The following is a 72,089-nucleotide window of genomic DNA, read 5'->3' as shown; positions in this document are numbered from 1 at the left end:
AAGAATTCCTGGAAAGAAGCTGTATAGGCAAAGACTGACAGACTGATTAGGACTGCTGGTGGCAAGGTTGTAATGTTGTGGGTCCAGTAGCTAATTACTTTATCTCAGACACGATTTAGCAGCCTGAATAGCCATTGCTTGCCTGCCTCTGTGTCAAAGCTAACATCCTCTGTCTAATAGATTAAAAACCCAAACAAAAAAACACCTTTTGGAGTCTTTTAGGATCCCCTCTAGTTTCTGAAGGGTCCAGGAATATAGAAATATAAAATTCTAAGCCCAAACACATTTTGGAAAATAATATATATATATATTATATATATAATTATATACATTATATATAAATAATATATATACATATATGCATACATATACACATACACATATATAAAGCTGGCAGCCATTGTTAACCTTAAACAGCCTCTTTCTGCCTTAAGAGCAGGCGCTGTGTACAGAGGTAAACTTTTAACAGTTGTCTCCCATCTCCCAGCTTCCCAGCTAGTGTGATACAGTGGACAAAGGTTGGCTTCTATCTATTGCATCTATGGGACCCTCTGTGTTATATTCCCTTAATTTTTAACTGTCCTTCTATGTGACTCTACTCTCTGCCTTGCATTCTTTCAGGAACAGAGAAAAGTGGCTATGTCAGCCACAGGCTTTTGCAATCATCCTAACATCCTAATATCCTATAAGCAAAAGTTGCAGTAAATGATTTTGTTTTGCACCTTAGGGGCAGGAGTGCTTTATATCAGGGGGAAGATGCTCCCATTACAGGCTTGGTAGTTCAGACCCAGGTGGATCGATGCCCTGCTGGGAACCCTCCCAGCAAAGTACTAGAGGTGGAGGACCTCCCTGCCAGTGATACAGGAATTGTCCAAGACAAACAAATGCTCTTGGCTGTCTGGGCCCTTCAACTCTCTCTCTCACCACAGCACACACGCACACCTTTCCTTTTCTGCTTTCCTCTGGGGCTTCTAGCCCTTTCTCATTCTCCTCTTTTGCTTGTGTTTAAGATGCCTCCTCAGGGAACGCGGCAAGCCCACAACTGTACTACCCAGTATGGGATCCACTATCCACACACAACTATAAAGAAATTCGAATTAATTGAAGCAAAATGAAATTTAAAATCCAGTCCCTCCGTCTCACTAGACACTTCCCAAGTGTGCGTGAGTAGTAGCAGCAGTCCTATTGGAGTGTAGATAGGACAATCATGTCTGGCATGTCCTCACTGTACCAACTCCATTTGGGAAGGTCCCGCCACTCCTGATGGCTTCCTTCGTGACTCCTGTCCCCAAGTGGTGGATGGCGCTTGAGGCTGCCTGCCCCCTCCACACCTTCCCTCCCTCCCTGCTCTCTCCAGTTTATTGGGTAGCTTTCTGCTTGCTGTATTATTATGTAAACTCATTAAGGTGACCTTGCCACAGCGAGCACAAACTATATAATCATATTGGACAGTTTATCCAAGACAGTGATTCACAGAATCTTGTTTTCCAAGCATCAGAACACATCAAAATATTTTTAAACTCAACATATGAACACAACATTTAAAACAATTATACCACAGGCGTTTTTCTTTTTTAATCCACAGATTTCTGCCTTTTTGCCTTGTCTCATGCTAAAGTAACTTTAAAAATGAAGCAGTGCTCCTTTTTATTTAAAAAAGGCCTGAAAAAATATATTTTATATGCAGAATATCTTTGAAATGATACACAGGAAAGCCATAAAGACTGGCATTTGACTAGAAGGAATAGGCATTTGGAGTTTTTGTTGAGCAGCTTTTTAAAAATAATTTTATTCACTTTATATACCAACCACAGATCCCCCTCCCTACCCTCCTCCCTCTCTCTCCCACACCCTCCATCCACTCCCCAGAAAGAGTAAGGCCTGCAAAGTCTGACACATCAATTTGAGGCAGTACTAAACCCTTCCCCACTGCATAAAGGTTGAGCAAGGCATCCCACCATAGGGAATGGGCTCCAAAAAGCCAGCTCATGTACCAAGAATAGATCCTTGTCCCGTTGCCAGGGGCCCCACAAACAGATCAAGACACACAACTGTCACTCATATGCAGAGGGCTTAGTTCGGTCCCATGAAGGCTCCCCAGTTGCTGGTCCAGAGTCTGTGAGCACCCACAAGTTCAGGTCAGCTGTCTTTGTGGGTTTCCTTGTCATGATCTTGACCTCCCCTTACTCATGTAATCCCTCCTCCCTCACTTCAGCTGGACTTCAGGATGCATGTTCTTCCATCAGTAACTGGATGGAGGTTCTGTGATGATAATTAGGGTAATCACCAATCTGATTACAGGGGAAGGCCAGTTCAAGCACCCTCTCCACTATTGCTAGGAATCTTAGCTGGGGTCATCTTTGTGGATTCCTGGGAATCTCCCTAGCACCAGGTTTCTCACTAACCCCATAATGGCTCCCTCTATCAAGCTATCTCTTCCATCGCTCTCACTCTCCATCCCTCCTCCAATTCTCCCATCCCATTCCTTCATGTTCTCATCCCCAGTCCCCTCCACTCTACCCTCCCCATCCCCAATTTACCCAGAAGATCTCATCTATTTCCCCTTCCTAGGGGATCCATGTGTAGCTTTTAATAGTATTGGAGTTTGAACTGGATGTGTGTGTAACTTTTTAAATTGATAAATTATAAATTAAAACTTAAAGTAAATACATAAAAATCAAACTCACAACTCTGAAAGAATCAAACAAAAAATATTCTATGAAATTGGACTCTCAGGGGAAAAGAAGGTCTTTTTTGCACTTGTTTGTTTGTTTTGAAAAACAGGATATCATTTGTATTGCACAGTCTGGCATCCAGCTCTGGGGCTTAATAGAAGCACAGAGGAGCCTTCCTGGCTCAGGAGATGGTATGACTAAGGTGTACAAGGACACGTAGCTCTGTAGGAACTTCACTTATGTATCTGATGACTTTTGCCAATGATCCAAAATCCTGAGTAGCCCCAGCTGACTGTTTATAAAAGTTTTGTTGGGAGACAGCCTGCCTGTGAGCCCACCGATGGTCCCTGCCTCAGAAAGGACCTTGGAAGATGTCAGGAGCCCAGGGGATCTTCCTTTTGAAGGATACACTGAACCCCCTCTCTCTGAACAAGGGCTCAAGGAACAAAGCTTTTCCTCAGTGTTCCAGCTACGCTTCAACAATCTCCAGGGAAGACAAGAGGACAAACTGGAGTTCTACTTCAGAGTTCACCTCAGCCCAGAGGCACCTGACCCTTTGATTTATATACTCCTGAGAGTGTTCCTTAAAAAGCATTTGAAGGCCAGTTTTAAAACCATCATACCAGATTGGTACTAGTTGTACTGCTGGAGTGAGAAATAGAGAAACTGAGTCAGGTGGCAGTGAATGCATTTGGTGTGGTCCAGGGCTTACTGTTAGTGCTCCTGACTTCTCGTAAGACTACATGGCATAAAAACCATATAATCATATGTCCAGACCAAACTGTAGCATCTCTGTGTGGATTCATCTAAATAAAGTGCTGCCTGGACCATGCAGGGAGTTGGCTTGTGGTTCTTCCCACTGGACTTCAATGGTGCCAGTCTGGCCTTGGGCGGAATCGAGGTCCTCCCCAAAGAACAGAAGTTTACACTCAGTCTCCTTGGACCACATAGGACTCAGCTGTTAATGAAGGGCTCTCTGGAGCTCTATGTTGGGAAGGCAAACATCATTTCATCCTTGGCAGGATACCAGCCATTGTCCTTAATCCCTCGGAAAGCTGGCCATGGATGATGGAGCAGTCAGTACTGTTAGTACCCTAGGGGTTCTTGAAATATATGTAGCCCACCCCGACATACAGAGACATAAACTGCTGGAGCCTTTACCAGGTTCACCAACACAGTAGATACTCTGTCCACTGGGAGACCCCTATACACATACCCCATACATGTACCCCTCTAGCCTTGTAGAAGAATATGAACACCTCACAGTGTATGCTCTTGATTTTGGTGATGGGTTTGCCAATGATGTTCTGTAGGTGGTTTTAAAAGCCCATATGCTAAAATTGTAGATAGTAGCCGCAAGTGGCTGCTGAGCTCTTGAAATAGAGCTAATCCAAATTAACCTGTGCTGTAATTGTAAAATCTGCATCTAATTTTTAATACTTCCCATGAAAAATGTAGACTGGTTCATGATAATTTTTGTTCTAGTTGTATATTAAACATACAGTATGTAAGCATAATATAGATGTACTGGGTTAAGAGAAATGTATTATTAAAAATGAATTTCTCTAAAGTTGTGCATGATGACTCCAGAGTGTGCAACACTCTGGAGGCTGAGGCAGAGAGATCTCAAGTTTGAGGCCAGTTTGGGCTATAGAGTGAATCCCATTTCAACAAACACATCCCCTTCATCTTTCGTTTTATAAGAAGTGACTAGTACAACATTTAAGATGACTGCTGTGGTTTACTTAGATTTACATTGAAAAACGTTAGATGACAAGAAGACCCTGATTTCTGATTTATAATGCACGATGACATTAGTGGACCCAAGTCACGAGTAGACAGTAGGAAGGGTTGAGATATCGGCAGATCAGGAGAGTTTGTCCCACCCTGAGTGAATACACAATGACATATAATGGCTCTGCCGTCCTTTCAATCATCCTGACATAGCCAAGGCTGGCCTTAGACTCACAGTATAGCCTAGGATGACCTAGACTCCTGATCCTCCTGCCTGTATCTCTTAAGTGCTAGGATTAAGACATGTGCCACATGGCCCAATTTACACAGGGCTGGGCTGCAGGCCCAGGGCTCCACTCATGCTAAGCAAGCTCTCTAGCCACAGAGCTTCATGTCCCTCTTCATAGTTAAGTACATTTTTCTTCCACCTTTACTATTATGAATAAACCTCAATTATCGGATAGTCAATAAAGAAAGCAAATTGTAGACCGGCAATGATTCATCTCATATCATTGTAAAACTGCAAAGCTGAATATTAAACCTAGATGTGCATGGGATTGAGGAATAATATCTAGGGACAGTGGTTCCCTCTGGGCAGGGTATGCTGTTTGATACTTGTTTGTTCTATTGTGTCCCCTGGAAATGTTCCATAATAAAAGTGATTCAAGATTCATTGTTTCATACGCTGATTAGGTACTAAAACAGGAAGCATACATTTTTGGTGTGGGTATTTTATTTGCAAATTCCTAAACATGCTCAATTTATTTCTTTTAGAAAAATGTGCTTGGTGTTGGTGGGGAACACCTTTGATCCCAGCACTTAGGAGGCAGAGGCAGGCGGATCTCTGTGAGTTCCAGGCCAGCCTGGTCTACAGAGCTAGTTCTAGGACAGGAGCTAAAGCAATACAGAGAGACCCTGTCTCAAAAATCCAAAAAAAAAAAAAAAAAGTGGAGGTGGGAACTAAAGAAAGTAAGCTTTAGCCAGTGCCATTAAGCAATAAGAACCATTTTTTTTTTTTACTTTAAAAGCTCATACGTGGATTTACAGAGAGAGAGAGGGGGGGGAGAGAGAGGTAGAGAGAGAGTAACTCATGCCACCTTGCTTCACTTATCTACGCTTCGGAACAAGCCTCTTTGTCACACTTGGTGGCTTACTACACAATGATCTGTCACGTCTCCTAAGACAGTGGCTGCCTGAGTGGCTGCCCTGCTGATTCCACCTGGATGTACCCTGGGCTGCTTCCTCTGGAGCTCAGCTGAGATGGCAGTTCATGCTGAGTATCTGCTAGAACAACTTGGTTCCTGTCCAGGTGGCTTCTTTGCCTCCCAGGGGCATCCTTCAGTGGCAATCTACAGACAGCATTCCAGCTGAAGAAAGTCAGAGGCAGCTAAACTAAAAGAGCCCCTAATGCATGGGAGCTGGGTTCAGCTATATATTACTATGGGTCAAAGCAAGTCAACGCTAATACATATTCAAAGGGCAGGAGAACACTCTGCCTCTTGGTGGAATGAGCAGTTAAAAACAAACGAACAACAACAAAAGCACCAATGGTCATATATAACATATATATTAAAATAGCCACTTAACACTTCAAAATATATACAATACATAGCAAACTCAGAAAAGGTGCTCTCAACTTCCACAACTTCCCACAAATAATTGAAAAAAGTATCAGACAGACAAGATGGCTTAGTGTATAAAAACATTTGCATCCAAGCATAAGGACCAGAGTTTGAACCCCAGAACCCACAAGGTGGAGAGAGAGAGAACCAATCCCCACCCCCCAAGTTGTTCTCTGACCTCTGTACACATATGCTGCGGCATGCTCATGCCCTCACACTTATTGCAAATAAATAAATAAATGTAATTCTTAAGGAATGTGTCACTAAGATACATTGCAAAACGATTCTCTCCTCCAAAACACAGAATTTTAAATCCTATGTAAGCCTAGATAAGATTCCTTTTTTGTATGCAAAAAATAAATAAATAAATAAAATAAAACAGGGAGAAAAATTCTGTCAATTAGAAGAAATGATGAAAGGTGGCCTAGAAACTGAATCCCCATGAGGGAGCATCTAGTACCACTTAATGCTTAACACATAAGCCCTAGACAAAAAAAGATATGGGATTTTTGTAGTTGAAGCAGCAACTATTTCCAAACAAATTTTGAAATGGATATGGAATTTGTGTTTTAGGAAGGCAAGTTAAAGAGCACAGGGTAAAACTAAAAATAATAAAAATAACCGATGGGGTTATAGCAACGCAACAGATGGCAGTGTGCCTGCTGTTAATTGGATGTTATTGTCAATTCAGAAGAAGGGGGGGTGGTTTGAATAAGAACAGCTCCCATATGTTTGAATATTTGGTCACCAGGTTCTGGAACTGTTTGAAAGGATTAGAAGGTTTAGGAGGCGTGGCCTTGTTGGAGTAGCTATGATCTTGGAGGAAGCGTGTCACTGTGGGTGGGCTTTAAAAAGCCAAAAGGCCCACACCGGGCTCTGGCTCTCCCACTCTGCCTGCTGATGAAGATGCTCTCAGCTCTCAACAACTGCTACAGTACCTGCCACCATGCTCCCCACCATGGTGATAATGGACTGAACCTCTGAAACTGCAAGCCACCCAATTCAATGCTTTTGTTTTTTATGAGTTGCCTTGGTCAGGATGTCTCTTCACAGCAATAGGAGAGTGTCTAAGACAAGACAGGAGGGGACCATAGCTAGCATAGAAGACTATTGAGTTTAGAAACTACAGTCTATGGAAAAAAAAACTTCACTTCCAAGGGGAAACTTAGCATAATTTTTTAGAAAAAAAATTGTTCTGGAACACTGACTGTTTCAATCCTTCCACAGTCCATTCATGCTACTGTGACAGAACACCATATCCTGGGTGACAGAACACTCTGGGTACTGTAAAAGAATAGAAATTTATTTTTCTTACAGTTCATAAGGCTGGAAGTTCAAGATGGAGCCTTAAATAGTACATCCTCTGAGGAGGAAGAAAGTGGTGCCCTCGTGTAGTAGAGGAGGGGCCAAAAGGAACTCCCTGGGTCAGGGGCTTTTACATGGTGTCAACAAGGAAGAGGCTGTGTCTTCAAAGACTGACTAGAGCTGCAGTGATGTGGAGGCTGGGACCTTGCGGGTCTGAAAGCTAATCAACTTATCTCAGTCTAGACACCCCGTCGCTGTGTCTAATAAACAAAAACCTTTTGGAATGTACTAACTTAGCAGACCACTAGCTTCTACCAACCAAAAGCTAATAGCATCATCAGATAGCGTCTGAGAACTTCATGATTGCTTCCTCCATCTTGCTGTAACTGCCTTTCTGATGTTCCCACCAGTGGTATTTTTACTTGATTTATGACTTACTTTGTTCTGTTACTATAAAAACTTCATAAAATTACTTCCACGTTGGAACATGGAATTTGGGACGACCTAAATCTGTGTTCCTGGGCCATGGTCATTCAAATTTGGCTCTAGAGTAAGCCGTCTCTTATTTATTTTAAGGTGAGGACTGTTTTTTTGTGTGTGTGTTTTATTTGGTTTTGGTTTTGGTTTACTTGTTGGTTTGGGGTTTTTCTTGTTTTTGTTTTTGTTTTTTGGTTCTTTTGCTTTGCTTTGACAAATCACCTACTTCGACAAGGGTCCCCCAATCACTCAGGCCAGAGAGACCCTTCCTGACTCAGTTATTGCTTTAAAGTCTCCATTGATGCTCTCCAAGCAACACTTGGAATTTGAGGAACCACATACCAACCATGGCAATCACAGACCTGATCCTCACAGTCAATGAAACCCTGTTGAATTAAAGAAAACACATCCTAGACTTATTCTGTACTCTGGAGTCTTAGAAGAGATGGGTTGCTGGTAGAAGAGGATGAATGGAATAAAGATGTTGAATAAAATCACAGGCTTGGTGATCCAGGCTGAAAACAAGAGAAAGGGTTCAAGCCAGGGGGAATTTTTGTTTGTTTGTTTGTTTGTTTCTCTATGTAACTTTGGAGCTTTTCCTGGCACTCACTCTGTAGCCCAGGCTGGCCTCACAAAGATCCACCTGCCTCTGCCTCCCAGTGCTGGGATTAAAGGTGTGTGTTACCACCATCCAGCCAGGGGAAAATAATTTTTAAAGAGATGTTTAATGCTGAAGAATAAAGGAGAAAAGAGAATGATGGACCCAAAACTTCATCATCTTAGACCAACAGCCCTTCAGGCCTCTTTATGATGAGGCCTAAGGACCAGGAGCTGCTTTGGTGTCCTCACGAGCTATTTGACCTTGAATGAGCCAAGTGATCTCTTTGACCGTTGAGTTCTCAGTTGTGAAGTGGGAACATGAGTTAGTGAATGTAATCAGGGCTTGATGCCAAGATCAGAATTTGGCCTTGTGTTTAGGAGGCACAAGCTCCATTATCACATTTCTTATCTCCTCAAATTCCTGACATTTAAGCTGGGAAAGCATAGGCCCTGGCTCAGAGACAGCTGTCAGTCAGAGTGATGGCAGCTTTCCTTCTGGAAAAGATCCAGTTGGTCTGAGTGACAAACAGTAGCATGACTTTATTTTTTCAACATATTACTGCCTCGGAGGACAATAAATAAATAAATAAATAAATAAATAAATAAGCAAGCCGGTGGGTCTCTACCAACTCCAAGTGGCTCCTGCAGTATGCATCTCTGTTTCAGCTTTCTTAATGGGATTTTGCCCTCCTTTTAAAGATCCTTTAGATATCCATTTATATGAGTGCTCTTTGCCAGGTGATAAGAGAGTGGAAACAAAAATCCATTGAGTTTTATTTTTAAATGCAATGCGATCTTCAGCAGTATTTAGCTCACCTAAAAGATAATTGCCAACTACATCCTATAACCCAGGCAAATGCAAGTGCCGAGTCAAGATAAAGGAGAATAAAACACAGTCCTCACTCTTGAAGAGATATGGTCCAAAGGAGCTTAAAACTGGTATACAAGTGGTTATTTTGAAGGGGTAATGTCATAAGGGCCATAGGATAGTCAGGGACAAGGTAAGTCAGAGGGTCAGTATATTTTCAGATACTGGGTCTGCTAGCCAGGTAGTCCCTGTCCAACACACTGATGGGTCTTTTGGAAAATTGCTCTTCTAGTTTATCCCTTGCCAGAGCCCCATGGCTATTGAAGGAGGCAACAGCTGACACACAACACTTTTTCTTTCTCTGTGGTCAGGGCACCTGGTTCTGAACTCTCAGGGGGTACCCATGTGCCCTGGGCAGCTCCATCTGGGCAGATCTGAGGTCCTTTCAGACATCTGTAGCTCAATGACAAGTCTCCTGCTGCATGAACAACTGCTTTCCTATGGCATGCAGAGAAGAGAAAAGCCCTTATTCATGGAGTAGAAGCACCACAGTCTCCCGATCAGCAGGGCCATAGTGGGAAGGGCCTCACCCAAAACTTTAGGGATGGAGGGGTGAGGTTGGCCAGACTTGATTTCCCTAAAGGCATCTGTGGCCTCTACCTGGTTAGAGGTCTTGCATAGGGTGGCATCACTAAATTCAAGCAGCCACTGGTAAACTACTTCCTAATAACGCAGTGCTCTGCCCAGGCCACAGAGCCAGTGTCATTCTCTCTAAATGCTTTCAGGATGGGAATTGAGGACATGTGGAGAGTTCCCACTTTGGGTGCTGTCTCCAAGGAGGATGGTGTGAAATCATGTCTGTGGCAGCCCTTTGTAAACGTGCTACCCAAGGGCAAGGGTTGATGACTGTGATTTCCAACACCAACCACATCCCTTAGGCCTGGTTGGCATGGAAAGGCCCCGCAGAGAGAGTGTTTTGACAGGGACAGATTGCCTGGCTCATTGAGGTGGTTTGCAACCCTTCTTTACTTTTCAGACAAGGCTTGGTTAATTCACATCCTCACAAAACTGGGTCTGACATGGGCTGTGACCATGACGTCATTCAGATTCTGAGCTTGTCTACACACTGACCTGGTACACACCCTTAAGAGAATTTTGGCAGTACCAAAAAGTGGGAAACAACTGGTTTTGATCCTGAACTGTCAAACTTGCTCTCAAATCATAAGAACAATTACTAACTTGTCTTGTCTTGACATTTTAAAACGCTGTAGAGTCTGGCTGTTGTTGTGTTTCTTATTGACAGTATCACTCCAGGCAGTTTAGGACAAATGAAGGGAAAAGACCTGCTTTGAGAATTAGGGACAAGCTGAAGAAAACAAGGCAAAGAAAACCCTGTTAGCATGTATTAAGTGCTTGCCTCCACAGGAGCCCTAGGATTCACATTCTATCCTCACAGTAATGTAGGTAACATTTTAAAACAAGTGTTTCGGTTTGGGGGCTAACCAATACATTGTCTGAATTTTAATGGAAAGTAAACTAAACTTTATGTTCAGGTTTATTAGCATGATGGTTTTGGGGACACTTCTCCCCAAATAGGAAGTCTACAGATTGTGTGGTTTTCCTGATTCTTGTCTTTCTCTGGCTATTTCTCATTGGTTTTTCCCTTGGCGGACTCACCCTTAACATTTGCAGGGTTGAACTAAGAGTTGTTATTTTATTTGTGTGTAGCTGTGTTTGGGGAGAAGGGTACACATGTGTGTGTAAGTGTGTGTGATGAGGTCAGAGGTAAACCCCAGGCATCATATCTCAGGAGGTAAATACCTTGTTTTTTGAGGCAAGGTCTCTCACAGTCCTGTCTAGTGCCTCCCTACTGTTGAGATTGCAAGTGTATGCCACCATGCCTGCCTTTATTACATGGGTGCTGGGGGTTGAACTTGGTTCTCACACTTCCAAGTCAAGTGCCCTACTGAGATGTCTTTCCAGCCTCCTCCCCCGAGAGTTTAAATGGGGGTTCCTAAATCACAGCTGGTGCTGCCTCTGAGGTATCCCTGATTCTCGTCTTTACATCCATGCCTGCAGATAACCCTGTCCAAGCTTTATCCATGTGCTCTACCAGCAAAGGCCTGCCCCCTTGGGCGCCTCTTAGGCATACGAGTATGCACATCACATGTACTGCTTACCTTTTGGAGGATGGGCTTAGGGGAAAGTTAGTTAAATGCCCTGGAAGGGCACTTGGGATTGTTTCAGTGAAGAATTCCATGGACTCAAGTACCCAAAACCCAAACTGTCCTGGCTTCTCTTTCCTGCTGATTCTCACTTCAGGGGAGCAGCCCAGTCAGAGCAAGTCCTTATAAAAAAAAAAAAAAAAAAAAAAAGGAGGGCTCTGAGGAAAGCCATCAGCTTTCCTGGCCTGAGGAGATTCTGCCTTTTTATTTAGTGTTGATTGTCCATGCTAGCCCATGTAAACTAGGACACTAAAGGCAGAAGGCTTGGCTACCTGTGGCCTAGGAGACCAGTAAACATATCCATGAACCCAACAGAGGACCTTAGTAGGAAATTCAAAAAACCTGGGTGCCTTCTCCACCACAAAATTCTTCCTCGGATATTGTGGTGGTTCGAATGAGAACCATGGATTCATCTATTTGAATACTGAACAGTTGAACTGTTTAGGAAGGATTAGAAGACATGGCCATGTTGAGGAGGTATGTAGTCACTGGGGCTGGGCTTGAAGGTATCAAAAGCCTGTGATGTTGCCGGTGAGCTCTGCCTCCTACTCACTAACAAGGGTATAAGTTCTCAGCTTTCACCCCAGCACCACGCCTGCCTGCTGCCATGCTCCCCGCCATGATGGCCATGGACTCACTCACTGGAACTATAAGCATCCATTAAACACTTTCTTCTTTAGGTTGCTTAGTCCTGGTGTCCATTCACAGCAATAAAAAGGTAGCTGAGACAGACACCAAAATCTTATCTGTTCTACATTTGTTTAAAGGGCAAAAAAAAAACTGTCCTAAAACTGAAATGCCTCCATTTTTACTTCACAACAATCAGCTGAAAAAAAAAAATCTCAAAACAACTTGGAACGATTTCACAAATTGGCAAGAAGAAGGATTCTAATGGCTCAGGGGCTGGGGACTCTCCCAGGACAAATGATGCTGAGGTCCTATGCCGATGTGGAAAATCCCTTCCTCTGGGGATTCCTCTGAGGCAGGTGGAACGGTGTCTGCTATGAGCTGGTGCCTAGAGAGCCCTGACTGACAAGACCCAGCACATTCAGGGTGGTGTGGATGTAGATGAGGGTAAGGAGTGCAGACTTGATGCTTACATCACTTATTAACTCTCAGCCTCACTCTCCTCCTCTATGATTACAGTTACTGTCAAGTATCTATGGGGGAATGGGTTCCAGGCCTAACCCCCACAAGCACACCAATATCAGGTCCTTGATATAAAATGGAATAGTATTTTCATATGACTTTGGCAAACCCTCCTGTGTATTTAAAGCATCTCTGGATTGCTTAATGCCCTGTGCAATGTAAATGAGTGTTACTCTGCATAGTTAGGAGTTTTGTTAAGAAGTCTGTACATGTTCAGTGAAGATGTTCTTCCTTAAATGTCTTTGGTCTGTGAGTTCTTGAACTCCCACAAAACTAAGAACAGGCTAACTGAATGATATGTCCCCATGAGAATATTCCAAAACTTGCATGGAACCATGAGAACAAAGGTGTTTTCTGAGGACTGGTGGTGATGGAACACACCTTCAATCCCAGCACTCAGGAGGCAAAAGCAAGTGGATCAATGTGAGTTTGAGGCCAGCCTGGTCCTTACAGCTAGTTCCAGGGCTACACAGAGAAACCCTATGTCAGAAAGCCAAAAATAGATGGGTAGGTAGGTAGGTAGGTAGGTAGGTAGGTAGGGAGATAGATAGATAGATAGATAGATAGATAGATAGATAGATAGATAGATAGATAGGTAAGATGTTTTATACTCTAAAATGCTTTACAATATGAAGGAGGAAGAATCACTGGTCATCTTGAAATCTGATCAAATCACTTTTTGTTTGCTTGTTTGTTTGTTTTAGGTAGGGTCGTGGCTGGACAGGAAATTTACATAGACCAGGCTGGCCTTCAACTCACAGATATCTGCCTACCTCTGCCTCCTGAATGCTGGGATTAAAGGCATGTACTACTGTACCTTGACCCAATCTCTTTTTAAAAATAATTTTAAGGGGCTGGAGGATGGTTCATTGGGTAAAGTCAGCTGCCACCATGCCTGATGACCTGAGTTCAATCCCCAGGACCCACATGGTAGAAGAAAAGAATCTACAATCACACAAAGGGGGTGGGAGAGGGGAGAGAGGAACATATATTTGTGACAGTGGTGACAGTATCACCATTATGATGCTACAAGAATGATACCACCAGAAAAGTGGAAGAAATAAAGAGGAACCCTGCCCAGAAGCCTGTAAGGAAGCCCAGCCCAAACAACACTTTGATTTTGGACTTCTGGCCTCTAGAAAAATAATTTCTATTGTTTTAAGTTTCTTCATTGGTGACTGTATTAGCTACTTTTCTGCAACTATGCTAAACACCATGACCAAATTTAAGAAAGAAAAGGAGAGTATCCCATAATGGTAGGGACAGCATTGGTAACAGGCAGGCATGGTAACAGAAACACCTCTTAACCACACACAGGAAGCAGAGAGAGCAGGCAGGAAGTGGGGCAAAGCTATAAACCCTCAAAGTCCACCCCCCAGTGACATACTTCCTCCAGCAAGGCTGCACCCCCTAAAAGTTTCATAACCTCCCCAACACAGCACCAGCAACTGGGAATCAAGAGTGCAAATATGTGTGCCCAAGGGGAACATTTCTTTTTCAATCCTCACAGGGGTATACTTTGACTGCAGCTCTGGAAACCTAACACTTACATTCCTCTGGTCCAGCTGTACAAAGCATTTTTATATAACATATAAAACACATATACAAGTTATACATATATGTGCAAGTCCATAGTAAACTTCAGTAGTCAGTGGTTTTTAAAGCATAAACTATGTTTTGAAAAACTCTGTAAAGATGTTTGCTTCTGGTGGCTATGAGACAAAAGCACAAGAATTTTCTGATTTCTTTTTTACCCTTTGTACACTGAATGCTGGGAATTTGTCAGACTTCTTTTAAATACAGACAGGATTTTACTATGGGCTTAAGATGGCCTCCAATTTAAGATCGTCTTGCCTCAGTTTCCCAAGCGCTGAAGGGTTAGAGATACTCACCAATATCTGGCATTTTTTATTAACATTTTCAAAGGAGAATTTCAAATGTTATTTGTTATTTTGGTTTTTTTGAGACAGGGTCCTTCTTTGTAGCCCTTGCTGTCGTCTGTAGACCAAGCTGGCCTCAAACTCACAGACCTACCTGCCTCTGACTTCTGAGTGCTGGGATTAAAGGCACTAGCAAATTTCAAATATTATAATGACGGCAACTATATTAATTGTCTTGGTATCCCAACAAGAAAATCCTTATCTCAGTCTTCATATAGCAAAAAAGAGCTTTATTTTACCTCATGTTTGCAGAGGTCTAAGTCAGATTACACAGCACCATCGGTAAAAGTGACATCTTACCGAAACCATGTAGAAGTGAGTGGTTGCATCTTGAGCCAAGAGCATAGACCAGGGTTCCACAATCTCCTTTGAGAAGACATTCCTGAACATTAAGGACATCCCACTAAGGTCCTCTTCTTCAAGGTTCCTATAAGCTCCAGGGAACCAAATCTATACTAGGGATCACAAGGGGATATTTACCTAAGTTGTAGCAGGGTCTAGGAGGACCTTGGGCTCTACAAGTGGCAGGGTTCGGTAGAGGAACTTCTATAGACCTATACAAATGACCAGAGGTTTAGAAAGGGATGTGAATATTCCAGAAGATGCCAATCTGTCTCTGACCAAAGGCTAGCTCAGAAGAATTGGAAGTCAGGGAACACACGGGGATTTGGATCTAAGTGTGTCTAGCCTCTAACGCTTGTGTTCTCTAAGGGCCCACATTGCCTTGTGAAGTGGGTTTATTCCAGCGTTTCTAGAGAGGTCCACACATCTGCCAACCAAGAGGCTCATGGCTGTTCAAGACCATGTCATGCTCTTGGGTTGAGGATAGGAGAGCTGGGGCGGGGCGAGTCAGGGGGCGGGGGAGAAGGTGGGGAGGTGAACTCCCACCTAACCCATTTCTGTTCCCTGATTATAAAAGGGCCTCTTGTCTAGCTTGTCCCCTTTCCCTTCCACACAAATTGGTTTATCTCTGCCCAAATTCCTGGAAACTGGTGTTTAGAGGTGTTAGGTTTAGAACTATCATCTAAGCCAAACTGCCGCCATCTTCTGATTTCAGCTGTGTTTGCCTGGGAACGATCATTCCCACAGCTGTGCTTGTTGGCTTTTTAGTTTTTGTCATAGAAGGAGTGTGTGTGGGAGGAGGGGGGAGGGTGTCACAGGAGTGACCTTCCCTGAGCATCCAGCCAATCTTACAACCAGTTGTGTGCAATTCTGCCACGATCGTGTATGATCTCAGGGAGAGGTGAGAGTATATAAGCCAGAAAGGACTAGGGGAAGAGGCTCCATCTGGCAACCACGGAGGAAGCCGCTGTCTGCTGGGAGACAACCTTTTAATGCAGTCGCTTTGGAATCATCCGTGCTCTATAAGGAACCCTAAAAATCTCACTAGTTCCCCGGATGAGACTTTGATGGAATCAGACTTCGGTTTGTCATTGGGACTTTGCAAGGTATATCTTGCTTAGTCCTTCCCCACCCTCAGGGTGAAAATTCTCAAAACAGAGGTCCTGATTTGGTAGAGCAATTGCCAGTCTCCATTGTAAGCTGTTCTGAGCTGGACTCTGTAAGATCCCAAAGGGTTCTCTGCTTCTGAGATCTGTGCAACTTCAGAGCAAGAATGCCCTGTGGTAAAATGTGTGGATTGTTTATACAAAAAATAAAAACGAAGGTGGAGACTGTGGACCTGCAAATCCTTTGACTTAACCACGGCTGGTAACAGGAGAGCTTTGTGTTTACCAAACACTTCACCTTCCCTTGCCCCGGAGTTACTGAGTTAATCTTGCTCCTGTGCTTGGATCTATTATCTGATCCTCCTCTTGGAGAGCGAGCTCACCACCACTCACCCTATTCCCGCACTTCCTTTCCACTAACCCGTTTAGAGTGATTGTAGATCTTTGTTCTGTCAGTGCCTGGGGTAGATTTTTAAATTTCAAAGGATGGTTGTAGATTTTGTTGTAGACAATGAGGTCCTCCTAGTTTTTGCTTCATATATTTTGAAGGCCTGTTATGAGGTATGCAAATTACCAGGGTTATTATGTTATCCTCATGGCTAAATCCTTCCTTTGTCATGAAATTACCCTTAGTCCCTACATATAGTCTTTGCCTAAAATCCTCCCATATCCTATATCCCTACCACCCTACTTAATGTTCTCTCTCTCAGTATGTGTATACACATATATGTGTGTGTGTGTGTAAATATATATGTGTATATATATATACATATATATAATGTGTGTGTTTTATATATTCTTGTGTTTTTAGTATATGTGTTTTGAAAATATGTATTTAAAATATAGTTATACATGTATTTTTTAAACCTCAAGTCCAATTTGTGTTGGTCAATTACTACTCCAGGCACGCACGCCCTCTGATTGATATTCCAGATGTCACTCCATTGAGGAAACTGACTTTCCCTATTCCAGCTGCACTCAAATGCCTCCTCAGCTAGGAGTGCAACTTCATATCCACCTCCCCTCCTTCGTGTTGAGATTTTCTCTGGCTTAAGTTTGGGTAAATCTTGCACATGCTGTAACAAACTCTGAGTTCATATGTGCATTTGCCCCAATGTGTCTGGAAAACACTGTTTCCTGGAAATCATCCACCACTTCTCACTCTTTAAATCCTTCTACTCCCTCTTCTGCATAGATCCCCTGAACCATGTTTTTTAAAAAAAAAAAAAGAAAGAAAGAAAGAAAGAAAGAAAGAAAAGAAAAGAGTGTGATTTAGGGCTGAACATCTAGAAGTCTTGTAGTCTCTGCACACTAACCAGTGGTACTGACTGTGTTAATTACTAACTGTGTTATTGCAACAAGAAACTTCTGGGATAAGGGTTGAACAATGCATTCATCTATGAACATAGCAATGTGTCATTAAGACTCATCTTAATACTATGCCCATTTAGCAAAATAATAGTAGGTTTTCCCCTAGGAGCTATTTAGTTACAGGTTCTTGGCCTGATTGACAGGGACTTGGAGGTAGACACTTGACTTGCTAGGTGTGTACAAGTCCATGGATTTGATCCCCTCATCACCCCCACTAACAAACTAAAGCTATTTCACCATCTTTTAATGTGTTTTGCCTCTGTCCTAGCTAGTTTCTTATAAGCCTGACATAAGCTAGAATTTTCAAGAAAGAGGAACCTCAACTGAGAAAATGCCTCCATCAGACTAGCTTATAGGTAAGTCTGTGGGACATTTGCTTGCTTAATGATAGATGTGGGATGGCCCAACCACTGTGTGTCACATCACCTGGGCAGATGATCCTGGGAATGTAATAAAGATAGTTGGCTATGAACCTGAGGAGCAAGCTGGAAAGCTGTGCTCCTCCATAGCTTCTGCTTCAGCTCTTGCCTCCAATTTCCAGCCTTGACTTACTGCCCTGACTTCTCTTCATGATGATATCTCTCTTTTAAGATATAAGTTGAGAATCAGGCATTGGTAGTGCACACCTTTAGTCCCAGCACTCAGGAGGCAGAGGCAAGCAGATCTCTGTGAGTTCAAGACCAGCCTGGTCTGCAGAGCGAGTCCTAGGACAGGCTTCAAAGCTACACAGAGAAATCATATATATATATATATATATATATATATATATATATATATATATATATATATATATACACACACACACACACACACACACACACACACACACACACATATACACACACACCCTTTTCTCTCTGTGGTGGTTTGAACGAAAATGGCTCCCAAACAGAGTGGTACCACTAGAAAGTGTGACTTTATTGGAGTAGGTATGGCCTTGTTGGAGGAAATGTGCCACTGTGGGGGGTGGGCTTTGAGGCCTCCTTTGCACAAGCTATACTCAGTGTGGTAGACATTTTACTTCCTGTTGCCTGTGGATCAAGATTTAGAACTCTCAGTTCCTCTCCAGCACCATGCCTGCCTGAATGCCATCAGGTTTCCCACCGTAATGAAAATGGACTAAACCTCTGAACTGTAAGCTACCCCGATTTAATGTTTTCCTTAATAAAAGGTGCTGTGGTCATGGTGTCTCTTCTCAGCAAATGAAACCCTAAGACACTCTCCAAGTTGCTTTTGTTTGAGGTGTTTTATCACAGCAATGGAATGCAAACTGCGACAGCTTCCAATAAGAAGTCTTCCATCAGCTGGATGAAGGTGATGCACACCTGTAATCCCAGCACTTAGGAAGTAGGGAAGAAGGATCAGGAGTTCAAGACTAGCCTCAGCCACGTATATATTGACTTTGAAGTCGGCCTGGCCTACCTAAGACCCTATTGGAAGTAAGGGAGGGAGGGAGGGGAGGAGAGAGGGAGAAAGGGAGGGACAGAGGGAGAAGGTGGGGGAGAAAGAAGGCGGGCAGAAAGTAGAGACATTAGGAAGGGACGGATGGGGAAATGCCCCGCCCTCCTTGTCTTGTTTCTCTGAGTATAACGTGTCTTGCTGCTCTTGCTTTTCTCTCTTTGGCTTCACACAGTTTGACTGCGCTGTGCCTTGGTGCTGCTCACTTCATGTTTCTGTGTCTGAAAGTATTTTGATTTCTTAATTCCGTTGGCTTATAGTTTTGGCAGTTCTAGAGAGTTTGGACCATTATTTCCTCTGGTACTATTCTTGTCCCGTGGCGTGGGACCCCAGTCTCTAATCACATGTGCATCTGGCCACTGGCAGCTACCCTGTGCATCACTGTGCCCTTTTCATTTCTTTTGGTCTTTTTTCCCTTTTGATCGCTTCTAACACCATTGTTCATGCCTTCTGCATTGGATAATCTGTCATAAATCCTACCAGGTGTGTTTTTCATGTCAGACCTAGAGCTGTCCCCTCTAATGGTCCCTTTGGGTCTCTATGCAGACCTCACATTCCACTTCTCATGTTTAGTATCATTTGACGTCTTGACGTGTTACAACACTGTGTTCCTTTATACCATGCCGTCATTTCTATTATTTCTTAGTGTTGAATTATTTTTTTCTGCTCATTCCTGACTGTATTTTCCTTCTTTTTGAATGTCTGGTTCTTTTTGTCTGAATGCCAAACACTGTCAATTTTACCTTGTTGGATGTTGAAACTTTCTTATTCATAGAAATACTCTTTGTTCTATTAAAGGATGCACTTCAATTACCTGGGAAGCATTTGATCATTTCACAGCTTTTAAATTTTGTTAAGCCAGGGCTGCTTTTAACTTAGGGTTAATCCCCACAAGACAAAATGCTTCTTGATAGTTTTCTATGCTGCAGGTTTATATTCTGGCAATTGACAACTTTATTCTAGGCTATAAGCTCCGAACAGTGTTTCCTCAGATCCTTCTGGGTGGCTCCTAACCTCAAGGTGGTTCTTCACCTGCACAGACTGAGAAATATGCACACATCACCGGGAAGAAACTCTGCATACCTTCAGAGTCGTCTCTCTGAGCAGCTCTCACCTCTCTATCTCTCTACCCTAGGAGCAGCAGTCTCTTGGCCTCTCTGCTCATTCAGAGTGTCTTGACTTCTGCCTGGATTCTGCTACCAGGCATCACAGACTGACTAATTCTTCCAGCAACAGGAGGCTTGCTTTGTTTTTTTTCCCATTCATCTGTTGTTATCATTTTCAAAAACTTAGTCCAGTTTTTTACATTGCTTTGTGTGGGAAATCCTTATTGCTCCATCTTAAGAATTCTTTAGTTTGCTTTCTATGGGGCTGAGGAGGCAAGGGAGAAACCACCATATGTCACATGGGCCAGATCTGTCACTCTAGCTTCTCTGTGCTTCATGTCACCTCATCTTCCACACACCATGTAAGAGGGAGGGGATGGGGACGTAGCTGAGTGGGTGTCTGCCTTGCATGCATGAGGCCCTGAAGAGTTTCATCTCCAGAACTGGAAGAAGTGGGGAAGGGGGGAGAGAAAGACAGAGAGTACAGAAGGACATACCCTCAAAGAGTATGCTGGAGTAAACTTGCTGTGAATGAGCTGCCTCTCACATGGTACTTCCTTTGTTGTGGCTACTGTCTAGTGAAGTTCGCCAACAAGGAAACACTCTACCTAAGATACCATCTTAATGCATGACTAGCAGGTGACCCAAATGATTCTGGAACATGCCAGTCTCCATTAAGAGATAAGGAATGACCAACATCAATTCCCAACATGACATTCACAGAGAGCATGTATATTCATTCAGTAAATATTTATGGTGTGTCTATTGCCTCAACCCAGGAGTAAAAGGCCCAGACATTGCTCTCAAGGAACTCCCTGTGTCAAGATGACAGATAATTACAGAACGTGTGTGTGTGTGTGTAGTGTATGTGTGATGTGTGTGTGTGTGGTGTGTGTGTGTGTAGTATAGTGTGTGTGTGTGGTGTGTGTGTAGTATAGTGTGTGTGTGTGTGGTGTGTGTGTGGTGTGTGTGTGTAGTATAGTGTGTGTGTGTGTGTATATGTGGTGTATGTGTGGTGTGTGTGTGTGCGTGGTGTGTGTGTATATATGGTGTATGTGTGATGTGTGTGTGTGGTGTGTATGTGGTGTATGTGTGATGTGTGTGTGTAGTGTGTGTGTGTGTGTGTGGTGTATGTGTGATGTGTATGTGTGTGTAGTGTAGTGTGTGTGTGTGTGTGGTGCATGTGTGATGTGTGTGTGTGGTGTGTGTGTGTAGTGTAGTGTGTGTGTGTGTGTGTGTGTGTGTGTGTGTGTGTGTCAAAGGGGAATCAAAGAAGCTCCTTCCAGGGAGAGAAGCAATAATGGAAAAAGGAGGGATGTAGATTTTTGCCTTTCATTCTGTTTCCACATTGCTTACATTTTTAAAGGATGTATCTTATTATTGTTTATTATGTGTGTGCTTATGTATGGGTGTGTGCAAGTAGATATAGGTGCCTGAAGAGATCAGAAGAGGTGTCAGATCCCTGGAACTGGAGTTAGGGTAGTTGTGAGCCACCCTATATAGATTCTGGGACCCAAACTCAGGTTGTCTAAAAGCAGACAGTGCTTCTAGCCATCTCTCCAGTCCCTGTGTATTTTTTAAGCACACTGTGTTTTGTGTTATTATATAACAGACGGAAACGGGAAAAAGTCCCCATGGGCAGATTACAGGGGATTACTGGGAAGTAGTAAGCAGGTTTGCTTTAGTTCCTAAATTAAGGGGACTGCTATGCAGAGAACAGAAGACTTCATGTTGAGTTTTAGACTCCTCACTTCTTAGAAAGGCCACCTACCTTTTCTTTTAACTTGGACTTCTGCCAAATTGCTTATCTTTTCCTTATCATTCCCTATTTTTCTTCTATGCATCTCCTCCTGCCCCAAAAGAATTCCTTAGTGCTGTGATGAATAAAACCACCAAAAAGAAAGAAAGCAACTAACAGATTTATGTCATCAGGTTGACTCTTTAGAGTATATCTGTGCCCTAATTTGGCTTTAGAGAGAATATCTGTGCCCTAAATTTTCTCTGTAGAGTATATCTGTGCCCTAAGTTGGTTCTATAGACATTCTTTCAGGCTGTGAACCTTCTGAATGCTCATGCATGTTAAATGGCATCAGTCACTTTGAGGACTGATTGGAGAGCATCTGGTAAAACTAGAGACAGTTGTGCTCTGTAACCCAAGAACTTTGCTCTAAGTATTGGCTTTAAAAACCCAATATAAGGCTAAAAATACTTGACTTTGTGGGTAAGAGTGCTTGCTGTGCAAGCATGAGGATCTGAGTTCCAATCCCCAGCACCCATTTCAAAATCTGGGTGTAGCCTCACAGGGTGGAAACAAGAGGATTGTTGGAAGGCTGTCAGCCTACCTTCACATTCATTGAGAGACCTTGTCTCAAGGGAGTAAGGTGGAGAATGGTTAGATCAGAATAGTTGATCTCCTGTAGCCTCTAGGCTCACACATGCCACACACACACACACACACACACACACACACACAGAGAGAGAGAGAGAGAGAGAGAGAGAGAGAGAGAGAGACAGACAGACAGACAGACAGAGACAGAGTGGGAGAGAGAGACTGATACACAGAGAAAGAGAGGGAGGGAGAAAGAGACTAGTACACACAGAAAAAGAAGAAAAGAAACAAGCCACCCATGTACAAGGAAATTTCTATAAGATATTACACTCCATAGCCTTTAATCCCAACACTCAACAGACAGAGGCAGGCGGATCTCTGTGAGTTCCAGGCCAGGCTCCAAAGCTACACAGAGAAACCCTGTCTCAAAAAAAAAAAAATTACACACCAGGATATTTGTAGTACAGAAACTTGGCAACAGTCTGGATGCCCACTGATAGGTGAATGTATAAATAAATTGAAATATGTGAATATGTGTTGTCTTAGTTTGAGTCCCCTAAATGAACACTGAGATAAAGCTTTAAATGCAAGTGTCATACATGAGTGTCAGAAAATAGTGGCAGACGATGGAAGAAGCTGATATGTGTCCTGTGGAAGGCATGCTAGCTGGGCTTGCCTTCCCATCAGGCCTTGCTGCCCAGCTGCAGGGTGGGGTCCTTGAACAGTCTCCTTCAATGTCCAATGAAGAAAGAAAGGAGAAAAAGTAGCCCTGCCTAGGGCCACACCCAAAGTGGGCCAGGAACTAAGCATGATAAGGTGTAATGACTCATCCCCCACCCTCTAGGCTGGCTGAGGCTCCCTTGACTGCTTCAAGGATCCCTAACCAAACATCTGAAGCTTCCTCAGACCTGCAGTTTTGCTCTGCCTCTCCTTCTACCCAATCCTTTCTCATTCTTCCTCTGGCAAGTGGTTGTTCCTAATAAATACCTTCTACCCCAAACTTCTGCTCAGCATCTGCTTCTAGACAAGCTAGCCTGAGATGGTTGTAAATTGAGTTAGCACTGTGGGTGGCTGCCTGTAGCTTTGCCCCATGGGGAGGCTATAGGAAGAAATGCAATGCTGAGCCCATTATCCTTCCAGAGGAGAAGGCAGTTGGGGAATGTAGTTACCAGCTCCCATCAGCGGCGAGGGCCATTGAGGCCTTGCGCCTGCCTCATGTGGCCCTAGAGCTTCTCCAGCTGTCACCGTCAATGCCAGTTCCCAGCACCCAGGGTGGCTCATAGCTGCCTCTAACTCTAGTTCCAGAAGGATCTTTTGCCCTCTTCTTACCTCTTGGTCACGTGCATGAATGATATACCTACACACAGATACACATACAGATACATAATTAAAAACAATAAAAATGGCTTTGAAGCCAGCTTGGACTACAAAGCAAGACTGTCTAAAAAGAGAGTGTACTCCATCTTCAGTTCTCGTCCCCTCCATGTGCACTACTTCTCTGTTTCTGTTTCCATTCTCCCATTGTTCATGCATTTGATACTCTGCTTTTTTTTTATGTCTATGGGTGTTTTGTCCACATGTATGTATATGCATCATATATGTGCAGTCAAAAGAGGACTCCTAGAACTGGAGCTACAGACAGTTGTGAGCTGCCCTGTGGAAGCTGTGAATGGAACCCTGGTCCTCTGGAAGACCATCTAGTGCTCTTACCCACTGAGCCACCTCTCCAGCTCCTGATACCTTGTTTTTGACATGTACTCATGTGTATGTCCTATGTGTTTCCCATGTCTTCATAGTCCCCATAACCATCATTTTCATGGCCACATAATACTCTATACAGTTGTTCCCCAACCATTTCCTTCTTTGGGACATTTATGCTGCTTCTAAACTTTAGATATTCAAATAACTTTACAGTAAATATACTTGTGGAGTTTTTGTTTATGTTAAATACAACCTTAGCAGAAATTGCAGGGATACAATTACTCGGTTGAAGGGATGACTATCTCCACAGCCTTCACTGTGAACACAGAGCCCTCCCCCCATGCCTTGACTGGGGCAGTTTACTTAAAGCACCAAGGTCTCATGGATGCCTAGGAATCTTCATTTTTAAGTAAACTTATTTTTGGCTTATATTTGTTTTGCTAGGTTGCCCTGAGAGTAAAGAAGACTACTAAAAGCAGATTGGAAAATTCCAGTTCTTTTTTTTTTTCTTTTTGTCCCCCCCTAAGGCACATGAAGAATTTAGGAGCCAGGCTGGCCTGAGTTCCAGTCCCAGCTTGGGTACTGGTGAGATGCATAGCCTTAGGAACATGACTGGCTCTCACCAAGACTGCTTCCTCGCCCTCGGTGTGTCTTCCTCAAGGGTCTGTCCCAAGGATGAAGTGGGAACACTCAGACCCAGCACTGTGTGGGAAGTGCTCAGCAGACAGGGGCTTCGCATCCACAGACAGCACATGCTGGGTAGAACTCAGCTCTCGGCATGGATTGGAAGGAAGGAAGCTTCCCGAGGGCAAAGTAGACTCTGATGGAGGGCCAGGGGTGTGGACTTGTGGCTGGACTAAATGGCTGTACTGCTAGTGAAAATATTTAAAGAAGCCGGACATGGTGGCACACACTTTTAATCCCAGCACTCAGGTAAAGATGAGCAGATCTTTGTGAGTTTGAGACCAGCCTGGTCTGCCTAGTGAGCTCCAGGACAGGCAGGACTACATAATGAGACCCTGTCTCAAAAAAAAAAAAAAAAATCAAAGAAAAGGAAATCAAAGGAGAGAACGAATTGAAAGGTGTGAAAGGTTTCTGCTTTGCTTTAGGCGGGAAACCAATGCTTATCGAGGTCTCAGGTATTTCCCTGCTTTCCCTGCTTTCACTACCTAGAAAGAATGTTAGGAGATAGGATTAGAGTAGACCTACAGGAAGGGGACCTTAAAGTTTGTCTGAGTCACTGGTGTTTGGATCCCATACCTGCCACATACCTAGCTGGGGACTGTCGATGAGGGTCCTAATCTATAATATGGAGAATGGTTGTTACTCAGGGGAGGAGTAATTTGTGTGAGTACATCTGTGTCAAGGCAAGTACCTGATGTGGCAGTAGGTGGTCACAAGCACAGAAAGTGGTAGAATCAGGTCTCTTCCTTCTAATGCCCTCATTCCTTCTGTGGCATCACACTTTATCTCCATCCAAATGCTGCAATATGTGTGATAAAAAAAAAAGTAATTAGAAATACATTTACAGTGACTCAAGTAAAGGGTTCTCTGGGCTGTTTTTGGCAGCAGGGAGAGTTGGTTTTTCGAGACAGGGTTTCTCTGTGTGGCTTTGGAGCCTGTCCTGGAACTCGCCCTGTAGACCTCCTGAGTGCTGGGATCAAAGTTGTGCGTCACCACTGCCTGGCTCTTCTGGACTTTTTTGTGTTGTGTTCTAATGTATTATTGTTAAATTCACCACTTCAGGGACTTCTGGAAGCTTCCCCTTTTATTGAGGAGCAGCAAGCTCACAATAGATATCCTGGTGCCCTCATTTAGAGCTCTCCACTCCTTTAAAAAAAAAAAAAAACCCTATTACATTTATCCATTTATTTATTTTCATAGTGAGGAAATACACACTGTGGCATGTGTGTGGAGGTCAGAGAACAACTTAATGGAGTTGGTTCTGTCCTTTGACAAGGAGGGTCCTGAGGACTGAACTCACATCATCAAGCTTGGTGGCAGATAGCTTTCCCTACTGAGCCATCTTGATGATGCTTCTACTCCCCGCCTCATATCCTCCCTAGGATGCTTCACAAGATGAAGCAACTTCAGGAACAAGCAAAAGTTCCTTTTGGAGCTGCAGGGATATTCATGCCTCATTGAACCTGTTTGGTTACCAGATAAGGAAACTGAGGTCCAGCCAGGCAGGTGGGTCACAACTGTTCCAGCCGTCAATGTCTGAGACAAAATTACCAGGCACCCTCTTGTTTCAGGTAAACAGTGTTTGAGGTTTCATGTCAATGTGAGTGTCCTATATGAGAACATTTCTGGCTGTGCAGGTAAATTACCACCTTGCTAGAGTGATCCCTGCCCAGAGTGTGCTGCGGCCAAGCAGGTCAGCTCCCCACTGAAGTGAGATGGCCAAGGCCCTAGAGGCATGCGAAGGTCTGACCTGGGAGAAAACCATTCCTCTTGTCAGCATGGCAGGGACCTCACACATCAGTTTCTTTCTGGACCTGTCATAATACAGGGCCTGATTCCCAAATACCTCCTCCTGGCAATGGCCCTTAGGTAAGGGACCTGCCCTGCCATCCTGGTGGCTTCCAGCCTGGTAAAGAGAATAGGAGCACTACTAGTCTGTGCGCCAGAGCTGGTGCTTCACTGCTCCAAGCCAGTTTCCTTAGCTAGCATGTGTGCAGCTGTATTTCCACACCCAATCCCATGGCTTCCAAAATGCAGCTCTCTCCAGCCTCGGTCCCTTCCCAGAGCCTAGATTCATACATCCAGCCTTCTGCTGTACTCCTATTCATGAGGCCTGACCTCTGTTCTTAGTGCTGCCACTTGCTGTATGACATGGACAAGTTACTGACCTCAGGTACCTACTACACTATCAGGCACTTTGTGGCAATGCTTTTATAATCACAGTCATAATCATTCCTCGCTTTATACCTAGCAGCATGCCTCAAATAGAATTTCCATCCATGTACTCATGTCAAAGACTCAGAAACCCCAGCCCTCCTTTCCCACACTCCACACTTAAGCCCTCACTTAGTCCTGCCATCTTTACTAGCAAAATGCAACTAGAATCTGATCACAATTAACTACATACATGAATTCCATACAATGCTGGCAACTTTGGGTGTAGGGGTGTCAGACCCAGTCGGCTCCTTCATCAGAAAAATGTTCTTAAGTGCATAAAATAAAATATGGAGGACTGCCAATAAACTCTATCATAACATAAAAAGCAAATATATGATATATTGATGGATTGCTTCATGATTATAGCATCAAATGAAAAGATCTAGTGTAAGCCTAACAGTTACTGTAACTTTAAATGACACAGCACATTACAGCATTTCCAGACACCTGCAGACACAATGTGCAGTATGTACCATCGTGCCACCTGCCTGGCATGGTGCTATCCACGGCTGCCTGGGCCCTCATATATCAACTAATAACCAAGACCGTCCTTGGAGACATGCCCACAGAAAAGCAAAAAAGCAACTGTGACTGAATGGAGACTCTTGTTTCAGGTGAGCCTAGGCTGTCAAGTCAACGGTTAATGCTGACCCACATCTGTCACTGAAGGGAATCTAAATTAAGTTAGAGGGCTGGGACAGTTGCTCTATGGTACAATGCCTGCCTAAAGTTGAGATAATAAAATAGGGCAGTAAAACAAATATATGCACACATACATACATATGCACATGTTCATGCATACACACACATATACATGTGCGCACACACACATACAGGCATGCACACATATACACAGAAAAGTGCATATTAGAAGTTGAGGAACTCTCTGGATTCTGACTGAGAACTTTGGATTCTGAATCCACATAGCTGGTGCCTCTGGCCTGGTTTCTGTTGGAGCCCCCATGCACATCCTCAGGCCCCTAACCGACCTCCTTCAGGCCATTCCCTACACAGCTATCCCAGTGACTGCTTTTCTGTGTATGCCAGTCACTATTCAGCTTCAAGCCTTTGACAATACTCCACTAACACAGTGGAGCATAGTATCCTCCCCACAGCCCACGAGGCCCTGTATCATCTGGGATCTGTCTACTGCCTACCCTCCTTCCCTCCAGCTCCTCACTCATTGCATTCTGATCTATCCCATAGGGCCTTTGCCGAGTCCATATGGCTTTCTTCCCTCCTAGAGACTTCCCTCTATTCAAATGTCATAATCCGAATCCCCCTCCCCCACCCTTCTAACTGCCTTCCCTCAGTTGCTCTCTACCCTCAGGGCCACCTCTATGTCTCCCTAAAATGTGCCCTCTGTGCATCTGTGCCCATCCTATCTCTCCAGAATCCAAAGCCTATTTACCACTGTTGGAGGACAACACAGACGGGCCACTATACATAGTGGCTGAGCATACTTCATTGAGGTCTGGCTTGGTGATCCATGAGAGCTCTGGTGAGGGAGAGGGAAGAGCTGATGTGTCATGTCAGCAGGGCCTGCCAACTCAAATTTATCCTCTGCTGTGCCTGCTCCAGAAACTCTGGGCCCCTCATCCCTAACAATGCCCACAGACTCCCACCCTAGAGCCTGCAATAAGTCCAGAAAAAAACAGAATACCAAGCAAAAGGAAGCCTGCGGTAGCAATCCCAGCACCTGTATGGACTCTCCCATTACCCATGCACTGCCCCAGTGTCAAGTCAAACATACAGGGTGCCCCTGTCCTTTGCACATCAGAACCAGCCAGCCCTCCTGTCTTACTCCAGCATGAGCTTGACAAGCTTCATGCATACCCTTGACCCTGAATGGGTGCTTTCCTCTCCTGTTCTGATCCTGTGGCTATTTTATCTCACTAGAACTCCAACCGCCATGACCTCCCTGTAGCCATCATGCTACTTACCTTAGAACCTATGGAGTCACCTTGTACAGGTCCCTGCAGCTTGCAGAAGAAACCAGCACTTCCATAGTCTACCGGATCCCAAGGCAAACAAAAGCAGTGGCTTTTAGAATCCCCTTCCCATCTTGGGAACCAGGATGAAGTGGCAGGAAACCCTTCAAATACAGAGATTTGAAGGGACAGGGAACCATGGAGACATGTTAGGACTGGTCTGAGAGACAGCTCTCAGGCCAAAACATAATGCCTCCCCTCAGCTCAGACAGCCTTAGCAGAGAAAAAGTGGGAACCATTAGGGTCTCAGAAGTTAAATGCATGGTCTCCGGTGGATATATATATATATATATGTGTGTGTGTATATATATATATATATATACACACACACACACAGAGAGAGAGAGAGAGGTACACACACAGAGATAGACATTATATATAAAGTATATATACATATACATATACATATACATACATACATACATATTGAGAGATCAGCATCCTTGCCGTATCTTCAGATAATGGCTCCAGCCAGTAGGGAAGAAAAGAAAACCCATCAGGCTGACAGGCTGTTAGCCTTTGCTGCCCTGAAAATAGCAATACAATCTCTGCCTCCCGCAGCATGTTGTAGAAATCAAGCACATACCAGAGGGTCGTGATATCATATATTGAATGCCTACCTGCCTGCCTGCTTGATACCAATCTCCATTCAAAATGCTTCATATGTACTCCTTTCACCTTCGTAACAGCCCTGAGAGGTGGCTACTGATATTATCGAAATTATCCTCATTCTTAGACAAAGAAACTAAGACAAGGAAACAAGAAGAGCCCTCAGATATATGGTAAGCATTGCAAACACTTCTTCTGAGGACAACTGCTCGTCTGTGATGGGGAGATGCTTTAGTGGTATGGGTATTGATATGTCAATCAAAGGCCAGTCTTTATTGATTGTATTTGTCTGACACTCTTGATAAACATTCTTCTGTGGCTGGATAGCCCATAAGACTGCCACAGAACAGCAAACTGAAGCTCAAGATTATTAGGAGCTTAAGATCAACGTCACTTCATCTAAAAGACAGCAGGGGTGGGATTTGAACCCAAGATCCCTGAACCCACATATCTATCCTATCTCCAGGGAAGTTTTGCCTTATCTGTCATTCTCCTTTGGAGCTGAGCTCAGGCCTACAGGGCCCTGGGACAAAGCAACCCCAACCACTAGGGGTTTGCCATAAATAAAAAGCAATCATTTTGCTAGGCATATGCCTTTACTCCCAATATGCAGGAGACAAAAGCAGGCTAATCTCTGTTGAGTTTGAGGCTAACCTGATCTACACACATCATGTTCCAGGACAGCCAGGGCCACATGGTAGAATCCTGGTTTGTTTGTTTGTTTAAGCAAACAAACAAAGTCGTTTAGAAAGATGACTGTATTTGGGGGCAACTAAGCCATCTCTGGAGCATGTGGCAGTCTTGGAAAGAATGTGTGGACAGGGCTTAGGAGTCTGCAGTAACCACAGGCAGCACAAACCAGCATAGGCATCTGGCTCTGCACTGTGTCCTCAGGCCAGCCTGGTGATAAAAAGAAATTTGAAATGAATGTGTCCCCTTTATCCACAGACCTGCCATGTGGCTCTTCCTCCCAAGGGATGTGTCCTAGATGCAGGTGGCATTTGTGGTTGTACCAAGTGTACCTTAGTCTCTGGGCTCACCTTGGTATGATTATAAGTCCCACACCTCTGCCCTGGGAAGCTAGAGACATATGTATCCTCGAATGGGCAAGCTCACCCCATACGCACTATTTAAAAACAAGAGTGGTCAAAACTAGCAAGTTGGACTGCCGAACACCAATGCTTTGCCTCCCAGCCCAAAGAAAGCAGGACGATGATTCCCAAAACTCCTTCAGTTGCCCCAAAGTGGCATCTAAAGATGTCGCCCAGAATAGCCGCAGACAGAAGCCAAAAGCATTTTGAGCAACTCAGGAGCTCAACTGAGTCACAGTCAGAGCTTTTTTTAGGTCAAGACTCTTTGTCTGAATAAGGCACAAGAGAAGCTGGTGTTTTAAACCGTTAGGACAAGATGAAAATAGCTCGGCAGCCCCCCTCCTTTCTACCTGCAACACCTGACTTACAGAAGCCTCCGGGCTGGTGGCCAAGTAGTCATAATTTGAACTGTGGTTGGGGGAGCACCAGCCAACCAGGCTCCTCTGTTAGCTTTGGACAGCCAGCAAGTCGGGGCTCCTGGCCACACGGCTCTGGGTTGGCCCTGCAGAGCATGTATGTCTGAGACTGAGAGATGGCATGAGTATGGGTCGGCTCTCTAGCCGCCCAGGCTTCAGCTGATTCAGCTAGGCTGCATCTGAAGCCTTAAAGAATCCTTGGGGTGACAGGTAGAAGCTCTGCCTTTTGGGAGATGTGACCTAATATTGATTTATATTAGAAATCCACTTCTGAGACCAGACTTGAAAGCAACTACCCTGATCAAACGGGTAAATTAGACAAGGGGAGGGGGAGGCAGGAAGGACGGGGGTGACACGCTCTCCCCATCACATTCCTCTAAACTTCGGGCTTGTTTCCCTCACTGTGTCCTGAAAGCCCCAGCAGAGCCCGCTAGCTCCCCAAGGCCTCCCAGGAAGAGTGGCTGTGTTGTGTAGATTCAGTGTCTCCTCTGTAGCCACTGGAATCAGGGTGCTCAGTTGGAGATAGCAGATGTGACAGACCATTATGGTCTGCAGTCTTTAAGTCTATAAAGTAGGCATCAGGGTTTGGGGGATGGCTCAGTGGCTCAGTGGTTAAGAGCACTGACTGCTGTTCTTCCAGAGAACCCAGGTTCAATTCCCAACACCCACATGGAAGCTCACAACTGTAACTCCAGTCCCAGGGGATTTGACCCTACCTTCTAGCCTCTTTAGGCACTGCAAACCTGTGATGCACAGACAGACATACAAAACATTTTTTGTTTGTTTTCTGAGACAGGGTTTCTATGTATGTGGCTTTAGAGGCTGTCCTGGAACTCATTCTGTAGGCCAGGCTGGCCTCAAACTAAGAGATCTACCTGCCTCTGCCTCCTGAGTGCTGGGATTAAAGGCATGTGCCACTACTGCCCGGCTAGAAAAAAAAAAAATTTTAAAGAAAAAAACGTGGGATGAGCATAAGCCCTCTTGTCCTTCTCCTAAGGACATATTTTTAAGATGGATGCCATCTTTTGTTTTTTCTCTCTCTTTTGATGTGTATAGGGGGCATATGTGTGCATGTTTGTGTATATGCATGTGTGGTGCATGTGTACATGTTTCCACGTGTGGGTGCATGCAAGTAGGGGTGCACATATGCATGTATGTATGTGTGCACAAAGAGGCTCATGGCTGGAATCATCCTCAATTCCGACTCACTGAGGCAGTGTCTCTCAGGTACACTCAGAACTCACTGATATGACCAGGCTCTCCAGGCAGCTTGCTCTGGGAATCTTCTGTCTTCACCTCCTGAGGCTGGACTTACAGGTGGGCTGCTCCACTCACCAGGCACTTCCGTGGGTTTTGAGTATCTAAACTCCAGTCTTGACACAGTGCTTCAACCGCTGAGCTAACTCCACAGCTCCGAAAGCATCTTTTCTTAAGGGTTAGGACTCTTACAGATAGGCCCCTTACTCTCACTTCAACTGGTACCAAGTTTGAAAACAGTCAAAGCCTAAAACTATATATAAAGACGTGGGGGTCATAATAGATGGTCTGGTTCTCTCTGCCTCTGTGTGTGTATGTGTGTCTGTCTATCTCTGTGCCTCTGTCTCTCTCTCTCTCTCTCTCCCTCTCTCTCTCTCTCTCTCAGGAATGAGTGCCAGATCCCCATCAATACCAGGATCCACACAAATTCAAATCCTTCATATAAAACAACTTAGTGTTTGTATATAACCCCATACAGCTGCCTGTGATGTAAATTCTAATTGGTCTTCATAATAAAAACCCTGAGTCAGATATAGAGGTAAAAGCTGAAAGATCAGAGAAGCAGAGCAACCAGCCACTAGTTCTTACCTCTACTGAATCTTCAGATCAAATGGGCAATCCTATTTCTAGGAATCCTCGGACTGAATGCATGAGCTCTTGTCTCCTTCTGCCTTGTATTCCTTTCTCTGTCCAACCATGTCATTCCTGTCTCCATCTCACTGGTGTGGGATTAAAGGTATGAACCATCGCTGTCTAGCTATTTCTCTTTTAGACTGAATCAGTTTCGTGTAGCCCAGGGTGGCTTTGAACTCACAGAGATCTGTCTGCCTCTGTCTCCCAAGTGCTAGGATTAAAAGTGTGTACCACCACTGCCTGCCTTCTGTGGCCAGCTCCACACTCTGATCTCCAGACAAGCTTTATTTGTTAGAGCACAAACAAAATACACCACAGCTGCCTGTAACTGTCATCTCTTGATCACGTGCAGAGTCTAGTACAATGTATATAATATGTAAATATAATAAAAAGTTGTTCTAGTGTATTGTTTTCAGTGTAAGGGCAAGTAGGGTATGGGGGGCAGGAGTCTATAGCCTGTACATGCTTAGAGCAGGCAATTTCTTTTTCCATTTATGGTCATGCTCTGGTTGGTTGAATCCAAGGATACAGAGCTTGTAGATAAAGAACCATCTGAAAACTGAAGCGACCCATTCCCTGTCATCTTTTTTTTCTGTTATGCACTGAAATGTGACCACCCTATGAGGGTTATGTTGGACCAGCATCTACTAAAGGTGTTAGTGGTCAGTTGTGATCTCTATATTCATATGCAGACAGTGAACAGTAAAGAGATGGAAATTCTTCTCTCCTGTGCACATTAAAAAAGAGCTGCCTGCTTAGTAGAGCACTTGCATAGCACGAAGTCCAATCCTCTGCACTACAGCACTACATAAGCTGAGCTGGTGGTGCATACCTTTCATTCCAGCCAGCACTCAGGAGGTGGAGTCAGAAAGACTAGGAGTCCAGTCAAAACCAACCAAGTGAGACTGTCTCAAAAACAAACACAAACAGAACTGATGGCTACAGATTTCAAATAATCTCTCATCTAGTCATTTGCATTATGCTGAATGACCTGGCATTAGCTGCCATTTGTAGGGTGCTTCACCCATGAACAGGCTGGGACAGTTGTTTTATTGACTCTGTTCTTCAGTGCTATGAGGGCCCTGCTGGGACAGAGATCTCAGGAGTGAGACGTCCTCAGGGCAAGCGGGGACCAGAGCACAGTCCTCCCGGAAGTTCCCTACCACTGCTGCTGCCTTGGGATGGCATTGGTTTGGGGACTTTGCCCTGTCCCATGCCTCCACATAAAGTGCTGGCCTCAGTGTCCCTGTTTCTGAGGCCCAGTGCTCAGCAGCCAGCATCCCACCAGGCTGTGTCTGGTCTCAGCTAGTCTAGGATTGCCTGTCCATTCTTTCACACATCCTTGTGGATACCATGGATCCTGCACACCTCACTTTATCTCTGGGTGAAGGGTCCCAGGAACAATATTCGAAAAAATCCAAATACAAGAGTTAGGTATACTTCTACATCAGGAAAAAGAAGCTTATAGCAGCTTCCTTTTAAGAAATATTTTATCTCAACTTATGTCATAATCTCAACAAGTATAAGATTAACTAAATAAGGAATTTGAAATGGGTGAGCCTTGAGCCAGCGATACAGTTCAGTTGATCTAAGCACTTGCCACCAAGCCATGTGGGTTCCACATTGTAGAAGAACTGACTCCCACAAGCTGTCCTCTGACCTCCATACGAGTACTAAGACAAATAAGTAATAACTACTATTTATTGTATATATGATATTGTTTATTGTTATATAATAAACACATAGCAAATAAATGTAATGTATCAAAAGGTGAGGGAGTCCTGAGGTCCCTTCCAGCTTTTTAATGCTGTGGTTGTAAAATGCAGTAGACCTGGTGAGTTGGTGGCACATGACGGTAATTCCAGCTACTCAGCAAACTAAGATGGGTGGAGCACAAAGTACAGACCAGTCTGGCCTATACTGCAAGACTGATTCATTTTTTTAAAAAAAATGGGATAAAGCTGGTCCCTTGGCCTAGCCAAACCTTGTAGCTGAGTATTGAGAGTGGAGTTCGTCAGCCCTGAGGCCCACTGACTTGCTTCATGACTTTGGGCAACCTCACTGGGTCTGTCTCACCAGCCCGGGTAGAAGTAACCATCTTGCAGCTGAGACGGTTAGGACATGCCTCTCACCCTTACACTTAGGAGGCTGAGGTAGGAAGATTACTAGCTCAAAGCGAGCTACATCTACATAGAAAGACCTTGTCTCAAAAGGCAAGTAAGCAAACAAACAAAAACAACAATAGAGATGCAGAGTGTAGGCAGATTTATCAAAACATTGTACACAAAGCACCTGTTGCAGAAGGTGATCAGTACAAAGTGGCAGAAAGTGCCACCTGGCTCTTTGAGAGGCACCCACACTGTGCATGATTTCTGCTTAGCCCTCCTCACAGCAGGCACCAGCTGGGCACTCACTTGCAAAAGGAAAGCTCTGCAGAAAGCCAAGGAAGGAGAGGGTCCCCACAGGGACTGCCTCTAGTTTCTCCTGACACACGGACAAAACAGAGACATTGTTCTCCTTTGAAAAGAGACTGTGTGTGTGTGTGTGTGTGTGTGTGTGTGTGTGTGTGTGTGTGTGTGTGTGTGTGCGTGCGCATATGTCTTATATATTATAGCCACTCCAAAACAAGCTAGCAAGTACATAACCTAGACACAATTCATGGTTATTGCTGTGCCCTGATTATTCAAATGAGGCCTTGAGAAGAGCTCAGTGTGGATCTGGCTGCCAGAGAGTGTCCACGTGGGCTCCTGGAAGCCTCTCGCTGACAGTGCAGCATGTCCCAGGATGACAAGTCTCTGTCTAACCCCAGGTTAAATGCATAATGTGCTTATTATACATTTAAGTATATTGTTGATGTTTTGAACGGGCAGCTTCAACAACATTTCAGCTCATCACTATGATTAAGGAGAGTTTTTAAGAACTACGATCCTTTGTACTTGGGAAGGGGGTGGGGAAGGAGGGAGGACTGACATGATGCTATAATTTGACCATTTTAGCTTTCACATGATGTCACTTAACAAATCGGGCTGCTTGGGAGGAATCTGATGTCTATCTTGAAGCACCTTCTCAGCCCCTTCTTCCCAGATGCAAGTACTAATGTTTCCTCTAGTTACTTTCTGAGAGGTCGTGATAGCAGGAGAGAGAAGGAAGGGATAGCGGAAGTTAGGCTTGCTTGCTAATTACACTCACCTGGGAGTTTAAAAACTCCTAACCCTGGTCTCAACAACCCCTCTCCTCCCTCTAGTCTGATATAGTGGCCTGGAAGAAGGGGTCCTGGAGGTAGGGATACTTTAAAGTCCTCATATCATTCTACTGCATTTCTAGTGTTGAAATGGCTGCAGCCAGGTCCTCTCCTCTCACTCTGATACCCAACACTTACCTCTTCCCTCATGCTCTCTAGCCCTGGTTCATTCCACAAGCCTTAACTCAGCATAATATCCATGGGCCCAGGCTGAGGCTCAGTCAGTAGAGGGTTTCCTAACATGCATGAGGCCCTTCGTTCAATACCTGGTAGGGTTCCGCATAAGCCAGGCAATGGTACATGCCTTTTAACATGGCACAGCCTAGAAGACACAGCCTTGAGGAGCTAACCAAAGTTACACTCCTCAGTAATGGCACAACTGTTATCACATGTCTGTGATGTAACGTTTTAATTCCTGCAGGATTTCTACCAAAAAATCATAACCTAGATGTGATAGCGGTCAGATTCAAATTAAGAAACATGCAATAAAACAGTGGCTTTTCAGACTTCTAAAGGGTCAGCATTGGTAAAGACAAGGAACAGATGGCTAAGGAATGTTCCAAATTAATAAGAGCTGCAAAAAGTAGGGGTTGGGCATAGCTCAGCGGCAGGACACATGTTGGGATGTATACAACCTGGCCTGGAAACTGCACAGAGACAGACATGAAAAATAGAGGAAGCATGTCTTCTTGAATTGGACCTGAGATCACAAAACAAAACAACAAAACAAATTATTTAAAGAATGTTATTGGAGTAAGTGTAAGTGGGGGTTTGATTTTAACTATATTGTTATATTACTGTCAGATTCTCTGGATTTGATCACCAAATTGGGGTTGTGGGAATGAATATCCTTGGCCTTGCAATTCACATGCTAAAGTATTTAGGGTTGGAAAGTCCTCTCACACAACTGAATAGAAAAACAAGTTCTCTATTTGTGTATCTACAGTTGTACCTATGTAGGTACAAACGCAGAGATTGTTAGGAAATGGGAGCATGGGTGGAGTGCAATGAGGAAGCTATCTGAGCATCCGTTACGTTACCTTTGCAACTTCTCTGTATATCTTTAGCTAAAAATGCTTTATTACATTTATTTAGTGGGGGTGTGAGGTATGAATACATGAAGGTAAAGGTCAACTTGCAGGAGTCAGTTCTCTCCTTCCACTTTGTGGGTCTGGGGTCAAATTCAGGCTGCCAGGCTTGTCAGGAAGCCCCCTCTCCACTGGGCTATCTTGCCAGCTGTGCTGGATAGGTTTAGGTTAACTTGACACACACTAAGGAGAACCTCAGTTGAGAAAATACCACCATAAGATTGGGCTGTGGGCAAGCCTGTAGGGCATTTTAATTGTTGATTGATGGGAAGGGCCCAACCTATTCCACCCCTGGGCTGGTGGACCTAGGTTCTACAAGCAGCCTGAGCAAGCCATGGAGAGCAAGCCAGGAAGCAATACCCCTCCATGGCCTCTGCATCAGCTCTTGCCTCCCCTGTTCCTCCCCTGTTTGAGTTTCTGTCTTGAATTCCTTCAGTGATGAACAGTGATGTGGAAGTATAAACAAAAACAAACAAACAAACAAACAAAATAAAAACCCTTTCTCCTTCAATTGCTTTTGGTTGTAGTGTTTCATCACAACAATAGTAACCCTAAGGTATCAGCCCTAAATACTTTTAACTGGAAAGGAAAAACTAAAAAGGGAAAGAAGTGCAAATAGCTTTTAGAAATATCCAAATAATATTCAAGGTAAGCTTTGAGTTCCCTTCCCCCAACCAACCCACCTCTATTCTGAAACATGGCTAAAAGCACAAAATCAGAAGTGAAAATGTTACATGCTATGTCCAGTAAATGCAGGCACATGGCAATAACCATCCAAAGGAACTATCGAAGTATTTAAGATGAAAACATAGATAAATACTTGATGTTTCTGGATGCTGGAAGAAAGCACTCCAAAATGCAAAGAAATAGGAACTTTTATTGACATATTATTCTATAGATTAAACCAATCTCTTTAGGCTTTGCAATTTGGCAGAATTCATAATTTAATAAAAATAAAAATACATATGCTATATTACTATATTAAAATGCTACATATAAAATGTATATACTCTTATTTATTTATTATATATAATTCTGTGGGAATTTTTACTGTAGGATGTTGTTGTCTGCCCTATAATTTAATGCACGATCTTAGAGGTGGAAACCTTAGAAATATGCAGTTCCTTGGAATAGTCTTTATCATAAGAAAAGGATTTTGAAAAATTAGAATGTGACACATCCTAGTACGTCACTCTCCTGAGATGCTCAAAGGCCCAGTAAGTCAATAGAAGCCCATGTTTGCTTCTTACCTGGGCACTAAATCCCCACAACCGGCTGCAACACACATTCCAAAATCTTCCTCTTTCCTGTGGTGTGAGGTTTGTTTGGATTTTGTTCTGTTTTGTTTCAGACAGTACTTGAGTTCAAACCCAGGACCTTGCCCATGCCTTACCCACTGAACCATCCCTTCAGCTCAGGCCAGCTCATTCTGACTTAGTAAGGTAGGAGGGAGAGAAGGGGCATGCCAGCCATAATGGGAACAGAAAATCCAACTCAAAACAGCGTAACCAATAAAGAGTCTTACTATAGTATGGAAGAGGGAAGGAAGACCAGGGTGGCTACTTGGTTCAGTGCTGTGAAGACCCAATCTCCCTCACGTTTCTGCTTGGGATAACTCTCTCCTCCAGATACTATACTGAGACACAGTCTGTCTTAGATAGCATTTTTATTACATGAAGAGACACCATGACCAGGGCAACTCTTATAAAGAAAAACATTTAACAGGGTGGTATACAATTTCAGAGATCAGTCCATTATCATATGGCAGGACATGGTGGCATACAGACAGACATGGTGCTGGAGGGGTAACTGAGAGTTGTACAGCTTTCACAGGCAACAGGAAGTGGTCTGAGACACTGGATGTAGCTTGAGCAAAGGAGACCTCAAAGCCCACCCCCACAGTGACACACTTCCTCCAACAAGGCCACACCTTCTAATAGTGCCACTCCCTTTGAGGACCATTTTCTTTCAAACTCCCACACAGTCCAACAGCAAAAAAGCAGAACTATTTCATATTCATCAAGGAAAATGGTTCCTCAACAATCCAACTGTTAGAATAATTCCAGAGACCTAAACTGGTGCACACCAGCAAAAGGACTGAACCTCACAACAGGCTTAGACCAAACACAACTCATTCCCCACAACTCATTCCCAGAGCCTGCATAGGAAACACTGGTAAGGTAAGAACAAATCAGGACAGAGATGGAAAAGCCACTCAATGGTTAAGAGCTTTTGCTGCTGTTGTTCAGAGGCCTGGGCTAAATTTCCTGCAGCCACTTGGAGGCTCACAACCCTCTGTAGCTCACGTTCCAATGAATTCATCGCCCTCTGCCGCCCTCTTCTGGCCTCCTCAGGCACCAGGCATGCCAGTGGCACACACGCATGTATGCCTGCAAAACACCCATAAACATAAAGTAAAATAGGAATTTGGTTTTTGGTTTTTGGTTTTCAAGACAGATTTTCTCTGTGTAACCTTGGCTGTCCTGGAACTCACTCTGTAGACTAGGCTGGCCTTGAACTCAGAGATCTTCCTGCCTCTGTCTCCCAAGTGCTGGGATTAAAGGTATGCACCACTATACCCAGCAAGACCTTTTTTCTTTTCTTCTTCTTCTTTTTTTTTTTAAGAACAAATCAGGACCTAATGTTACAAGGCAAATGAGGTGAATTAAGAGCTGGTGGTGTGGCTCAGCAAGGAAAGGTGCTTCCCACCAAGCTTAAGCCGAGCTTCGTCCCTAGGACCCACATGGTGGAAGGAACCAACTCCCACAAACTGTCCTCTTGCCACACACTCAGATAAATACATGTTTAAAAGTGTGGTTTTAAATGGATGGATGCGGGACAACAGGAGGCTATGAAACCCACCTACTTCTAAACCTCGATGCAAAGGTTAAATAAAATGTTGTACTGCAAACTATTTGTAAATATTGAACTTTGGATATATGCTAAATATTGAAAAGGCAAAGTATCGAGCAAGCCAAAGGAAGGAATTGTTTTTGCACTGAGCCTACTCCTCTTGAGCTACTGGATTATAGAGCAAGGCTGCCAAATAAAATGTCTGTTTCTTAAATTTGAGTTTTCATTTAAAAATACTTCAGTTTTAAATTTGAACGCAGCATGAGATATACTTATATAAAATAATTTTATGCTCAGTGCTTGTCTAAAATTCAAATTTAACTGAGTGTCTTATGAGTAGGGGCATGAAAAATTGAACAGAATGATCCTGTTGTGTTCACCTGTCAGGGACTAGCCAGGTCTGGGTGGGTTTGGGAGTAAAGTGGATGGTTGAAATCACATTGATGACTTATTAAATACTTCAATATCTTGAGGTATACATGGAAATGGGTGGAATCTAATGTGGTTGAGTGCAGTGAAACTCAGTAGGGTTGGCAAAGTTAATAGATGGGTTCAAGCTCAATTGCTAATCGACGTTTATTGAAACCTTTATGTATACCAGGCACTGTGCTAAGCACAGATCTGCATTACTTTCTTATATCCCCTCAGACTAAGGATCTTGTGAGGCAAAAGAGATGCCTGGAATGAGAAACTGAAGGAGACACTTACATTCAGTGTCATGTAAATGTGTCCTCTTCAACAAGCCACTTAGCTGTGTGTTCAGTTTCACTCAATTAGCTACATTTCTTTTTATATATTTTAAATAAAATTACATTATTTCCCTCTTCTCTTTCGTTCCTCCAATACCATCCCCCCCACATCATCTCTCTCTCAAAAGCATGACTTCTTTTTCTTTGTGATACACATACAACACACACACACACACACACACAAATGCCTAAATACAGAAATACAACCTGTTCAGTCCATTTAATGTTTCTGGTACGGACATTATTTGAGGAGAGCTGCTTGGTATTGGATAACCAGTTGGAGGCTCATCCTGGGAGAGACTAAATCTCCCATTCTCAGCACCCATTAATTGCCTGTAGTTCTTTGTCTAGGGTAAGAACCCAGGAGCTGTTTCCCTTCTGCATTAGTATGTCTGTTGGTATTATCCTTGTTCGGGTCTTCTTTAGGAAACCCTATATTGATGAGCTGTCATGGGTGTAGCTTCTCTTGTCATTTCTAGCAGACAATATCATAGCAGATTTCCTGATCCTCTGGCTCTTAAAGTCTTTCTACTGCCCTTTTCCAGGATGCTCCCTGAGCAGGACGTTCCAGGATGCAGGGGTTGTGTTGTAGATGTATCAGTTGGGGCTGAGTACCCTATAATCATTTGTTCTCTGCTTTTTGATCAGATGTGAATTTTTGTAAAGATCTCTCTCTACTACAAAGAGATGTTTCTTTGATGGCTGGGGTGAGAGCTACATTTATCTGTGGGTGTAAGAATGAATATTTAGGATGAAGTCAGGAATGATACTGGTCCAGTAAAGTGGTAGTAGCTCTCCTTAAGATTTCAGACCTCACTAGCCCAGGGGATTTGGCTAGGTTTACAGCACCAGGCATGTTTTCCCTCCTATTGAATGGGCCTTGAGTCCAATGAGAAAACTATTAGTTACCACTAGGATATTAATACCACTCTTATACTCTTAGCATTATCAAGCCTTGCTGGTTTTCATGGTACATTGGCATTATAGTTACACAGGACTATGGGATGCTTCCCTATGTTGGAAGCTTACATAGCACTCTCTGGTACCTTAGAAGCTAGTTGTCAGAAGTTTTCAAGTTATATTTATCATGAGTCAATCCTCTGCAATAGGAATCTTCTATGTCTGAAAGGCAATAAAGAGCAACAGCAGTGGCCTGACCTGTTTTGGGGGGTGGTCTCTTGGACTTCCCCAATTAACAACTCAATAGGGGTTTTCTCATGACTGGTATTGGTGGGGAGGGGATTGCTAGATAATCTATGACTCTTGAAAGGAGCATTGTCAATCCAAGTAATATAACATCACTTAGACTACGTATGTATATGCATACACATAGACTTACATGTACCATATGTAATTCTAGGTATTAAATAATCCAACTCCTTATGGTTTTTTTTTTTTTTCAGATAGCCTTAGTGTTCTTTTGTCCTTCCCCTCCTCAGCTTCTGTATTGACTTCCCTCATTAAATAAATCACCGTCCATATTTTACCCATCTCCCCTTGTACAGCACTCATACCCCTCTGTTCCTCTCTCTGGTACCCCACCCTCTATCCACTTTGTTAGTTTCTTCAGTTACTCGGGTTATGGATTCACATCTGAGATTTGGAGTGAGGAACCACAGATGAGAGAAAACATTCACTCGATGTTTGCCTTTCTGAGTCTGGGTTACCTCACTCAGTGCAGTATTTTCTTGTTCTATCCATTTACCTACAGATTTTATAGTTTTATTTTCCTTTACAGCTGAATAGTATCTCATAGTGTATATGTACCACATTTTCATTATCCATTCACCAACTGAATGACATTAGGTTGTTTCCATTTCCTGACTATGAATAGAGCAATGAGCTTAGCTGGGCTTGTCTGTGGAGGAGAGCTTAGACTCCTTTGGGTAGATGCCAAGGAGGAGTTTAGCTGGTCAGGTGGTAGATTTTCAGCTTTTTTAAGAATTCTCCACACTGAATTTCAGAGTGACTGGACCAACTTGCAATCCCACCAACATCAATTGAGGGTTCCCTTCCCCCAACTTCTCCTAACATTTGCTCCTGGTTGTTTTGTTGATCTCAGCCACTCTGGCTGGGCTAAGATAAAATTTCAGTTGTTTTAATTTGCATTTCTCTAATTGCTAAGGACAGGGACCATTTTTGAGCTGTTTCTTCTTTTGAGAACTCTCTGTTCAGATTTTTAGCCAATTTTTAAAAAAATGATTATTTGGTGCCTGTTTTGTTTGTTTGTTTCATTTTGTGTTTGAGTCCTTGTTTCTTTAGTTCTTTCTTGCTGATTTGGGTTTGGGGGGTTGTTTGTTTGTTTTTGTCTTATTTTGTTTCTTATAATTTTGATTGTGAGCCTAGCTTTTAAAGGCTGAGCCATCTCTCCAGCCCCTTATTTTGTTTCTTAACACAAGTTTCTCTGTGTAGCCTTGGCTGTCCTGGAACTCACTTTGTAGACCAGACTGGCCTCAAACTCAGAGATCCAAAGGCTTCTGCCTCCTGAGTGCTGGGATTAAAGGCATGTGCCACCACTGTCTAACTCTGTTTGATTATTTCTTTAGCTATGCAGAGCTTTTTCGTTTTATCAAGTCCCACTTGTCAATTCTTAGCCTTAATTCCTGGGCAAGAGTCACATTCAGAAAGCTCTTTCTTATTCATAAACCTTGTAGGTGCTGCCTATTTCTTCTAGCAGTTTCCGATCTCACATTGGAGGTCCTCGAGCCATTTGGAGTCTGTCTTTGTGGAAAAGTATAGATACAGATCTAATTTCTTTCATCTTGCAGCTGCCCTTCTAATAACAAATGGTGGGACCAAGGAGAAAACATGTTTCCCAGCCCATGTCTTGAATTTTGATTTCATCTGGGAGAACTAGACTTCATATGCTGTTTAGTTCAGGATGAGAATAATCCCCATATATGGGGCAGAGTGCATAAAAGGACTGACCTGTGCGAATGGGGTGGAAGGCAAACTCTCTACCTCCTTAACCTCAGCCCAGCAGCTTGCAATCCAGGCCACCCACTGGAATGCCTAGAAGCTTTTGAAAACTCCCAGCCATGCCATACCCCAGTATTCGTAACCACCTTAGGCTGAGACCTCCAATGCAGAAAACCACGTTAGACTCATGCCCTCCTCTCCCCATCAGAGGCCTAGAGTTGTCAAGAGCCTCAGTCCCATAGGACACAACATGCTGTGTGAAAGGAAGGTAGCCAGGTACTAAAGGTTGGTAACTTTCACCCTTTCTGTTTTCTTATAAATAACAAGAGCAAGACGATAGTAAATGGCTGTTTGGATCCCAAACACTCTTGCTTGGGTGTAGGCAAGGCTAACATTTGTCAATTCTGAATGGGGTAGGGTCTTTGTAGCTCATACACCTGAGGGTACCCATTTCTGGAGTTCTCACCTCCTTATCCAAAAGCTGCTTTCTCTACCTACCAAGGACCAGAAGGGTAATCTAAAACTGCACCAGATCCTCTGACATCATAAGGAAATTAATACAGGCAGGAGTGGGCTTCCAAGTGGTCAAACACAGATGATCTTTGGCTACACTGCCTACTCCCCAGACATAGTCTAACTAAATTAGAGAACTATTAGAAGCAAGAACCATGCCTCCAGTTGAAGTTAATCTTAATGATTTGGAATCAGATTACTTATGTCATGTCAGAGCCCTCATAGAAAGCCATAGATAATTTTGTGAATATATAAAAGGGCTTTAAAATAATAGTTGGGTAGATAAAATGGCTTGATGGATTAAGGCACTTGCCACAAAGCCTGATGATCTGAGTTCAGTCCCTGAGAACTACATGGTAGATGGAGATAACACACTCCCAAAAGTTGTCTCCTTTACAAGTATGTTGTGATATGCAAGCACACACTATGTATGTGTAATAAAAATTCAAAATCATAATCATTGGTATTATTTCAGGTCCCATCTGTATGGGATATTTTAGTTCTGAAACCCATATTTATTTTAACACTACAAACCCTAGAATGGTATCAAAGGCAGCTGCATTTCGAACAGGTTAGCTATGCTTACTGTTCGGGGATCTTCGGGGTCAGAACAGCAGCCACTCTGTGGGTGCCCGTAAAGATGGCTGCACTCCATCTTGGCACAAGAGCAGAGAGTTCAAAGCTGTCAGGAAATCATAAGACCTAAAGGTCAAAGGTGTGAATGTTTTGGCTATCTTAGTCTAAATAACAACAGACCTGAATCTGAGGTGTGGCTACTCCTGACCTCAAGGCTAGGGAACGAAAAGTTGGAGCTAAGGTGTGGTTACTGAATCCTCAGAATGAGTGAGGAAGAAAAGTCTGTTTATTCCATATACATGGTACTGTGGTATATAAGTGGTGTTTCAGTATTGACTGATCTGCCCTCCTGACCTTTATTCTCTTTCTGTCTTTATTGTCTATAGCTAGCCTTTCCCTCATCCACACTCCCCCACTCAGGTACAGACTTGGGGCCGCTCAGCTGGCTCTGTTTGCGGCCCCACAAAACACTACAAACCCTAGAATGGTATCAAAGGCAGCTGCATTTCGAACAAGTTAGCTATGCTTACTCTTTGGGATCTCTGGGGTCAGAACAGCAGCCACTCGTTTCTGTAGAAATGCAGGCTGTCTGGTTTCAGCTTAGACCTATGGGTCAGAACTGCATTTCACCCTGGGGTGATTTGATGCACAGTCTAGTTTAGAAGCCTGGGATGGGAACTGGGGAGATGGCTTGGTCTGTGAAAGAGCTTGCTGCATAAACTTGAGTGCCTGTGTTCAGATCCCCAGAATCCACGTAAAAAGCCAAGCAGAAGTGAAATCACTTCTTGTAAGTGACCAAGCTCACTACAGATGCACATCTGTAACTCCAGCACCAGGAGGCAGAGCTAGGAGAATCCTGGGGACTCGCTGCCTATTGGGAATCTTTCCTAATGGAGTTTTCCTCCAACAGCAGCAGCATGCATGGGATCATTTCCTTCCTGGTTCTCAGATTCTGTGTGTTTGATGTATAGACAAGCACAGGGTGTCTCTCTCACTGAACCTGGAGCTCGCTTGGGGGAACATAAACATCCCAATATTGAAGGCGTGGCCCCTGAGATTAGGGAAGACATGAGACATGGATGTCAAAGCCACTGTCTGTAAGAGCAACTCTGCTGTACCATTTTATGGATGAAGAAATGGCTGTTGCTGATTGGGTCATGTGCCTGGCTAGTTGAAGGTCTGAGACTCTAGTTTGTGCCTGAGTGGCTACTTTATAAAGCAGGCACCTTTCCACCACTCTGCTTCACTGAGTAGACCTGCTCAGACACGCTCTTGCAGGCCCAGGAACCCTGCTGCCTTCATCCCCCACCTTGGGTTTTAATCAGAGACCACCTTTTTAAAAGATATAATTTACACACCTTAAAACTCACCTTTCCAGCATGTACAATTTAGTGTATTTTAGTATATTTGCAGTTATGCAATGATTACCACTATCTAATCCCAGAACATTTCATCAACCAATGAAGAAACCGTCCGTTCATTACCTCCCATCCCCCCAGCCTCTAGAAACCACTAATCTACTCCTGCCAATGAATCTGCCTACTCTGGATATTTCAGATAAGCAGACTCATGTGACGTGTGGTCTTTGTGATGAGCATCTTGCAGTTGATAGAATGTTTTTAAGACTCGTTCACAAGTACCAGGACTTCACCCTTCTCTACTGCCAGGTAATTATTCCGACATATACCTTCTGCTTGTTCATTCATGAGCTGATGGATAATTTGACGATTCCCACCTTTCCCCTGTTACAAGGAGGAAGAGCAACCCTTTATGTGGACACACATGTTCATTGGAAATGTTGATTTTGCTCGGTCATGTGGTGACTCCACATTGAACTCGCTGGGGGAAATGCCAAGTCATTTTTCAGAGAATATTCTCACCAAAAATACAATCTAGTCAGAGCAATCTAGTCAGAGAGATATAGGAAGCCATGAAACGGAAGAGGTAAGAAACAGCTACTTTCAGTGAAAGTCACCCTGTACCACAGTGACTGTAGGAGGCAGTCTCGTAAGAGTGGCCAGAAGAGGAGTCTGGCAAGGATGCAGAGAAAGCAGGTGTCTGGGGCTTGTGCCTGGTGACTGCACAGAGCACAGGACTCTGGAGCCTGACTACACATCCTTTCTTGTACTAACTCACTGTGTGACCCTGGAAAGGGCCTTTCTCCTTCAGGGTCTCTGGTTTCCCATCTATGGGACTGGTTGCATCCTTGTTCTTCTGTGATCCACCCTTACTGTCCTCACCACTCTGGCTTGAGCTATCCAAGTGTCAGAATGTTTTGGGACTTGCTAGAGCTGCCTCGGGGACCTGCTGTAAATACAGGCATTCCTAAGGATGAGTAAGGGATGCTCCAAGGGACTCAGCACTGTTCACTGTCAGGTGGGGACCCCGGGCTTGGTCATCACACAAATGAGAAAGGAACCCTAAACAGCAGCAACTGTCTCAGGACCACAAGCTACACATTCAGACTTTTCTTCTGAGGAGTAACGTTTGCTTTACAACAGGAGAGATGAGGCCATTTCACTCCACTGTTTCCTCTTCCTAGAGAAACCAGAAAACTAACTCTTTGGCTCTTATTATTAAATGGGACTGTTTGAATTCTAACCAAGAAATGGGGTAGACTGTGTGCAAGGCTGCAGCTCGGCCTTGTCTTTCACAGTGGCAAGGATGGATTATATGGAGGCTCTGGGAAGGAAGGCAACCTGGGTCCTGTCTCCACCTCCCAAATACTGAAATTATAGGCATCTACCACCACATCTGACTTGGCTTTTTTTTTTCTTTCAAATTATGCAAATAAAGACCAATCTACAACAGAGGTGTGAGTGGCCCAGGAAGCCTAAAATACTATCTGGCCCTTTGCAGAAATATCTTACTGATCCCTGGACTCTCCTACACAAACTAGCACAGCTTCCCTCAGCACGCAGCACAGAGCAAGACCTAATAACACCCTAACCTTCAGAAATATGGCATCTGCTTAGTGTGTGAAGTCATAAACATTGTGCACACTCCAGCCACCTCATACTAAGAAGTGTTGGGAAGCACAGGTCACATGAACATCAAGAGCTGGGCATGGATGGATGGACCAGCCTGGATGCCGGCCCCAGAGAGCTCACGTGTGGTGCAAAGGCGCCCCCTAGGGTCCTACTGGCGTTGCAGAGTCCAGGGTACCTGGCCCAGAATTCATGAAGGCGCTGAAACCTGTCTGCACAGGGATACCCTGTGGAATGAAAATAACTAGGATTTCTAAATCCCAGGAAAGACATGTGGACAGACTTCAGGAACCCATCGCACATGACAATCCTAAGAAAGATATTTGACATTGTGAAGCTTAGGGAAGAAAATCCCAAAGTTACCTTTAGAAGCTCAGGTTTAAAAGAAAAATTCTCAAGATGCTAAAAGTGAAAGGAAAAGATCGAGGTGAATATCGCTAAAATCAAGGACTGTATCCAACAAAAACTATTACATAGCGATGAGGGAATGAGCCAGAGCCTGGGAGATAACTGTGACACAGCAGCAAAGGACTGTTGTCTAGAATCCACAAAGAGCAGCTACAAATCCACAGCACAAAAATAGACACACTTAACTTGTACAGTGGAGAGAAGAGGCAGAGGAGATGGCTTAGTGGATAAAGTGGCTGCCACTAATAGCTGATGTCCTGAGTTCTGGTCCCCAGAACCTATGTAGAGTTGGACACTGAAGCTTCCACATCTGTAATTCCCAGACTCTATGGCAAGGTGGTAGGCCACAGATATGAGCATTCCCAGAAGCCCTTGAGCCAGCTAGGCTGGCTCACACAATGGCCGTGAAAGAGGACTGACAGCCAAGATTGTACTCTGACCTCCACATGTGCTTCATAACACACTCAAGAACATGAGCTTACAGACACACACACACACACACACACACACACACACACACACACACACACGGAAAGAAGCCAGGCTTGGTAGTACAGATCCATAGTCCCAGCACTGAGGAGGCTGAAACAGGAAGATCATGAGATAAAGGTCAATCTGGGCTAGTGTCAATAAAAATGCAAAGAATAAAGATAAGTGACTATAGAGATGGCTCCGAAGTTAGGGTTGCTTACTGCTCTTGCAGAGGGCCCAGTTTCAGCTCCAAAGCCCACATGGCAACTGATGACCCTCTACAACTCCAGTTCCAGAGAATCTGACCTCCTCCAGCACCAGGCACATACATGGTGTGCATACATATGTACAGGCAAGACTCATACACATATTAATAAAAAATAAATCATTTTTAAAATTGGGGGAAGGTCAAAACAGAGATTTCAAACATGCAAAAATATAAAAGGAACACAGCATGTAAAGATACTCAACCTCCTTAGTAACAAGGACCGTGCAAGCAGAAACCAAGATGAGAGGCAAACCCACAACCACCCAGTTCACGGAAGATTAAAGTAGGCAGCACCAAGCAAGAGCAGCAACCCAGAAAAAGGAGCATTCTTGTGTGCTATTGCTACAGCCACTAGCTACAGCTCAGCCTTATCTGATGAAATTAAAGACACGCATATCATGTGACCCAGCAGTTTCACATCTAGATAAATACTAACTCTTAGATACAGCCAGAAACATGAACAACCATTGTTTATAACAGCCCCAAACCATAAATAACTGAAAAAAGTCATAGCGAATTACCATGCCAAAATAAAATACTGTGCAATGGGTGAGCTACAGCTGTGCCCAGCTGGCAACAGGAGAATGAGAAATGCAAGCAAGCTCTGGAAGAATGCTTAGAACTCAATCCTCTTGACAAAAGCTCAGGTAGTGAAAAAATTAAACAATGCAGTACCTAGCAATACCACATGCGGTAAAGCTTTTAAAAAGCAAAGGGAGCTCAGTGGGTAAGATAGCTGCAAGCATGTGAACCTGAGGGCCTGAGTTGGAATCCACAGCACCAAGATCAAAAGTCTCATGTGCCCAGCAGCACTGGAGAGCCCAGACATCCAAAGTTAGTAACTGGCCAGCTTAGCCACAAAAAAAAAAAGCAAACCTCAGCTTCAGGTTAAATGAGAGACTGTCTCATTTCCATGTGTATAGGCATGCATATCTGTATACTTCTTGCATGCAACACACACCTACACACACACACACAAACCAGAGATAGGAAAGTAAACGGAAAGCACTACAGAAAAACAAACAGGCATTTTATAGGCACTAGAAGTATTTTAGGGGACTGGGAAGAGGGCTCAGTGGACCAGACAGACCTCTTATTTCACAGGTATGAAGACCTGAGTTCAAATCCCCAGAATCCATATAAAAAATCAAGGATAACCATGTGTGTCTGTGGGAGAGTGGAGACAGGATTGTTGGGACCTGGCCTCCACATATGCACGTGGGTGGCACATACCTGCACACATGTGTGTACATACCAGACACACTCAGAAAGGTTTTTTCAAGGATGGCATGTACTTGGTAGAGTATTTGTCTAAAAGGTACAAAACCTTGGGTTCAATCCCCAGAACTGTGCAGTGTGGGTACAATCATCGTTAGGTCTCAAACTCGGGTTTGAGATGCCCAGTGACATGTCAAAGCAAACTGGCTGCCAGGCTGTCTCCACCTGTTACAGGGTCCTCCTGGCTGGGCTGCCCTTCCCCCGGCTGCCCTTCCCTATAGAGTCCAGCCATTTCGGTTACCTGGTCTTTTGTCTACCCTTTAACTTCCTAGCCTCTTGATCGGTCCCTCCCCTCTGTCACCTTCCTCCCCTCTCCCCTCCCTTCTCCCCTCCCTCCTCCCCACATAGCCCAGCTCAGGGTCATGTTCATTCTAACCTTTCCCAGATGTCTGTCTCTGACTATGCTCACTCCTTTATCTCCAATATATCTCTTCCTCCACCATATCTAGGGACAGTTATTTCCTTCCTTTTATATTTATTTTTTTTCCATTCATCTGGGCCAGTCATGTCCTTTCCTTTTTATTTATTTGTTTAATTCAGTGCTGCATGCCTGTAATCTCAGCACTTGGAAGATAGAGGCAGCAGACCCAGGAGTTCAAGGTCACCTTCAGCTACATAGGGAGTTTATGGCCAGCCTGGAATACATGAGATGAGACCTCATCCCATCTCAAACTAAACTGCAGGGGGGAAATTGAGATGGGATGGGGGGTCTCAGTATTTATTGCATGCCATATATATTCTTTTACAAGTGAACTTTTCACCAAAGCCCTTTTTCTAAGAGCAAGAGCCAAGTATTATAACATAGCTCTATAATCTTGGCCCTCAGCAAGCTGAGGGAGGAGGATCACAAGTAAAAAGACATCCTAGGTTACATAAGTGACCCTGTCTCAGAGAAGAAAATGAGAGAACTGGGATTTCCAAAAGGCGCAAGCAAACTGCAATCAGTGTGTGTGTGACTGAAACACACACAAGTTTATCTGAGGGTAGAAAGTCATTAGGAAGTCAGTCGGGGTTGTGGCACCAACAGGGAGGACCTCTTCTGTGCCAGATTTTAATTTGCGGAGTCTCAGTGGGCAGTAAATGCTGCCTTGTCAATCAGACAGAGCCGAGAACAAGCTGAGTTGCTGCAATTCTGGATGGCAGTGAATTAGAACTTACTGCTGTATCTAATAACCCTTCTGTGACATTAGCCTGGCATTTCAGTTTGTAAAAGCACTCTCATGTGCCAACTCAGTCACTTCCCACAATCCTACTGAGAGGCAGGCAGCCAGTGAAGGTTATTAGTATGCTTATTTGATCTTATTTTAAAACCATGGTCTCGTGTATCCCCAGGCTGTCCTCAAACTTAACTAGGTAGCTGAGGATGACCATGAACTAACTGTTGATCCTCCTCCAGGACTACAGTGCTGGTAGTATAAGCATGTGATATGCCACCACACCCAGTCTATGTCATGCTGAGGCTCTAACCCAGGGCTTTGTGTATGCTAAGCAGCACTCTACCAGCTGAGCTACATTTCAATTCCTTCTGTGATTATTTACTTATTAAGATTATTACTTTGATAAGCTGTTATATAGCATATTTTCTACTAATTATTAAATTATAAATAATATCTGATGTTTTATTATTTATTAATTCATGTGTGTTTGTGTCCACTTGAGTGTGTATCCGTGAAGGCCAGAATAGGGCATATGTCTTGATACCCTGGGAGACTAAAAGACAGTGTCAGATTCCCGGTGCTGGAATTACAGGCAGTATGGATGCTGAGAACTGAAACACTGGTCCTCTGCAAGAGCGGTCAGCACTCTTAACCACTGAGCCATCTCTCCAGCCCCACCGATCTGGCTCTTTGAAGAAAAAGAAATCAAGTCACAGAAAGCTAATAATAATCTAGTAGTCTACACCCACTCACCCCACCCTGCAACACTCCCTTCCCCTTCCTGGAAACAGGTCAGCCTGCCCTGAGCCGTACTCCTTGCTTTTCCCCACCAGTAAACACCCTGCTTCTCTCACCTTGATTTATGTTCTTTTTGTCCTACTATGTAGGGGTCTTCTATTTCTTCTTCCGTGAGAAATTTTCCTTAGCTTTCTCACTGTCTGTCTATAGGGATGCCCTTTTCTACTCCCTTTTCCTTTTCTATTTGTCTTTTTGTTTGGTTTTGAAAGAGGTCTTGCTGTCTTTAAATTCCTCCTGCTGCAGTCCATGCCACCTAACCCAGCCCTAAGCGGAGCTCTGATCCCTATCATGCATTATTGTGTTTTGACACTTGTCTTGACTAAGTGTCTGCAGTGTGACAATGGGCATGCAAATCCTACAGAGCACACCACAGGGGGCAGCTGTCCTCAAGGGCACACAGACATGACTAGTCTGCAAAACTGCCTTGCCCCTCCAGAACCAATGGCATAATGACATTGAAACTCAGAGAGATAACTGGGTACTTCTGTCATTTCACGTGATCTGGGAAATTTTAAATTAGATAGCACCTACTGTATAGTCTGTGTTAACTGAATGCCTGACGAGTCCCTCTTCATCCAGTGATTCCAGAGAATAACAGTGAGATATTAAACCTAAAGGCCTTTGCTGACAGTGAGCTTCTCCACCCTCCAGCAGGCTCAGTTTCAACATTTCCAGTCCATTGCAAGAGAAAGACTTACAGGCTAGGAGTGTAGCTTGCCTAGTATATGAAAAGCCCCGCATTCAATCCCAAGGGCCACAGAGACAGGGAGTGGGGTAGTGGACACCTGTAATTCTAGCTCTTGGACAGTAGAGACAGGAGGATGAAAAGTTCAAGGTCATCCTTGGCTGTGTAGCAAGTTTGAGGCCAGCCAGGAAAATATGAGATCCTGTCACATACCCATTCTCTCTCTCTCTCTCTCTCTCTCTCTCTCTCTCTCTCTCTCTCTCTCACACACACACACACACACACACACACTAGCAAAATACTTAAGCAACCAAAAAGGCATTCTGTGCTGCAGCACTTCCAGCTCTCCAAGCAGAAAGGTCCAAAATTATTTTGGAGGGGACACAGGCTAAGGAAGCTGACGCCCAGCACTAAGCTTGCTCTTCTGTCTGTATCATTCAGGCATGGGTAAGGCGGTGGGCGGGCTCAGGGTAGGAGGGAAGGAGAAAAGGCAGCCAGGAGCTAACCTAGATCCCTTCAGTTCACACTGAGATTGATGGAGGCTACAGCTCTAATCCTCACCTCAGTTGTCATGTGAGGTTCAGCAAGCTTTTCTCTTCCACCTGAGCCAATTGCTCACTCCCTGTCCTTCAGAGCTGCTTGGAAACAAATGAATTCTTCAATAGCATGATCCTCATTTGTATGTTTATAACCAAGGCTGGAAAATCATGTCCTGTCCACTGTTGAGTAGAACAGGCCAAGGATGTTTTGGAGTCAATTTTCTCACTTAGAGGTTCTGAGCAGCAGACAAGATTTGTACTCTGGAGCCTGAAATAGAGAGTTTCCTTGAGAAGATTCCAGAAGGAGGTGTTAATTGAATGACTAATAAGTGCCCTTCTGACTCTCTGGGTGGCAGTAACACAGTTTTCTGTTGCTCTTTTATCTGTGAAGGAAAAACATCTAACAAGAACCTACTGATTGTTTTTAACCACAATGTAAACAGACATTTCATTCTCTAACCAATTGTAAATAGTGCATTGGGGGAAAAAAAAAAAAAAAAAAGAACCTGCCTATTGCTAGCCAAAGAAAGACAGACTGAAAGACTGAAGCAAAATTAGGAGCCAACTTAAGGTATGAATTCTCAGAAATGCTTCAAAGCGACACTCTGAGCATTGCAACACACACATATTCACTGGTGTAATGTTGATGAACGTGTAAATTCTCAATGCTTCTGCTGGGAAGCAACATGACAGCACACAGGCAGGACCATATTATGATCACTGAGAAGTAGGGCAATATAAAATCAGCAGTAAAACATTAACATTGGCAATAGCTATTATCGTGAAAGAAAAAAACCCACAGTTCTAGGCTTAAGAGAATTGCTACATAGATTCTGATGACATCTCTCCCATAGCTATTAGGGTAATTAGGGAGATTAGCAACAGTGAGAGATGTTTATTATGACAGAGCTATCCCAAGCTCTGGGATAACACATGTACTCTGATTACAGCTCTGTAAAAATGTCCGTTCCAGAAGGTATTAAAACTGGCTGTAGTGCTTGGGAGGCAAGATGCTATGTTCTACATCATTTTTAATTTCCTTTTAGATGCCACTTTGTCTTCAGCTAACTAGAGAAAAGAAAGCACAACAATTTAAAAAGGAATTAATCTTTCTGCCGAATTCCCCGCTAGACAATAAGAAAGGCAGGAATCCTGCTTAGCTCACTCAATAATATTTGCCAAAGTGTGTGACTGGCACAGGCAAGTTGTTCTGTGACTTAGGACTGGAGGCTGCAAGCCTCTGTAAAGGATTGAGTGAATAACCAATGAAGGCCCCCTGTTTTCACAGAGATGTCTTTTGCCAACATTTCCACAGTCTCCAAAACCCTACACACATCCTTTTACAAACAGCTTTTAGAAAGCCGCCTGCTCCCATCCCCCAAAGTTTGATCTATAAAAGGAAAATATGATCTTAAGACTTCTGCCTCTGGGGCTAGCATGGAAGAGAGGTCACACTCTCTAGCACAGAGGAGACTTAGTTTGGGGCCAGAATGGTCCCCATCACCTGTACACTATGGTTTCTCACCAGCAGGTGGCAGTCTGTGTTCCTTTCTTCCTATGCAGAACCAGCATTTACCATATCCTACACTTTGATAGTGAACTGTTCAAATTCCAGTACTCAGCCACCTCCTATGGATCTGTATGTTTCTCTGATTTTGTAAGAAGTGACCCTCTTCCCTCCCTTTGCATCTGGGTAAACCATTTCCACAGAGGCCAGGAGAATGTCAATGGCTAGCTCCTCAAAGAGTAGCCTTGTACAGAAGGGCAGCTGCCAGGAGCCCAGCCCACCTTGCTTAATGCCCTCCATGATCCTTCCACTGCCTCCAGGATGCTGAGGTTACAGGAGTCTGGGGAAAAAGCAAGCAAGATGTATCTAAGTCCAGAATAAAAACACATTCCTACATCACCTCATCAAATTACAAAATTGATCAGGCCTTGTGGCCTTTGGATTTGCTTTAGAGAATGAAACATATAAAAAAAAAATAGGAATTATACCAGTAAGTATTTTATAAAACTGGGGATGGAGCTCAGTAGGCAAAGTGAGTGCCTAACATGCATGAAGCTCTGGACTGGATCCCAGCACTGCATAATCTTTGTACAGTGGTGAATGCTTGTAACACAGCATTCAACAGATAGAGGCAGGAAGATCAGAAGTTCAAGGTCATCCTCAGCTGCCTGGCTAGGTTGAGGCCAGCCTGTGATACATGAGACATTGAGACCTTGTCTAAAATAAAATAAACACAACCTCTCTCTCTTTCCCTCTCTCTCCCCCCCCCTCTGTGTGTGTGTGTGTGTGTGTGTGTGTGTGTGTGTGTACAAAGATATGTACAGAGATGCTTAGAATGGGGCATAGTGTTGCAGTTAATGCCTGAGGTGGTCCAAATGACCTACTTTGGGCCAGAAGCTGAGAAAAATGTGTTGTGGTCACACTGGCACTGGACATGGGCTGGAGTCCAGCTTGCAGAATGAACAATACTATGCTGAATGGTAAGTCAAATATCTCCTGTCTTTGGGGTCATGTTCTCTAGAAAGACAGCAGCTGCACAGGGGCCTTGAAATGAAAGGGTCACTTACTACCCAGATGACACCAAAGGTCAGGCCTGCAATACTGAATTTCTCCCTTTACCCAGAGACTCTGTGAGGTAGGGAAGTGTAATTATGTAGTCATAGCCCCCATGGAGGAGCTAACCTCTTGGAAACCTGAGACACAGAATTCCACTCCTGATCACAACCAGGCTTTTGCATTTGTCTGCAGACCCTAGAAGTAACTCCCAGCATCCCTACAGATCCATCTGTAATCTCCTGAAATGAGGCCTTTGGCTAAAGAGAATATGACTAAGCACTTTTTGGTACTTGTCACAGAAAAAAAGAAAGAAAGAAAGAAAGAAAGAAAGAAAGAAAGAAAGAAAGAAGCTGAAGAGTGCCAGCATTAAGCTGAATGAGTCCATGCAGTGACAACAGCTTTGAGAACAAGACCGAGGCTAGGGACACCAGTGACGAGCCATGCGTGCAGAGAAGAAAACCAGGTCCTACCCTGGAACATAAGTGCCCCACACTTACAGACCCCAGTGACACCCAGGAAGGACTTCTGATTCCTGCCATAAAAACTGAAGACAAGGGAAACCTAGCAACCTCAAGCACTTCAGAAAGCAAATAGGCACTTTAGCCTTAGAAACAGTGACTACAAATTGAACAGCTCAGGCATCTTTGCATTTCTACAAAAAAGATCAAGGGCTACAAGGAAGCAGGCTGAGCCCACCTCTGTAACCCCAGCTGCTGAGGTAGAAGGATCTCAAAGTCAGGGCCTGCCTTGGTTACTAACCGAGTTCAAGGCCAACTGGACAATTCAGCAAGACCTTTATTCAAAGTAATAAAAAAAATTAAGAAAACCAGGCTCAGCAGAAGCACACTTGCCTGGCATGCACAAAGCCCTTTGTTCATTCTACAGTGAGGCACATGTGTGTGCACACCAACACACATGTGAGCTACACAGACTCCAGCACAAACACATGCACATGCTTATGCATGCACACACAGGCACTGCACACATCTGTAAAGGGCTTCTTGAACATTACCATGTTTTTGACTTTCACAACTCAGCCACCAGAATGGAAAAGAGTAATAAAAAATTCCTTTTCACTCTTTGCTACCAACACATCTGTCTCCTTTCCTTAAACAACTAAGTAAAAGAAACCCTTCCTGTTGATACCCAGGCAGGCCTGGTCTTCTCGAAGCCTCCCAGACCTTCTCCTGCAACCTTCCAGGGCATTCCCTGATCCAGCAAAGACATGGTAGGTGCATGGCCCAGCAGTCTCTACAAACCCACTTGGCCAGTGCACACATTAGAACCAGTTATTACATATTTTTAAACCTCTCCTGACAAAGATTCTGCAGAAAAAGAGACCTTATGTTGTAATGAGACAAAAAATAAAACAAAATAAAAACCATAAGGATAGAGAGAGATTCTATGGCTTAACAGAAAAATGAGACAGAGCTTGACACAGTAACTATAAGGAAGCGAGATGGGAAAAGCTCGTGTTTACATAAACAAAGAGTTCCTGAGAATTTGGTAAATTAGTAGATGGGAAATTTGACCAATATTGCCAGTTGACTACTCAGCAGCCATTTCTCCTCCCTCTTAAATGAGCAGCAACTTCATTCACACTCCTGCTCTTCTGATAACTGAATACTTTGGGGAATGCTGAGTCCAGGGTTGTCTGGGTGACTGGGATGTGAATCTAGATTCCCTAAAATGGGTGTGAAGGTCCCTTCTTGCCACACAGTGTGGTATTATCAGTGAAGTGAAAGGGGAGATCAGCTGGGAGGATTGTAACATTCTGTTTGTTCATAGAAAGGGACAATGGTAGGGCGGGAAAGACCACTCAGAGATTAAGAGCAATTGCTCTGCCAGGAGACCAGGGTTCCAGTCCCAGCACCCACGTGCTGGCTCTCAACCATCTGTAACTCCAATTCCAGGGGAATCTAACATCTTCTCACTTTCATGGGCACTGCATGCAGGTGGTGCACAGACAGACCCAAACAACATAAAAATAAAGGTTAAAAGAAGGAGGAGGAGGAAGAGAGGGGGTCAGTGGCAGAAGTAAATGCCTTTGTTTTCTTTGAGGATATCTGGTCTCAAACTAAAACAGACCAGAAGTAATGGTGGTACAAAGCTTTAACTCTAGCACTTGGATCCCTGAGTTTGAAGCCAGTCTAGTCTGCACAGTGGATTTCAGGCCAGCAAGGGCTATATGGTGAGACCCCATCTCAATAAACAAAAACAAATCAAATGAAAATGAAAGCCAACATTTTTCAGCCCCAAAAAGAAAGCTAAGAGAATCTCAAAGAACTCAAACCTTAGTCTTGCCATCTTTAGTCATTAAGTTAACCAACCTTGGATTGATTCAGCTGCCAGTCACCTCCTCATATCTTAACTCCCTTTAGTAAGATCTTCTGATACCTACACAGTCCCACCAACACAAGCTGTGTGTTATGGTTTCCATGACATCATCTGATCACTGGAAGATGCTACATAAGTATTTGCAAAAGGGATGGCCGAATGGGAAACATCCTTGTTCATATAAGAATATAATAAGTTTTTTGGTGATCTTGATGTTAGCTTTTTTTCTGTTTATTTATTTATTTATTTTGGGTTTTTAAAGACAGGGTTTCTCTGTGTAGCCTTGGCTGTCCTGTAGGCCAGACTGGCCTCGAACTCAGATAGATATGCCTTCCTCTGCCTCCCCAGTGCTGGGATTAAAGGCATGTGCTGCCTTCCTCCCCCCACACCCACTCCTCCAACCCTGCCATTGCAAGGCTTTTTTTTTCCTGTTGATTAAAAATAATAATAATAAATAATAATAACCATTCAAAGCAATAAGTGCTGTTTTAGGTAGTATACCTCCAGGGCATTAGTGTCAGAGAATTAGCAGTCAGACTTGGGTTTTACTTTGGCTGTTACTGGCCAGTCAAGGGCCCTTAAGCAAATTACTCACCTTCGCTGAACATATCTGTAAAATGAGCCTAGCAACCACTAAATTATAGGGTTGCCATCAAGCTTAAATGAGAAACCACAGAACCTGGCACAGGAAGGGTCCAGTCAGTTTTCACTCCTCACCTCCTCAAATCCCTCCAACACCAGGATGCCAGAATGAACTGAAATGAGTTTCTGTGGGCCAGGGGGTGGAGGAGGTGGGGGAGGTGGGGGTGTGAGTGTGGGGACTCAGATATGTCAACAAATCAACCCAGCATCGAGCATTAACATCACCAGACATGAAACATATGGGCATCAAATGCCTCTCAGTACTATGATGTACCAGACGAACATAGCATCATCCTGGGACACTCCTGCCAAATTACTACAACATGAACTTGTAAGGAAACATCAAAGAAACCCCAGATGAGGCTTCCTATAAAACAACAAGCTCAGACCATTTTAAAAATGTCGGTTGTCAGGAAAAACAAGGAAATAAAGGCTAAGGAACTGTTCCACATTAAAAGACATAAAACACACATGGCTGCTAACTGTGACCCATGGCCTATGGCTTTCTTTTGCTATGAAGGACTTTATTAGGACAGTTTATAAAGTCTAGTAAGATCTGTATCTAGGTAGTATCAAAGTTAATTTTCTAATTTTGACAGTTATCTATAATTACACATGAAAATATTCTTGGACGGAGGAGGCTGTGAACACCGTGTACCCAGTAAAATGTTCACTGTGCAAACATGAGGATCTGAGTTCAAGCTTTGGAGCCCACTGCTGAGGAGGCAGAGGCAAGCGGATCCCAGGGCCTGATAAGTCAGGCAGACAGTCAAACTTGTGAGCCCCAGGCCTCAATGAGAAAGCCTGTCTCAAAAAATCAAGGCGAAATGGCTCAGTAGTTAAGAACTCTGCTGCTCTCACAGAGGACCTGAATTCAGTTCCCTGCATCCATGTGGCAGCTCACGCCATCTATTATTCCAGTTCCAAGGGATCTAACCCTGCTAACACACACACAATACAAGCAAGCAAATACTCATAAACGTACATAAATCTAAAAAAGTTTCTAAGTGAATATCTCTTGAGAAACCATGCTTGAGATTGACCCTTAGCTTCCTATGTACACACCTATGTACACACAAGTACGTCTTCACATGCATGCACATACGTACACATAGAGAAAAAAATACACTGAATGAGTGGAGAGGACAGCCTGGAAAAGCTCAGGAATATTTCTAGAGATACAGACAGACAGATACAAGGTTAAGTCAAACGTGGCAAACCATAAGCATTAGCCAGGTATCACAGCAAGTGTTTGTTATGGAAATACTTGGGAGGCAGAGGCAGGGAGATGAAGATCTAGAGGCCAGGCTAGGTTACGTGGCAATTTATAGGCCAGTCAGAGCCATGTGGTAAGAACATAATAGCAATAATAACAATTCTTAGGGAATCTAGGTGAGAGGTATCTTGGGGCTCTTTCAATTTTAAATCTGAGATTATTTTAAAAGAGAAAACTCAAAGAAGAAAGTGAAGCCAAGTCCTCAAGGAGAGTCAGAAACAAAGATAGGAAAGGGGATATAGGAAATTCATTCCAGATTGAGACAAGCCTCCAGGAAGCACTGGGTACTGACTGGCCCATTCTCCACAGTATACCACATTTGAGCAGGTTCTAGGCAGAGAAGTCACCATCTACTGGGCAGACTACTGTGAAGGCCCCTTGGGGTAGTTGCTGGGAATTATGAATGAGTGGGTCAGGAGTCAGATGAAGCTGCAGCAGGCTGTGGCTGATAAGAATGGACACATTGGTGTGTGTCAAAAGACCCTGAACACCTGCCAAGGCTAGGGGACTTTGTCCTATAGGCTGAGGGCAGAGAGAATGACATGATGAGAAATATTCTGTGAAATGAGTGGAGAACAGCTGAGGAAAAGTCAGGAAGGCCTGTAAGGTGCTGAGCACAGACTGGTGGTTTAAAAAAGTAGCCAAGAACTTGAATTAGCAAATGCCTTTTGGCCAGAACTAGAAAGGCAGCAGCACCCAAGGAGGCCAAAGGATAGGCCAAGTCAGACCTTTTAATCCCAGTACTTAGGAGACAGAGGCAGACGGATCTCTGTGAGTTGGAGGCCAGCCTGATCTACAGAGTGAGTTCCAGGACAGCCAGGACTACATACAGAGAAACCCTGTCTCAAAACAAATAAATAAATAAAATTTTAAAAATTAAAAATAAATAAAAAAGGATAGGCCATCGCTGGTTCTCTGATTCCCGTTTGCTCAATCTGCATGGCAGAGGTCAAGAGACATCTGGCCAATCTGAAAGGATAAACTAGAATGATTTTAGAAGGAGAAGAAGTAGGCATGTGTAGCTGGATGTAATGACATATACCTGTAACCCCTCCTGAGGAGGCCGAAGTAGGAGAATCTCAGGTTTGAGGCCAGCTTGAACTATGTAGCAAGACCCTGTCTGTTCCTTACTGTAAGTCCAGAAAACCTCATGTTAACTATTCTATCAACCTAGTTTCATATCGCCACCCCCATGCCTGATTTCCCAAAATACAGATGTGTCAGCCACCTGGGGGCTATGGCCAAGCCTGCCACACTTCTTCCCCTAGTTGGAGGGGGGTGCTTAGGGCCTGCTCATCAGGCTGTTTGTATTACACAACAGTAGGGCATTATAAAGCAAATAGAGCCAATCCATTCATCGGACGCTCAGCAAATATTTGGCTGATGCAACTGTGTGCTTAAGAGACTTGAGTGAAAGGAAAAGAGAAAGGGGGAAGGGTGGGAAATGTGGCGTTTGGGTCAGCGTGAGAGTGGCTTTTCTCACTGGGGGTCTCACATTGTGCATCCAAATGACAGAGGAATGTGTTTCTCGTCCAATTTGAAACGGAAATGTTATCTCTATGTCTTCCTAGCCTACGGAGTAGTGTTCTGAGCAGCCTGCGAAATGTCCATAAAGCAAATCGATCCCCTCAGCCTCTTCAACAGGCATGGAAGTAATGATGATAATAAACACACCTACTATGTGTCAGCTGCCCAGCAAAATGCTTTCCTTACTCGACATCTAACCACACCCTGAAACGGAGATTTCTTACGCTCCAGAGATTACTGGCTTGTCCACAGCTCCGCAGCCCCACAGCTATGGAGGGGCAGAGTCAGAATCAAAATTCAGATCTTTCTGTCTATGAAAGCCAGCCAGGTGCAAGGGCATACACCTTTAAGCCCAGTGCTGGACAGGCACAGGCAGCTGGATCTCTGTGAGTTTGAGGCCAACTCTGTGAGTTGATTCCAGTACAACTAGGGCTGTTACAATGAGAAAGACTGTCTTGAGGAGGAAAACAACAAAGAAAGATGTAGCCAGGAAGAAAGACCCAGTTAAATAAGAAAAAAGCATCTGCCATGCCAGGAGGCTCAACTTAATGGATGAACAGGAATCACCAGGGACCTCATTGGACCCACATGCACCAAGTCCTGAGATGAGGCCCACTCATCTGCATCCCTAGCAAACCTGGGTTTGGTGCTGATATCCATTGGTCTTGGGTCCTCACTTCACAGAAGGTGCTTTCTCTGCTCATTCTGTTCAGTTTTGCATTGCTAAATTCCTGAAGAAGAAGCCAGCACAAAGGCTGCCCACTCCCAGTGTGCCTTCCCTTTGTTCTGTGGGGTCTGGGGAGAGAGCGCCAGGGCTGGAGATTGCAAACTCCATGCTGACCCACCCTAACAGAGCCCTGGGGTTACCTGGGCTTCCCGGCTTCTTATAGAGGTGCCTCTCCTAGGTGCTGCTGTCCCTCAGGGGCTGTAAGGCATCTCAGAGCCTTGGATGTCTTGGGTGTCACTCACTAGGACTTTCTCTCTCTCTCTCTCTCCTTTTTTTTTTTTTTTTTTTTTTTTTTTTTTTTTTTTGAGACAAGGCTTCTCTGTGGCTTTGGGGCCTGTCCTGGGACTCACTCTGTAGAGACCAGGCTGGCCTCGAACTCACAGAGATTCTCCTGCCTCCTGCCTTTGCCTCCTGAGCACTGGGATTAAGGTGTGTGGTACCAGTGCTGGGCTCACTAGGACTTCTGAGTCTGGCTTTCACACTCAAGTGTGGTTTGTGAACTCTGGTAGCCTTTGGACTTTGGACAGGGAACAAGAAAACCTCTATTCCAGGGAAATGTGAGCACAGAGGTTGTCCCTGTTCCCTAGGATCCTGGTTCTTCTCAGAAAGATAAGCTTTCTAGCAGCTTGTTGACTTTGCCCGGCCAGTTAGATGAGGGAGTATTTGTTTCAAAGACTCGTGGGTGTTAATGCTTCAATGACGTCTGTGCAAAAGAAAGAAACTAGCAATGAGATCACATCTGCCTGCCATGTGTGAGGCATATATGTCTCCCACATGTGAGGCACATAGACAGAGACTTCATTCGTGTCATTACTTATTCTTCCCCATAATTCACAGCTGTTGCTTTAGCAGGTGAAAAGTTGAGCTCTGAAGGTCGGTGACTACAGACATCACCAAGTAGCCCCTTAGAAATTGAGCCTGGACTTGAACCAGGTCTGCCCATGTTCTTCCCTGCCCCCCCCCATTAGATCACAGGGTTGACATTCTCTACATAAATCCAACCACCAATTACTGAACTTTGAACCAAACTTTAGGCCTATCCCATGGCTTAATAACACAACCTGTGGGCCATCATATGGTGGGCAGTGATGTGGAAGCCATGGCAGGTCTAGTTAGGATGGGAGAAAGAAATCACCATCAAGTACCAAGCAGGAGAGAGCTTCCAAGAGTCTCCTGCATCAGTAGCCAGTATGACTAAGAGCAGACCACAACACAGTCAGAATCACAAGAGTATTGAAGAAAAGACATGGTGAGCCAGCCAGGGAATGTTCCCAAGAGCCAGCTTCCTGCTCAGGCTTAGCCTATGTGAAGAGGTCCACTGCCTTTCATGTCTGTCAGGTGTCTGCTTTGCAACCAGCTTTGTGCTAGTTATAAACATTGCTTTATTTCAAAGTAAAGCATCCTTCAGAGAACTCACAGTGCAGGTGCTAAGCAACTAATTAAACCCAACCAGAAAAGCATATTTTTAACATGGTGCTTTGTAACTTAGAGCACCAATTCACATGCAAACACAACATCCAGTGACCTTCATAGATTGCCATAGGGGAGAAAAGAAGGACACAGAGCTAAGAAAATCTTTTGCCCATCCACTCCTGACATCACACAGGCCTTTGGCATAACACTAGAGAAGCCAGAGTGGGGACAGGAAACTTCCTGGAGGCCCAGAGAGATCATGACACCAAAAGTGAGGGAGGTGTCCTTACAGGCATGGTGGACACCCCATTTCACACACCATGACTTCAGTGTTTTGTATCTCTTAGCTATAGCTGGCAGAAGGCCAGGGTACTTGAGAGCAGCCTTTGGACCTTTCCCATTGTTGACTGCCAAGGACTACCTCTCATATCTATCTCCTATGACAAATCCCTCCAGAAGAGCCAGACTGCCCAAAGTGCTGCTGTCTTAAGGCCTGATGGTGACAAGAACTAGATTAGTAAAAAAAAGATCCCCCTGTGCCTTCCATTTTTTTTTAAATTTTTTTATGTGTCTGTATATTTGTGGTGTGTGTGTGTGTGTGTGTGTGAAATACCTTGTATATGAGGGTTCATATAGAGTCCCTTAGAGCTGGAGCTACAAGTGGTTGTGAGCTCTCTGATATGGGCGCTGGGAACGGAACACGGGACCTCTGGTAGAGCAACAACTGCTCTTAGCTGCCATCTCTTTAGCCCTTCTCCATTTTTTTTTTTTCTAAATGACTGTTTTTCTAGAGTGTCAATTCTGTAACAACCATAAGAAACAAGGGACAAGTAAGGAGAGAGCAGTAAACCACAAATCTCTGTCCTCAATGAATAGAGAAGGCAAGAGTTAGCCTATCACTGAGTAGAGGAGGCAGGAGTTAGCCTGCAGTCAATGAAAACTTGACCTAGGAGCCAGAAGAGAGATTTAAATGTGACTCCTAACTACTAGTAAGTGCAGAAAGCACATCCTGAACTAGAACTCAGAATGGCTTTACTCTTCAAAGACTAGGAACAGGGAGGGCATGGGGAAGGATCCTAAAAGGAAGCTTAAATATTAGCTGGATGATGGGGTATGGGGCGAGAAACTTGAGGCTGCCTGGTTCCCACACATGTACGTAACTCCCAACACCAACATATCTGAGTCCCTCGCAGCAGGTCCAGGACGACCTCTGCCTGAGGAAACCTGTATCACCCACAAGGACTCAGCCCTCTCTCCAGCAGTACAGGGATGGGGCCCTGGCCAGGAGCCAGATGGTGATAACACAGGTAGTAGAAGCCCCAGGGAAGTTACCTTGAACAAGTAGTGCAACCTTCTCTGCCATCAGTATCATTTACCTCCCCGAAATCCCATGCCCTACTCTGGTACACCCCAGCAGCCCAGCACAGGCTCACTCTCTGCTGAGAAGGAGCCAGGACAAAGAAGAGGAAGCACAATGACATCATGAACTGCGCAACAGTTGGGATTTTAATAACCAGCAGAACTACAAGCCTCAGAAACCGTAAAAGGGATCAACATGTTGTTAGCTGAGAGCAAGCCAGGCCAAGAGGAGTTAATGCCACCGGGGGGATGAAGCTAATTTCATATTGGCCCACATCAGAGTGATGATTCAGACAAACCCACTAGACTGGATTAATCCACAAGATAACTCTTGGAGTGGTTTGGTTTTTCAAATGTGGTGAAATTCACATAACGTAGGGTTAGCCATTTTAAAATATGGGATCTTGCAGCATTTAGAATACTCCCAGTGTCCTTTAGCTGCCATCTCTCTACAGAGACCTAGAACATCTTCACCCTCTGCTGCTGTGGGTTGAGTTTGTAACAGAGGAGCTATGAAGTTTCAGGAGAGAGCAGTGGCTGATCCCAGTGCATTGTGATAAAACAGGACTTGAACCCTGTCCATCTAATTGCTGTGAGAGCAAAGGGAACATTTGTCTTCAGACTTGAGACTGCCCAGTTCTGAAGCTGATCTCTTGCCCCTCTCCACCCAGACCCAGACCACAGTATCTTATACACAAATAAGCAGAGCAAAAACTCTTCCAGATTCCTTCCCCTCCTCAGGCTCCAACAAGTGACAACCATGCTCCTGTTATGTAGCATAAATCAATGGTATCACCAAGCAACCTGTTCTGAGCCTGCAGACCACGGGAAGTGCTCTCCCACGCTGGCTCTTACAACCCTCGGTAGAATTGCATCCCTGTGCAAACTCCTTCCTCTTCACCACCTTACACATCTGCAAAGGCATGAGGACCTAAGTTTCATCTCCAGACCCCATGTAGAAACACAAAAAACACCTGAGTGTGGTAGGCATTCACTTGTAGCCCCAGAGCTTCAGAGGCAGAGATAGGCAAACCCTTGAGGCTCAGCCACTGACCAGCCAGTTCGCCTAGCCTAACTGATTAATTCCAGGTCAAAAGTAAGGAAGGAAAATCAGAACCTGTGGAATAGCACTCCAGGTTGTCCTCTGGTCTTCATATGCTGATGCACACACAAGGACACACACGTGCACATACATAACACACATACAAACAGATCTGAAAAGATACTACAAACATAAACAGTGATGTGCTGATGGTGATTCACAGTTAAGATTTGGATTGTCCTTAACTTTTCCCTTTGTTCATTTGCATATCTGCTAAGCTTCTTTGAACACAAATAATATATCTTATGCTTTAAAAACAAATGGTGTAGAGGAAAAGAATTCTTGTAGGGCTCTATTTCCTCTCCTCTGCCTCAGTGGAACTGCATATCTGCACCTCTGCTTGCCCTTCATCTTGCAGATCTGGGTCTACACCTGTTCCATTGTGCCTCCCCCTGACATCTCCATGATGTACTCAGGAGTTAATTACCCAGCTCATGAGCGGCCTCCACCTCTGCTCTCCCTAACCCTCCTGAGTGCAAGCCCCTGATGCCCATACCCTCCGGGTCTTCAAGAGGCTGAGCTGGGACTTCCCAGCCTGAGGTCCCAGGCTTTCCTGCCAAGCAGTGGTATCCGTGAGTACCAGGCTGGCTGCAGGCTTTTACAGATATCTGTTTCCTCCACTCTCAAGGCCAGTGTCTGGGCCACAGGCCTAGAAACCTTCTGTGAGTCTCATCCCAACATGATTTCATTATTGTTAAGCAGATGTTTTGATTGCCAGGGCAACCAGGAGGGGACTATTACTTAGAGCACCCTCCACTTTGAACTCAACTCTGTTTTGTTAAACTCCCACCAAGCTCTGAGCCTCGCATCACATTTGTGGTTATAGTAATGTAAACATTCTTCAGTTCTTCTGGCTTTTTCCTCCTCATTTAATTTTGTCTCTTTGGAAGGTCTGGCTGACATGTCCAGTCTCTCCTGTAATTTTCTGGCATGACTTGCTTTATTTTTACCAGCTCACCTTAATATCTTTTTATCTTCCCTACTGTCTTTGGATGGAAATTGCTCACTGAAAATAGATGATTTTTTTTTTTCAGAGTACTAAAAACCAACTGGGATGTCAAAGCTTGGAAATTTCCAGTAGAGAGAGTATTTAAGAGGGCAGCTTTAACTATGTTTATTTTCTCTCCTTGATTTGTTCCCCTGCCCCTGGATTTCCTGTTCTAGTTCCATGGCTTTGTGCACAAGTGCACACACGTACACACAAAGGCCCAGGCACACACAAACACACACACACACACACACACACACACACACTGCAGCTGCCCAGCTTCCCTGGGAGCAGCTGCCTGTGTCCTGGTCTGTCTGGTGTGACTTCTTGCTGTCTGCTCCTGTGGTCTCAGAGATCTCAGCATGAGAGGCAGGGGGCTGAAACACGCAGTGCTAACCCGGCTCCCACAGTCCAAAGTGCCCTCTCATCTCAGCTGCTGCCCCGGTTTATTTATTTTTTTTTTAATCTTTTTTCCCACCAGCACTAAGGATGGAAGGTAGAGTTTGCACATGCTAGGCAGGTATTTTACTGCTGAACTATGTATACATCCCCTTAAAAAATTTTTAAACATTCATTATTTATTTTATTTATGTATGTGTATGGGCACACTCCTGCCATGGTGTGGAAGTCAGACATGGTGTGGGAGTCAGTTCTCTCCTTATGGTATGTGGGTCTCTGGGATTGAATTCAGGGCATCAGGCTTGGCAGCAAGAACCTTAATCCACTGGGCCATCTCACTGGCCCTCCCTCCCCATCCCAACACTGTGTGAGTGGACATGAATATGAATTTGTGCTGGTACACACATGTACTATGCATGTGGACCTGAAGCCACCATTGGGTGTCTTCCTCAATTGCTGTCCGACTTTTTGAGATAGGGACTCTCACTGAACCTACAACTCACAAATCCAGCAGTACTGGCCATCGAGTCCAAGCATCTTCCTGTCTCTGCCTACCCAGTGCTAGAATTACAGAAGTGTGACTCAACCCCAGCTTTTGTACATGGATGCTAAGCATTAAACTCAGGTCACCATGCTAAACATGGCAAGCACCTTAATGATTAAGCTATCTCCCCATTTCATATAGCCTCCCCTCCTTTTTGTGTGTGTGTGTGTGTGTGTGTGTGTGTGTGTGTGTGTGTGTGTGTGTGTGTGAAACAGGGTCTTATTAAGATATCCAAGCTAGTATTGAACTTACTCTGTAGGTCAAGACGGCCTTGAACTTGTAATACTGCTGTATCAGCCTCCTGAATAACTGGGATTGCAGGCCTCTGCAATTGTTCAGGCCCAGTTTCTTGCCCCAATCTAAATACTGGTTAATTAGGTTCTATTTTTAGAGTTGTGTTACTAAGGAACCTGTTTTCTAGGGAGTTGGCTATCAGCAGCATAGACATACTTGCCTTACCCAGCACCTGACACTTAGTTGTTAAATAAATCAAGTCTAATTGGACAGAACCAAGCCTACCAAACAAGCAAAGGACCAATCAGCTCTTCAGGTAAGAGCCAAGGCTCCTTAGTGATAACTCACAGAGTTCTCCCAAGTGCAGTGTCCCTTCTGGGAGACTGAGTGTCCCTTCTTAATCCTTGTAACTCTTTCTGTTTTGTTTCATTTTGAGAGAAGGTTTCTCTATTTAGCACTGGTTGTCCTGGAACTCACTCTGTAGACCAGGCTGGCCTCAAGTTCACAGAGATCCTCCTGCCCCTGCCTCCCAAGTGCCGGGATTAAAGGCGTGGGCCACCACCGCCACTGAGCTAAATCTTGCAACTCTTGTTCTGTTGGCCCATGTTGGTTTCTCACAGCCACAGTCTTGTTTATTATGTACATGTGTTAAATACCAAGTGATTGTTCTGTTTACGGAAAAAAAAAAAAAAAAAAAAAAAAAAAGGAAAAGGAAACAGTTTCTGCCCTCACAATGTTCCCCATCTGCTGAGAGTGAGTGGTCAAGGCATTCTTGCCTCTGATTGGACCAATGGAGAAGCTGATCCAGTAATCCAATAAACTCTTAAGTATCAGTGCATTATTCTCAAAGCTGGGTAGGAGGGTGTGGAGTCCAAAAGTTTCTCTCCTCCTTCCTTACCTAACTCAGCTGATCTATGCAAAGCAGGGAGTCCCCTGAGGCCTTTTCCCTAAAGTAATAAGGCAGAACTAGACAAGAGAGAAACCGCTGAAGGGCACAAGGAAAGCTGGGACATTCCTTCGTGGGGAGTGGACAAAAAGTCCCCTGAATGAGGCCCACTCAGCCTGGCCTCCTGGGATTCAAAATAGGAGCCCCAGAACAAGACAGCCACACACAGCACCGACAGAAAGCTACCTCCGTGTGAAAGACAGAAAGTGCGACTTAGAGGGGAAATGTGGGCAAGCCACATGTGTCAGTGCCACCAGCAAGCCTTCAATGCCACCAGCAGGAGGTGAAACTGAGTCAGGTGTTTGATGAGCACCAAAGGACACGATTGTTCTTCTGGATGTGGTATCCAAAGCTTGGAGAAGTTTCAGCAGGTCCCACTAGAGAGGCAATGGGGGTGAAGCATACCCAAGGGGTTAGGACTAACCAGGAGCATGGAGGTCACTGTTTTATGTGTTAAGGGTTGGGGAGTCTGGGGTCTCGACAAAGGCAGGATTGCTCCAGGCTGCTGACTCCTGGGCAGGGTGACCCAAGAAGGCTCTGGGATGAGAGGACAATGCTGGGCTGTACGACCTACAGGTGTTGAGGTTGTGACCTGCCTGGGTGTTGATTTAGAGTCAGGGACAGGAAGTCACATTCAGCCTGCACCTGTTCTTGTATGCCAGGAGCTTGTTCTGCATATGGTTTTCTTTATATTTCATCTTCACAAGCCTGTGAAGTGGGCACTGCAATGTCCAATTCACAGGTGAGGAGCGTGAGGGTCAGGAGGATAAGCAGTTACCCCAAATTATGCCAACGTCAGAGGCTGTGGCTGGTGATATTTAGAACTCAGATCTGCCCCTGGGGCTGTAGTTCAGTTGCCAGATGCTTGCCTAACACATAGGATGACCTGGTTTACTCCCTGGAACTGCATAACACTGTATGTAGTGTGCACACCTGTAATCCTAACACCCAGGAGATGGAGCCAGGAAACTCAGAAGTTCAAAGGTCTTCTGTGGCTGTATGGCGAGGCTAACGTAGGATATATAAGACTCTTATCTCAAAAATAAATAAATCAATCAGACTTCTTCCAAAGGTCATAGTATTTTACTGTTGTGCCCAGATTCTGAACCCCCAAAATCACCTAGAGACCCGTTCCGAAGCAAAAGCAAAGAGTCTTTCATTGTTGTTTAACAAACTGCATTAACTGGGACGTTTCATCCTTCAACATGGCAGATGTAGGGAGAAAGACCCTGAGAAACCATGAGGCAGGGAACTTATTGGGTGTCAGAAGGGGAGTGTCTAGAGGTATGCAACAGTCTCAGGATTGGTGCGCATTCAGGCTTGGACGACCTGTCCTGTGTTGATTGGTCAACTGGTTGTTATGGCCTATAGGCCCTCCCAGAGTGGTTGCTATGCTCTACATGTCACTGTTCTGACACTTTTACCATAAAGTGGTTATCTGACTTCCTAGTGACTGGGGGGGGGGGGGGATGGGCAAGGTCAGGCAAGCACATGTTCTGAACCAGGCCTACATGCATGCAGTCTGTCATGGCTGCTAAAGCTGGTGGGGGTTGGAGGGTGGGAGTGGGGGAGGGTAGGTGTGGGTGGGGGGGTATGGGGTGGAGGGTGGGGGGTAGGGTGGCTGGTCCCTTCAATACTGCCTTCTGGGCTTCAGTTTACCCTTCTGTGAAAGTGGTATAACATCTGTGCCACAGATTTGGAGTAACTAATCACACACAGTTCCTGCCCTTTCTGCATCTCTAGGATGCCAATATGCATGTGTCTGGGTTAGGCCGCTCTCTGGCACTTCCCAGGACAGGGACCGACTCATCAAGGGCACAACTGTGACTTATGTGTCCCACATCAGACAGCCCACTTCTGATCATCATCTGTCCCCTGCTTCTGACAGTTACGTGTCTTTGTCCTGTGAAAAGCTGCGAGGGGTGAGCCACTTCTCTCTGAGGTGCACACTCTTCCTCCACAGCCAGGTGTTTACACGGCCAATGAAACCAGCAGGGGCACATGGATGAAGGTGTGAAAAGGGGAACACTCGGCCTACGAGGTGGCACTGGCACTGTGCCCTCTTCCTTTCTGACACGGAGGACTGTCGCTTTCACTAGGGTTCAGCTGGGCTTTGCTAAGTGGTTGATGGCCTTTATAGACGAGGCTGCCTCATAGCCCATCTATTCAGTTGAGGTGAGTAATTAAATTTAATTCCTTTCAGTGTTGAAGCGTCCACTGCTTAATTTAGTTGCTCTGGGTTAGAGAGCTGTACATCAATGAACTTCATCAGTGGCTTTACTAATTTTGTTGTTTTTGTTTGTTTAATTGGTGTTTTTGAGACAGGGTTGTACTATGCAGCCCTGGCTGGCCTGGAACTTGCTATGACCAGGCTGTCCTTGAGCTCGCAGAGATCTGTCTGTCTCTGCCTTCTGAGTGCTGGGACTAGAAGCATGTGCCACCCTTGGGAGGCTGGGACAAAAACCACAAGTTCAAGGACAACCTAAGCTACATCCTAAGACCATGCCTGGAAAAAAAAGGCTCCAAAGATCTTTTGTTATATTTGTCAAAAGATGGAGTCACACACTCACAGCAACTTTGCAGCTCTGATCTGACTTTTATTAGTGAATTTTCATTCAGGCAGCCTGCAATCTAACAAACATGTGTGTGTGTGTGT

This window comes from Phodopus roborovskii, unplaced genomic scaffold (assembly GCF_943737965.1).
Source record: "Phodopus roborovskii unplaced genomic scaffold, PHOROB, whole genome shotgun sequence".
Taxonomy (NCBI): Eukaryota; Metazoa; Chordata; class Mammalia; order Rodentia; family Cricetidae; genus Phodopus; species Phodopus roborovskii.
Note: the sequence above shows the minus strand (reverse complement) of the source record.